This window comes from Phodopus roborovskii, unplaced genomic scaffold, assembly GCF_943737965.1.
Source record: "Phodopus roborovskii unplaced genomic scaffold, PHOROB, whole genome shotgun sequence".
In the NCBI taxonomy this organism is placed as follows: Eukaryota; Metazoa; Chordata; class Mammalia; order Rodentia; family Cricetidae; genus Phodopus; species Phodopus roborovskii.
This window is the reverse complement of record NW_026126558.1, coordinates 27435562-27507650: the sequence shown is the minus strand read 5'-3', so window position 1 is coordinate 27507650 and position 72089 is coordinate 27435562.

Sequence of the window (72089 nt, the reverse complement as noted above, 5' to 3'; positions counted from 1 at the left end):
GCAGAATAATACCTAAGAAGCTACTGTAAGGTGAGTTAATAATATGAAATTCATTCCAATGTTTAATTCAGAAAAAAAATCTCAGACATGTTGATATGCTTTTAAAGACAATACATATTTCTGATATGTATTCCCCTTTTTTAATCCTTAGAAAGAACTTATTTAAAATAAATCAGTGTATAGATTTCCTGTTAGTGTAGAGACCAAAGGTTTAACTAACTCAACACTTAGATACCATAAACTAGAGAAACTGCCAGTGGTATGAGAAACCAAATTTTAAATATCAGATCAGATCATGTATTCTATAGCTACCTGTATAAGTTGCAACCAGATGGAAGCAATTTATTTTTTTACTTAGTTTGGTATAAATTAATGGAAGACTCATTTATTATAAGAACACTGACATTTTCTGAGCTAGTGTGAGTTGGAAAGAAATTACCCAGAAACTAAATCCTTCTCATCTCTGTGTCACATTGTAGCACCCGTGCTACAATCTGTTCCACTAATCAGGTGAAGGCCTAGAGATTTAAATAAAAGACAAGACAGCACATCATTCATTCAATAGGAATGCCAGAATGCCCAATGCTGATTGCCAAATGTCGTTTATTGAGGGGAAGGAGCTAGCTTATATACTGACTTACAGCACAGTGGAAAACAATCAAGGGTCAAGCATGCAAATTCTCAAGCTTAGTTCCTCCCCAGCCGATATGTCTTACCAAATCAAGAGGAGTACCAAAAACTACTCTAGTGAAAGATGTTCCAGCCAACAGCTTCAGGCTTGCACAAGGTGCCTCGGGGGTCATGCTAATAATGGAAAATTCTTAATAAAACTGATTCTCACCTCTTATTTGCATGATGCTGTAGTACATGGCTGCTGTATTTCTAAATATATCCTTCTCTAGGAGAACCAACAGGAGTGAAACAAAGGGTTGCAGCACTGTGGGACTAGGAAAAAGTGGCACTGTATAATAATTTATAATCCCTTCCTTGTGCTTTTTTTTAAACAAAATATATTGTTATTCAGTTAAAAATTGTTGAAAGTAATTATATCTAAAGATACTATGAATGAAAAGATGATGGTCTCCCTGGGGATGGGGAAGCGAATTTGATTTGAACTGGTCTTCAGTTAATCTGGTACCTTCTAAAACTGGCAAACTAACCTGCCACCTAGGTGAGTAGTTAATATCCATATTTCCTAAGTTGAGGACACTTTAATTGAGTCAAACACAAAACAGAGCTGAAACAAGAAAGAAGATACAAAAGGGTAGCCAGGGGTGTCTTCGAATTTCACCTAAATATTGACTATTTGTCTGTTTTAGATTACTTTTAACAACATCGCTTTTATATTTAAAGCAGCATCCATGCTAAAACACTCAATTATAGCATAATATGGTAAAACAGTACTCCTCAAACCACACACAAGCTATTGTAAGGTGAAAAGTGAATTTCTATTACTGTACGATAAATGAGGTCTAACACGTCACAAAGTACAAGCAGATAACCACGTTAAATGCTCCGTTGTCTGTTATTGCCACTGAATAAAGCATACATCCTTCAAACTAGATAGCAGTTAGAACGGATTCTGCTCTGCTATAACTACAAGGTGCATTGTCAATCAAGCCAGCATCAAGACCAAGCAGTTACATTAAGGAAGAAACATTTTCCTGAGTGACTGACTAAAGCAAATCATTTCCTGTATTAACTACAAAGGAAAACACTCACAGAATTAAGTTGATTGAAGATTGCTTAAAATGGGGCATTAAAAATGTTAAAATTCTAATTGTAATAAAGGCAAGTAACATAATGTCAAAAGAAAATTGTAGGGTACAAAAAAGTTAATAACACATTGAAATAACAGGAACACATACCATTATTTTAAAGCTATCCTCTAATAGTAAAAAAAAATATTGAATGCCTGATTTCATTGTAATTATGCAATATCATGGTGCTAATGAACTCTGTCAAGTTTTCTCTCTAAATGGAAGTTAAGATAGCCTCAATTTAGAGTTATGCTGTCATTAAAATGCTAGAAGTTAAGACTTAATCCACATAGCTGAGGCCCTACAAGTAAAGAATATGAATATATTCATTAAGAATATAAATCAAAGTGGAGTCACCCAGGGGTAACTTAAGAACACAGCATCCATTGTCCATATGAGGCATTAACAAACATTACAAAAGAATGATTCTGTCAGAGGTATAAAAACTTGTAGGACCTATTATAAGTTGTGAAATAATAGAATATAAAGCTAAAATAATATACATATTCTTATAACTTATAATACATTTTTTTTTTCAAACTCACTTGAGTAAATGTCTTTCTAATTGTTTTAGTCAGTAAAGTTGGTTTACATCTGATCAGCTTGGTAACTTGATGAAAAACAAAACCTTAGAAACTATGATTCTGGGTCCATTTTATACCTGACTAAGCTAATTTATCAAGGACAATCTATTTGATCACTCAAGAAAATCAGGGCATGTCTGAAAAATACTCAAAATACATTTGTGCTTCTGAATTTACTCCTGTCAAATGGGATATTCTTTACAGTCAACCCATTGTTACTCTAGCTTAAATACTTTTCACAGTGGAGCAAAAGTATAGTAATTTTGAAAATGACATTTTAAGTGAAACTATTTACTTAAATATCACACTCTATTACTTTGTTTTGAATCCAAAAATGATTTATGTGCTATACAATGCAATGTATTTCTGTGAAAGATAATGTAGTGAGTATAATGATACATATTTATGGATAGAATATTGGATTCTGAATAGTGTAAACATGACTTACCCAGAGAAGTTGTTGTAGGAAAAACATCAATCATTCTAGAAACCCCAAGGTCATCTGTATGAAACAGGCATTCACTGACATGCATTCTGAACTAGAGTGGCCCTTACTACTCCATTGCTAAATGAAAGAGTGGGGGCTAAACCAGTTCTCTGTGCCTCCACACTGGAGTTTGAACATTTTATTGTTGACAATATGCATTAATTGTGTTATAAACTATGTGTACTTCTGTTTCCATCAGCTACTAGATGAGGGCTCCATGAACATGGGTCTCAGCTAGAAGGCCTGCACAGTCTAAGGGACCTCAGGCAGTGGAACCAACGTGTATTCCTGCTGCACCAAAGGACTTTGCAGACACATCCCCCATGGAGGGATACTCCCTTAACCTAGAGACAGGAGAGAAGTCCTAGTCCCTACTCCAAATGACTTGACAGATTTGGATGACCCCTCCTGGAGGACATCACCCTACATGTAGAGTGGGAGGGTGGGATGGGAGGCTGGTGGGGGTAAGAGAGAGTGGGAGAGAGTGGAAGAGGGAGGGAACTGGGATCAATATGTAAAATAAAATTTAAAAAAATTAATTAATAAAAATATGTATATTTATGTACAAGATTGTCTATGCGTATTGAAATAAGAAAGATGATTATTTTAAAATCCCTGTTTGTATTCTTTGAAGAGACAGGTATTGGAATTTAAATGAAAAATATCCCCATTGGCTAATGTATTTGAACTTAAGGCCCTTTCTTTATCCTTTAGAAAGTGGTAGCTTAGGGGAAGAAATACGTTACTAGGGGTGGCTTTGAGGTTTACCAGTTCTCTCTCAGCTTCATGAGTGCCAAAGAATTTGAAAAGTTGAGCAAGTTTAAGCCACAATAGTATACTTTATCCTCTCTGAAACTATAAGTTAAAATTCACCATTCCTCCTGTAAGTTGCTTTTGTCAGGATACTTTAGGCAAGGAACAGAAAAGTAACATTGACAGGGAGGATAGAATCTTTTGAGATGGTTTGATGACATTATTTTCTTTTTTTTTTTTTTCTGGTTTTTATTTATTTATTTATTTATTTATTTTTATTTTATTTTATATAACAAAGTCCAATTAAATGAAAACAAACATTTATACACAGTATTTGGGAATTTGGGCGTCGTTCTTTCCAAACTACTTCCTGCTGGTAAGGGGCGCTGTCTTGGGGGATTCGAAGAAGATTCAGATATCCTAGCTGTAGTCTGTAGGGCTGTTTTGTCCAGCTGTTTGGAATGTAGTATCAGCTTGTACTCTGTTTCAGGCAGTCTGGCGTGATCAAACCACATTAGTCTGGAAGGAATCCACATCTTTTCATTTTCTGTGGAAACAAAAATAGAAATACTTTTCCCCAGTAACTTGTTTTCAACTTTAATTTTGGAGTCAAAGCGTTTTTTTTTTTTTTTTTTTTAATTTATTATTTTACATGTCGATCCCAGTTCCCTCTCCCTCCCTCCCTCCCTCCCCTCCAGCCCTCCCTCCCTCCTTCCCTCCCTTTTGCCCTCTCTGCCCTCTCCCATGCACTCTAAACACCCTCCCCTCCCAACCCCCCACCACAATACCATATGTAGGACAATGCCATCCAGTTGGGGTCATGTAGATCTGACAGGTCCTATGAAGTAGGGACTAGGGCTTCTCTCCTATCTCTAGAATAACGCAGTTATCCCTCCATGGGGGATATGTTTGCAAAGTCCTTTTGTGCACCAGGGATACATCCTGGCTCCACTGTCTGAGGTCTCTTAGACTGCTCAGACCTTCTGGCTGAGACCCATATTCAGGGGGGTCCGAGTCAGTCCCCTGTTGGCTTCCCAGCTATCAGTCTAGTGGCCCTTAGCTCCTCCTTGTTCAGGTAAGCTGTCTCTAGACAACATTATTTTCTAAAGGGCACAAAGTTCTAAGTTAAACTATCTCTGAAGCATGCTACTTCACTTCACACTCAAAGGAGTAACTAACCCAGAAAGATCAAAGGACTCTCAAAAGAAATTACCCTACTATGAGTACATTCTGTTTCTCGTGCCTTCTCCTAGTTTCCTTTCCTTCTGTTTGTTTGGTTTGTCCAGTTCTGATGTATTTGACACCCCTGTGGGACCAGGCTGGTGGGAAAGTGCTCATAACGCACTGGTGCCAACAATATGGGTACCAAGAACTTCCACTTAGAAGTTAACAAAAGCTTACAATGGGAATTTAGAAACAAAACAATAGAGACAATCAAGTCTTTTTTGGTAGCAGTATTATTCCTAGGGCAGGCTCTGTTTTGCTAGAGACAAGCAGAGACTTGAGCAGCTCCTTTAAGGAAGGAATTCTGATTTGGCATAAATGTCAAAACTGGCAGGGCACTTTTATGAGGCCCTGCTAATAACTCAAAGGTATGTACAAGCATCTAGAATTGGCAGTTACCACATCTCCAAGCCAGCAACATGCTGTTTGATGGAACCATAAACCAATAGGGTGAGCACAGCTCTCCTTGCTGGAGGTTAACATATTCCTGCCATATTGGAAAGCAATGTTGTTGTTGCTTAGCAGATAAAAGTCTTCTGGCCAGAAAAAAAAGATAAAGATGTACAGTAAAGACAGATTAAGATAAGGAAAAACCAAAAGGTTTACAGTTTATTTTTAAAATAAATGTAAGCTTGGGAAAGAAAAAGAAACAGGATTAAATGGTTTTAGAAAGAAAAAGGGAAAGAAAGAAAGGAAGGACAGAAGGAAAGAAGGAATGAAGGAAGGGAAAAAGAGTAGCTGGGTGTAGTGGCACACATTTAATTCCAGCAATCAGGAGGCAGAGGCAAGCAGATCTCTGTGATTTCAAGGCCAGCCTGGTATACAGAGTGAATTCCAGGGCAGCCAAAGTTACACAGACACACCGTGTCTCAAAAAAAATTACTGATTTTTTTGAATAAATCTAGTTTCCTGCTAATTTGCTGAAGGAGTTTATCAGCTGCGGGAGTTACCTGGTAGTGTTTTTCAGGTCACTTATTTAAACTATCATATCATCTGAAAATAGTGACAGTTTGCTTTATCCTTTCCATTTTTTTTAATTTATTTTATTATTTTATATAACAAAGCCAATTAAATGAAAACAAACATTTATACACAATATTTGGGAATTTGGGCGTCGTTCTTTCCAAACTACTTCCTGCTGGTAAGGGGCGCTGTCATGGGGGATTTGAAGAAGATTCAGAAATCCTGGCTGTAGTCTGTAAGGCTGCTTTGTCCAGCTGTTTTGAATGTAGGATCACCTGGTACTCTGTTTCAAGTGGTCTGGCGTGATCAAACCACATTAGCCTGGAAGGAATCCACATCTTTTCATTTTCTGTGGAAACAAAAATAGAAATCCTTTTCCCCAGTAACTTGTCCTTCAACTTAAATTTTGGAGTCAAAGCTTTTTTTTTTTTTAATTTATTATTTTACATGTTGATCCCAGTTCCCTCTCCCTCCCTCCCTCCATCCATCCCTCCCTCTTTCCCTTCCTTTTACCCTCTCTGCCCTCTCACATGCACTCTAACCAACCTTACCTCCCATCCCCCCACCCCAATTCCATATGTAGGAGAATGCCATCCAGTTGGGGTCATGAGGTAACCCAGTCACAAAAAGAGGAACACAGTATGTACTCACTCATATATGGATTTTAGACCTAGAGCAAATGATCACCAGCCTATAATTCACATCACCAGAGGAACTAGGATACAAGGTGTATTCTAAGAGATTCATATAAAGTCCCTCACAGAACTGGAAAGGGACAAGTCCCCCAGAGCTCAGGTGAAGTGGGGGTGGCAGCGAATGGAGAGAGAAGTAGGAGAAAATGAGGGGGGGGAAGAAAACATGTGCGACCAGGAATATTGAGCCTGGTTAGGAATAGAAGATAGGAGAGAGAGATAGAGAGACAGAGACAGACAGAGAGAACATAAAAGAGGGAGCCAATATTGGTTTGAAGATAAAATTGAACACAAAGAAAGGTCTACAGAACTACAAGACTGCTCCCAACTTACAATTTGAGCTTCAGTGGAAAGGCAATCATAAATGCCCTTCCTGGAGAGTGAGATCAACAACTAACTTCTCCATGGAGCCCTCAACCAATGCCTGTTGAAAACAGGATCAAACACCCATACATAAACACGGAGTTGAACTAGAACCCAGATGCAGATGGAGAGGACAAGACCATGCGGCAGAAACACATACAGACAGCTTACCTGAACAAGGAGGAGCTAACAGCCACTAGACTGATAGCTGGGAAGCCAGCATGGGACTGACTCAGGCCCCCCTGAATATGGGTCTCAACCAGAAGAACTGAGGAGTCTGAGAGACCTCAGACAGTGGAGCCAGGATGTATCCCTGGTGCACAAAAAGACTTTGTGAACATATCCCCCATGGAGGGATAAATGCCTTAATCTAGAGACAGGAGAGAAGCCCTAGTCCCTACATCACATGACATGTCAGATCTATCCTTTCCATTTTTATATCCCCTTGATCTCCTTTTGTTGTCTTATTGGTTTAGCTAGAACTTCATGCACAATATTGAAGAGATTTGGAGAGAGTGGGCAGCCTTGCCTTGGTCCTGATTTTAGAGGAATCGCCTTAAGCTTCTCTCCATTTAGTTTGATGTTGGCTGTTGGTTTACTGTATGTTGATGTATTATGTTTAGATAAGTTCCTGTTATACCTGATCTCTCCAAGACCTTTATCATGAAATGATATGGGATTTGTCAAAGGAATTTTCAGCATTTAGTGTGATTATCATATGATTTTTCTTTTTTAGTTTGTTTATATGGTGGATCACTTTGATAGATTTTCATATGTTGAACTATGCCTGCAACCCTGGGATGAAGCCTACGTGGTAATGGTGGATGATTTCTTGGATTCGATTTGCCAGTACTTTATTGAGTATTTTTACATCAATGTTCATGAGGGATATTGGTCTGTAGTTCTCTTTCTTTGTTGTGTCTAAGTGTGGCTTGGGTACCAAGGTAACTGTAGCCTAGTAAAAAGAGTTTGGTAATGAACCTTCTGCTTCAATTGTGAGGAACAAATTGAGGAGTATTGGTATTAGCTCTTCTTTGAATTTGTGGTAGAATTCTTCACAGAAACCGTCTGGCCCTGGGCATTTTTGGATGGGAGAGTTTTGATGACTGCTTGTATTTCATTAGGGGTTGTAGGTCTATATAATTTCTGTTCTAGATTTAATTTTGGTATATGATAGCTAATCAGAAATTTGCCCATTTCCTTTGAATTTTCAAGTTTTGTGGAGTACAGGTTTTCAAAGTATGACCTGATAATTGTCTGGATTTCCTCAATATCTGTTTTTATGTCCCCTTTTAGTTTCTGTTTTTGCTGACTTGCATGTTCTCTCTGTGATTTTTGGTTAGTTTGGATAGAGGTTTGTCTATCTTGTTGATTTTCTTGAAAAACCAACTCTTTGTTACATTGATATTTTTTTTTGTATTGCTTTCCTAGTTTCTACTTTATTGATTTCAGCCCTCAAATTGATTATTTTCTGGTGTCTACTCCTCCCAGGTAAGTTTGCTTCTTTTTTCCTAAGGCTTTCAGTTGTGCTGTTAATTCTCTAGTGTGACTATCCTCCATTTTCTTCATATGGGCACTTACTTCAATGAACTTTCCTCATAGCACTGCTTCTAAAGTGTCCCATAATTTTGAGTATGTTGTGTCCAAATTCTCGTTCAATTCTAGGAAATATTTATTTTCTATTTTATTTCTTTCTTGACCCAGGAATGATGCAATTGTGCGTTGGTCAGTTTCCATGAGTTTTAGTGTTTCTGTAATTATTGTTGTTGTTGAATGTTAAATTCCAACTTTAAAGCATTGTGATCTGATAAGATACAGGGGGCTATTCTATTTTTTTTTAATATCTGTTTGTTATGTTGCCTGGTATGTGGTAAATTTTATAGAATGTTCCATGTGGAACAGAGAAGAAGGTACATTTTTTTCTTTGGATGGAATGTTCTATAGATGTCAGTTAAATTCCGTTTGGATATAGCTTTTGTTATTTCTTTTGTTTCTTTGTTAAGTTTCTGTCTGGTCATCCTGTCTAGTTGTAAGAGTAGGGTGTTGATGTATCCCACAGTGCGTGTGAGGTTTTATGTGAGCTTTGAGTTTTAGTAGCATTTCTTTTACAAATGTGGGTTCCTTTGTATTTGGGGCATTAGATGTTCAGAATTGAGACTTTGTACTGATTGACTTCTGTGATGAATATGAAATGTCCTTCTTCATCCCTTTTGATTGATTTTGGTTTGAAGGCTAACTTTTTAAATATTAGGATAGCTAGACCTGCTTGCTTCTTGGGTCCATTTGATTGGAATATCTTTTCCCAATCCTTTGTAATGTCTGTCTTTGAAGCTTAGATGTGTTTCTTCTGTGCAGCAGAAGGATGGATTCTGTCTTTGTATCCATTCTGTTAGTCTGTGTCTTTTTATAGGCCAGTTAAGACCATTAAAACTGAGGGAAAGTAAGAACCACTGATTGTTAATTCTTGATAGTTTGAGATTTTATTGTTGGCAGTGGTATTTTGAATATATTTGCCTTCCTTTTTCTTTTGGGTTCTGGCAACTTCCTTGGGTTGAAGTTTTCCTTCCAGGACTTTCTGTAGGTCTGCATTTGTGTGTATGTATTGTGAAAATCTGGCTTTGTCATTGAATATCTTGTTTTCTTTGTCTATACTGATTGCAAGTTTTGCTGGGTATAGTAGCCTAGGCAGCATCCATGGGCTCTTAGTATTTGTAGTACATCTATCCAGGACCTTCTGGCTCGAGAGTTCCATGGAGAAGTCCGTGTAATTTTTATAGGTTTGCCTTTATATGTTTCCTGGCCTTTTACCTTTGCTGCCCTTAATAGTCTTTCTTTATTCTGTATGTTGTTAGGTGTTTTCATTATTATGTGGCAAGGGTATTCTTTTTTTCCTTTGGTCTAGTCTATTTGGTGTTAGGTATGCTTCTTGTACTTTCACAGACATATCCTTCCTCAGATTGGGAAAGTTTTCTTCAATGATTTTGTTGAATATGTTTTCTGCACCTTTTAGCTGGTTTCTTCGCCTTCTTCTATGCCTATTATTCTTAAGTTTGGCTTTCTCATGGTGTCCCACATTTCCTGGATGTTTTGTGTTAAGGAATTTTTGGATTTAAGACTTTGTTTGCTGAATCTATTTCCTCTAGTTTATCTTCAGCACCTGAGATTCTCTCTTCAATCTCTTGTATTCTGTTGGTTATGCCTGCATCTGTAGTTCCTGATTATTTACTCAGTTTTTCTATTATCAGCTTTCCCTCAGTTTGTGTTTTCTTTATTGTTTCTATTTAAGTTTCAGGTTTGAGCTGTTTGAATTATTTCCTTCATCTATTTGATTGTTTTTTCTTGGTTTTCCTTACTTTCTTTAAGATATTTGTTTTTTTTTTTTTGTTTGTTTTTTATTGCATTTTTTGGGGGGAGGGCTTGGTCTTTTCCTCCATTTCTTCCAATTTTTGTTTGTTTTATATTCCATTTCTTTAAGGAATTTTCTCATATCATCTTTGAGGACCTCTATCATTTTTATGAAGTTATTTTTTTTTTAAGTCATTTTTTTCTGTTTCATCTGCTTCAGTGTGTGAAGGTGTAGTTGGTGTATAGTCACTAGATTCTGGTGGTGTCATACTGGTGTTTGTATTGTTGGGCATTTTGTTTTGTTTTGTTTGTTGTTGTTTTTTATTGCTGCCTTCCCATTGCTTCTTCCAATGGATGCAGGTGGAGGTGGAGTCTTTCTCTACCCTGCTCTCCCAGTCAGTGTAGTTGGGTTAGGAGTTGGATGCCTGCAACTCTGGATGATCCAAGCTCTCTTGGAAGTCTTTCCACTGGCACAGGGCTGGCAATGGGGTCCAAAGATCAGTTGAGTGCAGCCGCAAGGTCATCCTGTGTGGATAGTGTGCTCAGAGCAGACCCAGGAAGTTCCGCTGAGGTGGAGGAGTTCTTGCACCCCCACTCTAGCCCAATGCTCACCTGGAGAAGAGGGCCCAGCAGCACAAAGGGTGGGGAAAGCGTAGGCTCTGGGTGGTGTATGGAGCACAGTACCAGGGCCATACTATCCAGGGCCAGAATACAGGGGAGATTGAGATGTGGAGTTAACCCTGGGAGTTCCAAGGGGAGGATGTGGGGGTATTTGGCCCGAACTGGTCCCAGACTCACCTCTGACAGAGCGCTGGAGGTGGCAATGGGATCCAAAGATCAGGCCAGTGTGACCTCAAGGGAGTCCTGTGTGAAAATCGGGTCTGGTGGAGGAGCTTCATTCTTAATCAAAATTATCAGAAGAATGATCTCTAGATCTAGTGTTAATATTCTTTTCCTCTAAATTCTCTTGAGCCAGTGCCCTGCCCCCTCCCAGTTCACATCACCCTCATCACTATTGTGTTCCATGTGCTGCAGCTGGTATGACCCATTAGGCAGCACAGAAGCATCCAGCTTCTTTTCTAATCCATAGTTCCAAGGTTCACATTCCTTCAAACAAAAAGATGGTCTGGCCCATTACCCCAGATCCTTGTACCAAGTTCTGTCTTAGTTATTGCTATGAAGAGTCACCATGACCACCCAAACTTTTAAAAAGGAAAAATCGTTAACTGTGATAGCTTATATTTTCAGAGTTTTAATCCATTATCATTATGTTACAACATGATCAACATGATAGTATGAAGTCCTAAAACTTTGATCTGAAGGCAACAGGAAGTTGTCTGAGATACTGGGTGTTCCTTGAGCATATTTGGGAACCCAAATCCTGCCTCCACAGTGACAAACTTCCTTCAGCAAGACCATCCCTACTCCCACAAAGACACATCTCCTAACAGTGTGACTCCTTTTGGGGGCCATTTTCTTTCAGGTTACCACAGGCACTTATTATTATAAACATACTGCAGATACATCATAATATCCAATTGTTCAAGAGGAGAAGCTTTCATTTCAACTCATGCTTTGCTTCCTTCTATCTACATGTTCATGGGTAAGATGTTCACCTTTTTAAAGCTTCAGTTACATCCACTATCAATTTATTGATCATCCAAATGGATTTGAGTTAAAGGACAAGTCTTGATGCAATATATAAAAATAATTACTCATAGTTCAGTTGAAGTGATTGTACCATGCTTTATATATCATTTATTTATTTCAGAACATCATATAATCACCGAGTTTTTGTCTAATTAACTGTCCCATTATCTTTCTCTGAAATTCTCTGCTAGCTCCCTCATTATTTTCCTCCCAACAACAGGTGTTCTGGGTTTGTTTTGGTTGTTGCTTTGTTTTGTTTTTGGCACAGTGACTCTATTTGGTGAAGTTTGTATGGAGATTACTGTAAGATCTTAACAAGGGAATAGGTTCCTGTCATGTCCACATTCCTAAAGACAACTTTCTTTCAAAACAATCTATACTCTATCAGTCATCAATGCCAATAGCTCCTCAGCTAGTGTCTGGGCCTCAGAAAAGTGGTAGTGATAGTGCCATGGTCTCTGTATAGTTCAACCATTTGTTTGCCTAATGCTACAACATCAGGGCACATATGTTGATATTATCTAATACAACTGCTAATAATTAACCTTAGTCAAGATAATGAATGCCATTCCATTGTTATTTGGTTTGACTAAAGTCTGCCCAACAGTCAGTGAGCAATGTATTGGAAATCCACCTGTTCTTTTCCAACTGAAAATCTACCTATTTTAGGTGGAAGGCAGTGTCTACAATGCCTTCTTTCATGTGCCATATGCGTTAAAACCTGGGGGAAATGGTATGCTCAGCTATCAATTTGAGCATTAATTTATCTGATCTTCTGGATTCCTTGTAGTTGATCTCAACAGGAATATGTGAAGGAAGCTTAGGTGAACACCTCTTTCATAGGCAAACACTTGCTCTTAATTTATATTCATTGGAGACTGAAAGAGACCAGGAATAGTGTGAAGGATGAGTTAAGATTACTTGTCTGGAAATATAGCAAAGCAAACAAAGACATTTTGATTATCAATAGGATGTAGAACATTTACTAACTAGAATGCAAGGGATGGAAGCCAAGATTTCTGTTCCTGCTTAAGATCTCACAGCATTTATTAACTGGAAACTGAGGTCATATAGATTCATGCTTGTATTTGAAACCTTGATATATCCCAGTTCAACAGACTTTGACAATATACGCCTATTTCAATTAGACAAAGAACTGTTTATTCTCTCCCCACTTCTTCAGCAGAATCTATCAGGAAAAGGAACTTACAATTAAGACCCTCATATATATCAAGCACAACAATAAGAGGTTTTCATGTAAAAATTTTACTTGCATGGGTTTAAAATGAATAGGGAGGAGTTATCACTGTATATGGTGTTCTTAATATGTATGTTGGTGAATATTATGAACAGTAATCAATTTTGCTGCAGGAATTTTCTACAGTCTAATAGTTCTGGTGGTTTTAGATAATAAACAAAGCAATAACCGTGAATTCTCTTGTGAGGTAATTTAGAAGCTATGCAAATAGAATAGATATTTCTCATTCTGTAGTTGAGGCAGAAATAGGAAAACTTGGATGGCAGAAATCCCTCTTATCCTTTCTTCCACTAAACATAAGGAACTTTGGAAGCTAATGCAAGTGATCCATACTTCTGTTCATATACAGGCACCACTACATCAAGAACAAGGACATGGGATTGGGTATCAGACAGGCAGATTCTTTATGGAAGAAGTATCACATTGGCTGTCTGATAAAAATGCCCCAAAGTTTTATCATCTATGATCAGCAATTCATCTCAGACAACATTTGGGAGACTGAACAACTACAATGAAATTTCCAATCATTTTTAAAATTATAAATTTCAGAATTATTTTTTCATTGTTTTCTTTTATTGAAAATAGATTCATTTCTCATACAAAATATCTTGATTATAGTTTCCTATCCCTCTACTCCTTCTGGTTCTTTTCCACCTCCAATTTGCTTTGGATCTACTCTTTTTCTGTCTTTCATTAGAAATGAACAGATTTCTAAGAGATAAAAAAACCAAACACAACAAAATAAAATAAGATAAAATAAAACCTATAATATTTAAGTTGGACAAGGCAACCCAGAAGAAGGGAAACAGTGTTAAGAGAAGGCACAAAAATCAGAGACCCACTCACTCTTACACATAGGAACCCCATGAAAACACTAAGTTAAAAGTTATAATATTTAAGAAGAGGACTTGGGGCGGACCCTTGTGGGCTCTGTGTTTGCTGCTTCAGTCTCTGAATTCATGTATGCCTTGCTTAGTTGATTCAGAGGACCTTGTTCTCCTCTGCTCCTCCATCTCTTCTGGATCTTACACTTTTTACAATCCACATCAGGGAGAAGGTTTTTCTGAACTCTGAGAGGAGGGATTTGATGGAGATATCCATTAGACTGTCTTCACAATTGCTAGCTGTGGACATTTGTATTTCTTCCAGTCTGCTGCTACTACTGATCAATGAACACATCAGAATATCATTTTATTAATATTTTTTAAATACCAGAAGTGTTTGGTTTTAACTTAGGTTTGGGGACATCTAGTCTCTAGTTCTTAGTCACCCAAGCAATATTGGGTATGGGTTCCTGTTAGTATTTATGCACTTGTTCTGCCCTGCCCTTGTGGTTTTGATGGGAGATGTGTTCAGCTGTTGCCACTAAGAGCACCATCTGTTCCTATTCACTATGTTCCCCTTTAAAATGGCTCTCAACTTATATCCCCCCTTCACCCCCTTTCCTTCCCACCCCTTTGCCTCTCTTCCCTCTCTCTGACTTCTCCTGTCCTGAGGGTTGGTTTTTTGCCTTCCTCTTTTAACCTTTTCAATTCTCCCTCCCCCCAAAAAACCCTCTGCTTGAACTCTGTCACATGGTGTCTTTTTCTCTCTTGACACCTTTTAAAAATTTCTACAGATGCATCTTGTACATTTGACCTTAAGTCAAATCAGACATTGGTTGACTACTCCCACGTGTTCTGTACCGTCATTTCCCTAGAGTATCTTGGAGGCAGGACAAATTGCATGTCAGAAGTTTTGTGGCTGTGTGGGTGTTTAAGTTTCTCTTTCAGGGGATGGCAGTGACCTTCCTTAACTAAAGATACTAGAACATAGAGGAAGGCACTATGTAGGCACCAGAGGGACTTTAAGTCCATTGTGTTGTGTGGGTGTTGTTCTCTTTAATAGAGCACCATTGTCAGTTGACATAGAGTAGCCTATTGTTATAGAAGCAGCCTGGGTTCTTTCAGGTATTTTTTGTGGCCTCCTTTGCCAAGAATTCAACTGAGTCTAATCCTGTCCTCCTTCTGGAACCCTTGTTTGGTGACAAAAGATGTCCAGTTGAGACTCCATATCCATTGTTAGGAGGCCTCATTAGGATCACTTCCATATATTTTAGGAAGTTTCCACTGCCTTAGGTTTACACATCAACCCTCAAATGCCCCTCAATTCTCTTTCAAAATTATTTTGAATTTCAAATTTTCAAAATTATTTATTTACCCTCTCTCCCCTCCCCCATCAACCTGATCTTTCCTTTCTTTCCTGTTTCCATCTGCCCTTAGTCCTCTATTAGAATCTATCCTTTCCTCAAATCCAGGGGAATACACGTGTCTCTCTTTGACACTTCCTCTATACCTAACCTCTCTGAATCCATAGATTGTATCTTAATTTTAATTTGATTAACTGATAATAGCGACATATAACCAAATGCATACCATATCTATCAGGGTCTATGTTACATTACACAATAAGATTTTTTTTTTTAGTTCCATGCAACATTATCTAAAATTGTAAGGTCATCTTCAGATGCAGCAACATAGAATAGACTCTTTCTTCTAAGGCCTTTTCTCTTATGTCTAAAGAAGATATCAACTATATAAAGCCTGGGACTACACTAGTACAAAACTTCTAGGTTGTTTCCTCTGTTTGAGCTAGTGTTTGTGTGTTTCCTTGCATTTCCTGTAAACAGGGATTTGTGGTAGAGTCAGACTCATAACCACTGACAGTCATATAGGTAATTATAGATGTATGTATACGCATAAATTATTGTTTATACATTTTTACATATAAAAATGTGTTATCCTATAGAACTAGGAAAACAGTGGTCTAACATCAGTGGAAATTCTGTACTCCTATTCATTCAGTGAGACCATATGAAAGTTATCTTTGGCCCTTTCACAGCCCTCTCCTTAAAATGTGATAGTAGGACACCCATTCCCTAATCAATTTGTGTCAGAAAGTCTAAATAAAAACTTTATCTTCATTCCTTTGATCAAAAAGAGGCATTCTACACTGAAACCTTCTGGCCCTGGGCTTTGTATGGTTGGAAGGCTTTCGATGACTGCTTCTATTTTGTTAAAGGTTATAGGTCTATTTAAGTTGTTTGTCTGTTCCTGATTTAATTTTGGTAAGTGATAGTTATCCAGAAATTTGTCCATTTCCTTTGAATTTTCAATTTTTTTGGAATACAGATTTTTAAAGAATGACCTGAAAATTGTCTGGTCCGTTGTTATGTTCCCATTTCGTTTCTGATTTTGTTAACTTGCATGTTCTCTCTCTGCTTTTTCATTACTTTGGATAAAGGTTTGTCTATTGTGTTGATTTTCTTGAAAAACCAACTCTTTGTTGCATTGATTTTTTTTTTTTTTGTATTGTTTTCCTGGTTTCTATTTTATTGATTTCAGCCCTCAAATCGATTATTTCCTGGCATCTACTTATATCACTAAACATAAAGAAAAGGAAGAGAGGCAGGAAGAGAGAGGGGATGAGGAGAATATTAAAACAAACAAACAAAAAAAAAAAAAACAGGCATTATACACCTTCTGCTGGGACAGTGACAATGAGGTGTGGTTAGAAGTACTTTTGAGTCTTACAGGAATGCTAACAGTGTTCTATCACCACCACTGGGTACTGACAGTGGACTCAGATCATTACCAGTACTGGCAAGCATGAAGAAGTCGTTAGGTAGACTAACTTGTGCTTTGCTTTCTCTTACTCTTCATGTCAGGCCTCCAGTGCCTGATTCTCCTTCCCTCCTTTCCTAACATCAAAGGAGGTATGTATTCAAAAGACTTACCTTCATTGGTGTGAATGACGTGATTGTTCTTATTTTGTCTTTTTAAACTTACTTATTTATTTTAGAAATAATCTTATTTTACATAGCAATCCCAGTTCCCTCTCCCTCCCATGCCCACCACTGATTCCCCATCCCACCACTCATCCACTCCCCAGGGAAGGTGAGGCCTTCCATGTGGCATCATCAAAGTCTGTCACATCATTTGGGGGAGGGCCTTATTGTAATGGAGTAAAATGTAATATGTATTGCTGAAATATGTTTCAACTGTAGGTGACATATAATAATACCAGTCTCTAATCATACAGTTAATACTTTCTTGTCATTTCTCAGAAACATATGCATGAACCAAGAGTTCCATAATAGCTGTGCAATGATTCACAAACAACTTTTTACCACATATTATTTTAAATAAATTATCAAGTTAATTAATAATCTCAAAAGAGAATAAATTTCTCAACCTGAAAACATCATAACAGTCAGTCTCATTAAAAAAATGATGTAATTCAGACATCTTCAAAGCAAGAACATGGAACTTGAGAATGAAATATAATTTACTGTTAATGCTTCTTTATTTATATGATTTTGAAAAAAAACTATTAAAATTTTTTCCCACTTATCCTTTGTGTAGATAAATACTATAATTTACCAAAAGTTATAAACAGTATTTATGGATATCTTAAAAATGGATAATGTATTTTATATATATCATCATTGACAATCTTTAGAAGAAAAAGTAGCTGCCAAATGCTTGTCAGCCATTTAAATGACAGCTTTGAAACATGAGTATTTATTGAAGACTGATGATGGTCTTGTCACATTTCATATGCTCCAAAGAGTCTCTACCCCATGCTGAAAGAATTTGAATTGAACTTTTAAGAAACTGTAAAGATTCCCTTCTCAGATCGCAACACCTCCTGAGTTGGAACACCAAGCCAAAGAACATTGCCTGAAGATGTGTGTGATACCATATGCTGCTGATTTTACATAATAAACTGAGCAGATTGTGATCATGCCCAATAGTTCAGTTTTTTTCCCCAGAGTCACTTAGCAGGAGATTCAAGTGAGTCTGAAGAACTAATTTTTTTCCAGTCATCAAGACATTAGAAAATAATGAAAAATTTTTATTTAGGATGAGAGTATTATTGGAACTAAGCTTTGCTATGGTTATGGGTAGTTAGGGTTAGGATAGTGATGAGACTAGGATTAGCATTAGGGTTATGATACACTTTAAATACCAATGATTATGTCCATAATAAGTCTCTATAGAGAACCAGTGTGGGTTGTGAGGCTCCCACTAGAACGTCTAAAATTTTAAGAAGTACTTCACAAAGTTGATTTTTAGAGGATATAGAAAATAAAATTATAGCACAAAATTACATCTACTTATAGAACAAACTTGTTTCCAGGAAGAAATATTAAAGCCCATTAATAAAAATGATATTAGAAACAGAAATTATGGATTAGGAATATACTTAAAGAACATTGATCTTCATTTACTTATTTCCATTTCATTGACTACATTTTCCATTCACTCATACATCAGTTTATATTTTTTTTGTATTTAGGATTATATATGTGTATGTGAGTATAAAAATAATCAATGAAAAATTAAAATTTGGCCATGAATTTGAAAGAGCATAAGGTAGGTACTGGGAGGGTTTTGGAGGAGAAAAGGAGACAAGATGTAATTATATTATAATCTTAAGAAATGAAATAAATAATAAAGTGAAATCATTAAGATTTAAATATACACAAAGCATATATTCATAAATGGGACAGGCTACTTCATTTTCAGCATCTGTATCTCTGTATCTCAGGATCATGAAATATTCTGAACAACCTTTGTTAGCACATGTTGAGCTTAGACCTATTATTCCTCTTTCATCCTGGAAAATCACAATGATCAGGACTTTAGCTTTTAGACATGAATTCCAAATATGAATATTGGACATCTTTGGAAATGGTTTCCACATGAATCTATATTGTTGCCACAAATGACTACTGACATTACATAATTTTTTTATTAAGTTTTAACCCTTTACATTGCTTGCTTTTTGATGGGTCATAATTCAAAGGAGGATGAAATAACTAAAACATAGGAGACAAATATGAATATTTACATGAAGCACAAAGTATGATGTTAAAAAGCTATCAAATGTCATCACATTTGATTTAATGGAAGTTAGTATGGATTTTGATGTAGTCACAACCCTCAAACTATTTGTGAGTTGTATTATCTTTAGATTTGCTGCTGAAGCCAAGAATGAAAAATCTGGAGCTGCTTATTTCTTTCCTTTCTTTTTTTGTCTCTCTCTGTTACTTCTTTCCTTTCTTTGTTTCTTTCTTTCCTTTTTCCTTTTCCTTCCTTCCTCCCTTTTTTTTTTTTTTTGTAGCCATGTCTCTTTCGATTCAATCAATTTATCTCCCAGCTGGGTACAAAATAGGTTCGCATCTTTTTCAGTTTACTGAGGTTTGGAAAACTGATTGTAGAAGAACTGACATGAGTTGACAGCAACTATGTATGGGATTTTAGGGACTAAGGAAGACAGCTTGTAACATGCCCTGAATATCATAGAAGGCATGTGAGCACTTTGATCTTTCTTTTTCTGTTGATCTTTTTTAAACTTCTAAAGCTTTTTATGCTCTGTATTTTCTGTGTTTAGTTACAAAAAATAAAAATAAAAAAGACAAGTCAATGATCACCTACACCTACAACTTTCTTCCATTTTTATTTTTCTTTTGTTCCTGTCACTCCTTAAAATGTGAATGTTCTTATTTCTTTATCTTTATTTTGTAATAATTTCAGTGTATCAACACATTCCTAGAAATCTTCTAGGTAATACCACAGTATCTATGTGAGCTGACAAAGGAGAATCAGAATAAGCAAAAATACACTTTTCCAAAAGGACAAAAAAAAAAAAAAAAAAAAAAAACACACACACACAGAAAAAGGGAAGCATCACCTGAAAAACAAAGAAAAAGGCAGTTGTGGTACTAAGAAGAAGTAAGAACACAGCCTCCACAGTTCAGCTTCCTGGGATGTGAAAGGGAAACAGAATCAACTTTGGTTCCAAAAGCAGCTAAGTGGGCAGGACAAGCAGGGCAAGCTTCAGAACAACTGTGCAATCCTCACAAGCTTCAGATCCATTTGCAAGTTTTTGTAAAACAATGACTCCTCTCAAGGAGCATCAATATATATAAATCTCTTTTTGTCACTGTTTGTTATTTTTAGGACAGTTAATAGGTGCCACCTTGAAGGGAAAAATCCATTGCTTAATATTGAGCTACCTCTGGATTTGAGTGAGTAACCTGAATTCAGATCAACACAACTCCAAGAAAAGCCAGCATGGTGATATATCCCAGGAAACCTAAGTAAAGGATGCAAAGAAATTAGCGGTTTCAGTGGGTAGCCCATCTTGATGGAATGGCAACCAACAGATTCAGAAACAAAAAAAAAACAAAAACAAAAAATGATGACAACAACAACAAAAACAAAAAACCTAAATACAAAAAAAAAAAAACTTGTCTTTAAAACTTTAAAAAACAAAACAAATAAATCTGTGTAGAGCAATAGAGGAAGATGTCAATGTTGATCTCTGGCTTCCATATTTGCATATACTATAATCATAACCCTTACAAGAGTATAATAACACAAAATAAAACAAAAATAACTGAGCTACCCTTGAGACCTAAGAAAAGGATACAGTCACAAGTCTTGGAGCCCCAGTTTGGTTTGTCACAATTGTAAGAAAATTACATGCCCAGCAAGGTAGATGTGGGAGCAGGGAGGCCGGACACAGAGAAGCCTAAGCGTATAGTCAGCATGAGGATCAGTTCAGGGAAGGAAGTGCATAGAGAGAGATAATTCTGGCTATGGAGAGAGCTCCGGAACTGTAAATAACCTTAGTTTTAAAATTCTGAATCTGAGGCTAATTTATGGTTGAACCTATGTATCAACTATTTTCTACATACCTGTGTATGTATGTATGTACTATTTTCTACTCACTGCTAGTGATAACCTGAACTAGAATTTCAAAAATTTTAAGCACAAGAGACATTTATACCTTCACGTAGACATGACTAGAGCAGAATTGCTCCATGACATTTATAGTCAAGATATCAAAAATACAAATCAAAGAAACATATTAAATGCTATAAGGGTAAAATGCCAAGTGATCAACAAATGAAGACAAAACAAAATAATACTAAATCTCTTATCTGAAGCCCTACATACCAGGAAACCATGACATGATATAATTAATGTGTTCAAAGCAAGTAACTGCTGAACAAGATTGCTATGTACAGCAAAGCAATCTATTAAAGTTGACAGAGAAATAATAACATTTCAAGCCAAGCATAAACTAAGTTATTTTATACCCACCAAGCAGTGCTGCAAGACTTACTGTTAAAATGCTATACAAAGAAAAAAATAGAGATTATCTCAAGAACACAGAAAGAATAAATATCATGTGACAAATAAAGATAAGAAAGACTTCATCCTGCACAAGAACAAAACAAGTGGAACTCCTAATACTAATATGAAAAATGAACAAAACATGATACAATCATGTACGATAATGCATTAATTAGAAAGTACTTTTAAATAATAACATTAAATGTAAATGGTTTCATCTCTGCAACATGAGATTCAGACTGGCCGATGGGTATGATAGAACAAACTGGCAGCTGAATCCCACAAAACAACTTTTTTTTTTTTTTTTTGGTAGGAGGGATTTTGCTTTTCATTTTTGAATTGAAACAGTATATGTTAAATTGTCTTAAATAATTTAAATAATCCTCCTAGGCCTCCCCATTTCCCGACCCTACTAAATTATACCCGGTTTTCCTCTCACATTAGGATATATGAGAGTGTAAAAGAAACCTGTGTACTGAATGAAAGTACAGATGATATTCTCTAAAACAAAGGAAGATAAAAACAGGGTTTCTCAACTATACTGCCCAGATAAAGAAGACCTCAAACTAAAGTTGGAAGAGATAACAAAACCATCAAATATTAATAAAATGATAATTTGATAAAACAAACAAAAATAAACATGTGAGCCCAAATTATCCTGACAATATTTCGTGCTATTCATATCCCTGTTTCATACTTATATAGGTCACTGAAATTGAAATGTGCATGAAGATATGTAAAATTCTGGCCAATGTAAAATAGACTAATATATATATATATATATATATATATATATATATGATATCCCAAGCTACATGTACTAATTACATGGTCTTCTAAGAATCCCTGTGGGAACTTATTTAAAAGAGATTACACTGTAGGTCACAAAGAAATTCATACCAAATATACAAAATAGAGAACAATCAATTGTATCTTTTCAGAGAAGACTAAGATAAAATTTGAAACCAATAACAGAGTCAGTACTACACTGATACAAATGAATGGAGCATGAACAACATATTAAATGACCATTAGGATGCTGAAATACTGCAGTAGGATATTTAAAAATGCTTATAGTCAAATAAAAGTGAATCAAATTTACTATAAAAATTGGTATGCAAAATTAGGGCCCTTTAAGAACAGTGATGTATATAGCAGTGCTTATGTTAAACAATAAGAAAGATGAAGAAAATGGTTCAAGACTTGAAAACGGAAATAGAGAAAATAAAGACAACACAAGCCCAAGGAATGTGGAAATAGAAAAACTGGGTAAACAATCGGGAACTACAGGTGCAAGCATAAACACCAGAATTCAAGAGAAGGAAGAGAGAATCTCAGGCACGGAAGATGAACAAGAGAAAATAGATTTATCGACCAAAGAAAATTGTAAATCAAACAAATCCTTAACACAAAACATCTAGGAAATGTGGGACACTGTGAAAAGGCCAAACCTAAGAATAATAGGCCTAGAAGAAGGTGAAGAAGCCCAGCTCAAAGGTGCCAAAAACATATTCAACATAATTATTGAGGAAAACTTTCCCAATCTGAAGAAGGACATGCCCATTAAAGTTCAAGAAGCATACTCAACCCCAAATAGGCTGGACCAAAGGAAAAAAAAAAACCTCAACATATAATAATCAAAACACCTAGTATACAGAATAAAGAAAGACTATTAAGAGAAGTGAAGGAAAAAGGACAGGTAACATATAAAGACAGACCTATTAAATTACAGCTGACTTCTCCATGGAAACCCTCAAGGCCAGAAGGTCCAGGATAGATGTTCTACAAGTACTAAAAGTCCACAGATGCCAGCCCAGGCTTCTATACCCAGCAAAACTCTCAATCAATATAGACGGGAAAAACAAGACATTTAATGACAAAGACAGATTTTCAAAATACATATCTACAAATCCATCCCTACAGAAAGCTTTGGAAGGAAAAATCCAACCCAAGGAAGCTAACTATACACACAAAGACATAGGCAACAGATAATCACCAGAAACCAAGGGTAAAGCAGGAAAAATATATTCACACTACCACTGCCAATAACAAATCTAAAACAAGCATTAACAATCAATCGTCCTTAGGTATCCTCAACATTAATGACCTTAACTCACATATAAAAAGACACAGGCTAACAGAATGGATATGAAGACAGAATCCAGCATTCTGCTGCATACAAGAAACACATCTAAGTTTCAAAGATAAAAATTACCACAGAGTAAAGGGTTGGGAAAAGATCTTCCAATCAAATGGACCCAAAAGCAAGCAGATGTGGCTATTCTAATATCGAATAAGTTAGACTTCAAACCAAAGTTAATCAAAAGAGATGAAGATGATCATTTTGTATTCATCACAGGAGAAATCCATCACCACAAAGTCTCAGTTCTGAGCATTTATGTCCCAAATAAAAAGGCACCCAATTCATAAAAGAAATGCTACTAAAACTCAAACCTCACATAAAACCTCACAGATCTTACAGTGGGAGATTTCAGCACACCACTCTCGCCAATAGACAGGACCAAAAATCAGGAACTCAACAAAGAAACAAAAGAACTAACAGAAGTTATATTTCAACTGGGTTTAACAGACATCTATAGAACATTCTATCCAAACACAAAAGAATATATGTTCTTCTTTGCTCCACATGGAACCTTTTCTAAAATCGACCACATGCTAGGTGGCATAACAAACCTCAACAGATACAAGAGAATTGGAATAGTCTCCTGTATCTTATCAGACCACCATGCTTTAAAATTGAAATTCAATGACAACACAATTTGTAGAAATCCTACAAACTCATGAAAATGAACAATATGAAATTGCACAAACCTGAGTCAAAGAAGAAATAAAGAAATTAAGGACATTCTAAAATTCAATGAGAATGAGGACAAAACATACTCGAACTTATGGAACATCATGAAAGCAGTGTTACCAGGGAAGTTCATTGCACTAAGTGCCCATATGAAGAAAAGAGAGCATAGTCACATTAGAGAATTAAGAGCACAACTGAAGGCCTTAGAACAAAAAGAAGCCAGCACACCCTCAAGGAGTAGAAACCAGGGATAATCAATTTGAGGGCTGAAATCAAGAAAATAGAAACCAGGAAAACAATACAAAAAATAAATGCAACGAAGAGTTGATTTTTTGAGAAATTCCACAAGATAGACAAACCGCTATCCAAACTAATAAAAAAGCAGAGAAAGAATATGAAAATTAACAAAGTCAGAAACAAAAAGAGGAACATAACAACGAGGAAATCAAGACAATTTTCAGGTATTCCACAAAATTTGAAAATTCAAAGGAAATGGACAAATTTCTGGATAACTATCACTTACCAAAATCAAATTAAGAACAAACAACATAAATATACCTACCCACAATGAAATAGAAACAATCATAGAAAGACATCCCACCAAAAAATGTCCATGGCCAGATGGCTTCAGTGCAGAATTCTACCAGACATTAAATGAAGAACTAGTACCAATACTCCTCATATAGTTCCACGAAATAGAAACAGAAGGTTCATTGCCAAACTCTTTTTATGAGGCCACAATAACATTGGTACCCAAGCGTCACAAAGATAAAACTAAGAAAGAAAACTACAGACCAATATCCCTGATGAACATCGATGCAAAAATTCTCAAGAAAATACTGGCATACTGAATCCAAGAAGACATCAGAGAAATCATCCACCATGAACAAGTAGGCTTCATCCATGGAATTCAAGGATAGTTTATCATATGAAAATCTATCAATGTGATCCACCATATAATCAAACTGAAAAAGAAAAACCATATGATCATCTCCCTAGATGCTGAAAAATTCTTCAACACATTCAACACCCTTTCATGAAAAAAGGTCTTGGAGAGATCAGGGATAACAGGAACATACCTAAACATATTAAGAGCAATATACAGCAAATCAACAGCCAACATCAAACTGAATGGAGAGAAGCTAAATGCGATTGCTCTAAAATCAGAAACATATCTCCATATCTCTTTAATATTGTACTTGAATTTCTAGCTAAAGCTATAAGATAACAAAAGGAGATCAAGGGGATCTAAATTGGAAAGGAAGAAGTCAAACTGTCTCTATTTGCAGATAATATGATAGTTTTCATGAACGACCCAATAAACTCTACCAGGGAACTCCTACAGCTGATAAACACCTTCAGCAAACTAGCATGATACATGATAAAATAAAATAAAAAAATCAGTAGCCCTACTATATTCAGACCACAAAGAGGCTGAGAAAGAAATCAGAGAAACATCACCCTTTACAATGGCCATAAACAACATAAAGTATCTTGTTGTAACACTTACCAAACAAGTGAAAGACCTATATAATAAGAACATTGTGGCTCTAAAGAAAGAAATTCAAGAATATACCAGAAAATGGAAAGTTCTCCCTTGTTCTTGGATAGGTAAGGTAAATATAGTAATAATGGCAAAATTGCCAAAAGCAATCCACAGATTCAATGCAATCTCTTTTAAAATCCAAGCACAATTCTTCACTGAGCTTGAAAGGACAATAATCATCTTTATATGGAAAAACAAAATACCCAAGATAGCCTAAGCAACCCTGCACAATAAAAGAACTTCAGGAGGCATCACCATCCCTCACTTTAAGCTCTAATACAGAGCTATATTTCTGAAAACAGCCTTGTGTTGGCAGAAAAATAGAGAGGTAGATAAATGGAATTGAATTGAAAATACTGATATAAACCTATACCCCTATGAACACCTGATTTTTGACAAAGCAGCTAAAATTATACAATGGGGTGAGGAAAGCATCTTCAACAAATGGTACTGCCACAATTGGATGAGAGTGTGTAGAAGAGTGCAGATAGACCCATGTCTTTCTCCATGCACAAAACTCAAGTACAAATGGATCAAAGACCTCAACATCAATCCATCCACACTGAACCTCTTAGAAGAAAAAGTAGGAGGTACCGTTCAACAAATTCGTATAGGAGACAACTTCCTGAACATAACTCCAGGAGCACAGACACTGAGATCAACAATTATTAATTGATTATTAATATTATTAATTATTATTATTAATTATTATTATTATTTATTATTATTAATTATATTATTAATAATTATTAATTAAAACTTAGAAGCTTCTCTAAGGCAAAGGACACAGTAGACAAGGCCAAATGGCAGCCCATAGACTGGGAAAAGATTTTCCCCCCTCCTATATTTGACAAATGGCTGATCTCCAAAATATACAAAGAACTCAAGAAACTAGTTAATAAAACACAAAAATGGGGTACTGAATTCATGTTGGAGAGGATGTGGAGAATGGGGAACACTCCTCCACTGCTCATGGGAGTGCAAACACATACAGCCATTTTGGAGATCAGTATTGTTGTTCCTCAGGAAAATGGGAATCCCCCTCTTAGACATATACCCTAGTGATCCACATCCATGCATCAAAGACATGTGCTCAACTATGTTCATAGTGGTTTTGTGTGTAATAGTAAGAAACTGGAAGCATCCTAGATGCCCCTCAACTGACAAATTGATAAAGAAGATGTGGCACATCTACTCTTCAGAAGAAAATAATGCAATCTTGAAATTCACAGGCAAGTGGATGACACCTGAAGAAACCATTCTGAATGAGGTAACCCAATCACTAAAAGAGGAACATGGTATGCACTCACTCCTATATGGATTTTAGACCTAGAGCAAAGGATCACCAGCCTATAATTCACACCACCAGAGGAACTAGGATACAAGGTGTATTCTAAGAGATTCATATAAAGTCCCTCACAGAACTGGGAAGGGACAAGTCCCCCAGAGCTCATGGGAAGTGGGGGGGGCAGTGAATGGAAAGAGAAGTAGGAGTAAATGAAGGGGAGGAGAGGTAAGCATGTGCGACTAGGAAGATTGAATCTTGGTAGTAATAGAAGACAGGATAGAGAGAGAGAGAGAGAGAGAGAGAGAGAGAGAGAATGAGAGAGTCATTGAGAGAGAAAGAACAAACATAAAAGAGGAAGCCATCATTATTTTGAAGAGAAAACTGAACCTAAAGAAAGGTCTAAAGACCTACAAGACCGCGGCCAACTAGGACACAAGGTGTATTCTCAGAGATTCATTTAATGTCCTTCACCAGAACGGGGAAGGGACACATCCCCCAGAGCCCATGGGCAGTGGGGGGGTTGCAGTGAATAGAGAGAGAAGTAGGAGAAAGAGAAGAGAGAAGATGAAAGCACATGCAACTAGGATGATTGAGTCAGGGTAGGAATAGCAGACAGAAGAGAGAGGAATAGAGAGAGTGTGTTTGTATGAACATAAAAGAGAAAGCCATTATTAGTTTGAAAAGAAAACTGAAACTAAAGAAAGTTCTAGGGACGTATAAGACTGCAGCTAACTAACTATGTGAACAACCATGGAAAGGCTACCATAAATGCTATTCCTGGACAGTGTGATCAACAACTGACTTATGTACCACCATGGAGCCCTCATCTAGTACCTGTTGGAATCAGAAACAAATACCCGTATCAAAATACTGAGTTGAACTAGAATCCTGATGCAGATGGAGAGGACAAGACCTGAGCAAGGAGGAGCTAAGGGGCCCACAGACTGATAGCTGGGAATTCAGCATGGGACTGACTCAAGCCTTCCTGAATATGGGTCTCAGCTAGAAGGACTGTGCAGTCTAAGGGACCTCAGACAGTGGAACCAGGACCTTGGAGACACATCCCCCATTGAGGAATACTCCCTTAAACTAGAGACAGGAAAGATGTCCTTGTCCCTACTTCAAATGACTTGACAGATTAACATGACCCCACCTGGATGGCATTGTCCTACACGTGGAATTGTGTTGGGGTATGGGAGGGGAGGGTTGATCCTGTTAGGACTGGTTCAGACTGGTCCGATCAGTTTCAGACCAGTTCTATCTGGTTCAGAACGACACAGGCCTCTTTTATCTGGCTTGATCCAGTTTAGAACTGTTTAGACTGGATCTAACTGAATCTATCTGGGGGGGGGGTATCCTGTTTAGACCATTTCAGACTGGTTCGATCAGGTTTAAACCAGTACAGATGGGTTTAGAAAGATTCAGACGGGTTCAATCCAGTTCAGACCAGTACAGACCTGTTTTATCCGGCTCTATCTGGTTCAGACCAGTTCTATCGGGTTCAGACTGGTTTAGACAGGTTTGATCTGGTTTAGTCCGGTACAGACCAGTTTGATTCACTTCAGACTGGTTGGATCTGGTTCAATCTGGTTCAGACCAGTTTGATCAGTTTGAGACTGATTTCGACCGGTTTACTCCAGTTCTATCCAGTTCAGATCAGTTTTATCCTGTTCAAGCCAGTTCAATCAGGTTCAGACCAGTTTAATCACTATAGATTTGCTTTCTGTTGAATTTAAGTTTTACTACATCATTTTCAGACAGATACACTGATAGATTTCAAATTTTATGACACAATAGTTCACTTTACATATTAACAAATTAAGACAGAGAAATAAATGATATACACATACAAATCAGTAAAGCACTGAAATACCAAATGTATTTCCCAGATGCCTGCATTTCCTTAAGCACACTGCTTTTCTTTACTAATTAAATATGTTATTCTACATGCCAGAATCCACAGGTTAAAATACCAAATCTCTTTTAAATAATAAGCTCCCTTTTCATGCTAATCTATTAATGTACAATAGTCTTAACTCCTTTTTTAGTGTAAGTAGTATAGATATAGATAAAAATTAATGCAATTACAGGTAGAGAATATTTGAATATTAATCTAAAAGTCTTTAAACTAGAAGTCAGTGTCTCATATAGAGCAGCTTGTGAAGAATAGTTTCACCCACAGCAAGTGGACACCAGTGTCACAATGAGTCATGCCATGCCTAGTATTGTTGGGGACCATCACCATCCTCACAACCTCAGGTCTCTCAGGCAGAAAATTACTGTCTCTTAAAGAAATAAATAAACAGAATCTTCAGCAGAACATTCCAAGGTACAGGTTTGTGGTATCACAGCCAGTTAAAGAATATCTCAGGGCTCTCTCTTCTGCTGCAGTTTAACAGCCAGCTAAAGAGTAGGTAACCAGCTCAGGGCTACCTTTCCTGCTGCAATTTACAGCCAATTACAGGTTAGCTTAACAATTCAAGACATTCCTTCTACTCACATTCTCATTGTGCCTATGTGCCAGTGCCCATGCCCTGGCTATGCTCAAACCCTGCTCATCCATCACATGGTCCTATATAAGCCTCCCCTGAGAAAATAAAATTTATCAGGTGGAAAAAAATACTTTGACTTCAGAATTTAAGTCTAAGGACAAGTTACTGGGGAAAAGGATATTTAATTTTGTTTCCACAGAAAATTAAAAGCTGAGAATTCCTTCTAGACTAAAGTGGTTTGATCAAGCAAGACCCCCTGAAACAAAGTCCCAGGTGATCCAACATTCGAAACAGTTGGGACAAGGCAACCTTACAGATTTAAGCATCTCCTTCAGATCCCCCATGACAGTGGCCCCTACCAGCAGGAAGCAGTTTGAAAAGAATGATGCCCAAATTCCCAAATATTGTTTATAAATGTTTGTTGTTAATTTAAATGGGCTTGGATATAAATGGTTAATGATCACAACCAATTCTTTTAAAGGTAAAAAGGGGATTATGGTATAGAGATGAATACTTTGTTTTAAAATGGATTTTCAATTATTGATACAATTTAAGGTCAATTTTGTGATGTGTATGTTTCTCCTGTTGTTTAGGTATTGTGTTTATATAGCTCATTTATAAATGTAATGTATAATTTAATACAGATTATAGATAGTTACCTATGATAGTCTAAACTTAGAGTTAAGTTAGGTAGGTTTTCAAGATATACAGAGATGCATTTGAGATGGATAGGCATTCTTCAAACCTTTTAAAGACCTACATAATATGGCATTTAGAATGGTTTATGGTTTTTTTTTAATCAGTGAGGCACAACTGCTCCTGGCAATATCATGTGCATCAGAATGGAAGATGGACCTTGAAAAAACACGTTATGGAATTTGCTTTCAATATGGCAAGGCTGGCCATTTGGGCAAGATACTGCTCTTGTCTGGACTGCTTGTCATTATTCTGTATAAACTGGACATGCAGGACTCACAGGAAAGTGACTGCTGATACAAGATGGACATTGCTACAGGGATCCTGCTTCATAGAAGAGTCTGCCAGACAGTCTGCAGGACACATAGAGAAGTGATTGACAAACTTTCAATACAGATGGACAGTTTAAAGTTTTCTGCTTTGCTGAGGAGTTCTCCAGACACATTATGGCCTATGGGCTTAAGATGGAACATTACGAAAAACTTCAGGTGACTGAACAGGCGGCGAGTTGTCTCTGTCATTTCTAGAGTTTATATATTATCCTTCTGTGGTCTTTGAAGCAGTTGAAGACAGATAGTTATGGTTAAAGATTTCTTTAGTTAGGAATAAAGATAAATTACATATAGGACTTCAGACTCACAAAGATATGATAGATGATGAAATAATTTCTTTAAATCTTGCTAAATGTTAATGGACTAAATATTGCTAACTGTGGTTCTTATTTGATAACTGTTTTGTTATACATTTTGCTATGGTAAGGTTAAAACCCTTCTTTTTATTTTAGACAGAAAAGATGATGGGAGATATCATTCTCTAAATATGTTTCTCTTACTGGTTAATGAATAGAGCACTCTTGGCCAATAGCAAAGCAAGATAGGCGAGACTAGGAAACTAGGAGGAGAGAGGAAGTAGGACGGAGGAGATCCAAGATGGAGGATAGATAGAAGAATGCCAACCCCTCTCTCTGGTAAGATAAGACCACATGGAAATATGTAGATTAATAGGAATGAGTTAATAATTATGACAGAGCTAGCCGATAAGGAACAAGTAACTGCCCTACAGATTTATATCTAACAACAAAAACAACAAAAAAGAAGATCTTGGAAAATAAGAACAACTCAAAACAAAAAGCAGTTGACATTCAATAATGATAACTATTATGGCTGAAATTAATGAAAGGATTCTAAGAACAATATACAGGTTTATTTTTTATTTTATTTTGAGAACTGTTATGATTACATTTTCTTTTGTCTCTCCTACCTCTAAAGCCCTCCACAAACCCCATCCTACTCTCCTTTGAATTCAGTGCTGCTTTTAACACTAATTGATATTACATGAACATATATACATGTACATAAATGTAACCTCCTCAGTCCATATAATGTTAGTTACATGCATGTTTTCAGATCTCATTGTTTGTCACTGGACTGCCAGCTGTTCTCTTCCCACCCCTCCTGCTCATAGCTTTCTTCACTTACCTATAGTTCTTTCTGAAGGGTTGTGAAGGCTAATGTAATTTCCTCATTCACTTTGGCATGTCCATTAGTGTCATCTTTCTCTGGCTCACATTTGAACAGTCAGGTTGATTACAGTGTATGCATATATAACTTGTGATATTACAACACACTCACTTCCCATGCCTAAGGTTGGAGAATATTGTGGAAGGGGTCCAGAAAGGTTGTTAAAAACCAGCTGATCATACTTTGTTGTAAGATGATGTCACACAGTAATATCTTTTGGTCCCTGCCTGCACTGCTTGTCCTACTTGCCCTGCCTGCTGTCAGGTTACTCTGACCAGTATGCACATCTCCATTTGAATGTTTTCTTTTTAAGAGCTTCCTTGGTACATTATTTCTTCATATCGATAGAACAATAAATAAGACACTAAAAATGAAATTGAGAAAGACATTAGAAGGCAGAAGACTCTAACATACAGCTAAGTTAATATTTGTTAATTACTATCTTTCCAATGATGATTTTTATATATAATATAATTTGCTTCAAAATCACAATGGCAATTTTCATAAAGTTAAAAGGATCCTATAATTCACATGGAAGCATGAGACATCACCCTGAATATGTACCAACAGATGAATGGATAATGAAAATATGGTTCTCATACATAATAAAATTCAGCTGGAAAAAATGACTTTTGCAGGAAAATTAATGCAAGTTGTTATTATTTTACTGGACTCAGATAGACCAACATTCCATACTTCCATTATTAATACGACCACCCTAGATGCAAAATTACACACACACACACACACACACACACACACACACACACACACACACGGTCATAAAATTAGGAAACAATGTAAAAGAATGCAAGAGATCTAAGGGATGAGAGAAAAGAGTAGTTAATGGAATAATGTGGGATGAAACTGTTGAGGAACTATTTGTCAGAACAGAAGGGACCAGAGAGAGAGAGTCATAGGGAATTATGAGAGGGACATAACAGGAGGGGATGATGTAGAAGAAAGTGCAGAGACTCATATTTACCATTAATGTGTCAGAGTGGTGTAAATGACTACAATCTATTAACTATGTATGAAGAATATACTAGATACTGTCAGGGAGAGAAAGAGATAAACTATCTCTGAATATTAAAAATTCAGCATAAAAATGAGATAAATCTATTCACAGATGCTTGAGAAATAAACAGGTATAATAAATTTAATTGCTTTTTTATTTTATCAAATTTATATAAAATGAATTTTGAAGTAATATTTCACCAAGATTCTTTATTGAAAATAATGCCACTGTAGTTTCATAAGTTCAAGAATCTCACATCATAAGTTAGTTTGACTACTCTGTCGCAGAAAATGAAGGTCTTTATATCTTTGTCTACTTGATCACCTATAGGCGGTGTAACCATAAATGAACATTTTCCCACATTATAAGAGAATGAACATCATATTTGTATAGTCAAACTTTTCTGGCTCAGAGGTTTCATTGGAAATGGAATACAATACACTTATTCCATCTCCTGGAGACGAGGTATATAGACTCCATTCCTGAAGAGTTAAACCAAATATCTTTGCTCTAAATTTATATATGAATTCAAAATGAATTAATTAAATAGTTTATAATGTTCCAAGTCCTGTCATAGTAATTCTCTTCCAAGATGTATTATGACAAATGAAAGCAATGGATATTCACAATTGGGTGTATGTAGATTTTAAAAATTATTGTTACATGTTATCATCTTGTTCCAATTTTCAGATTTCTCTTTTAATTTATTTTTCTTATTGATTATATCACATATGTACAGGTTCATCTGTTACATATTTATTAAACAAATAAAAATGAATATATTACTGGAGAGAACTATTCAAGGCAAAGAAACACATTTGATTCTCTACTTCCTATTTGGAAAGTACAACCTTACACAGAGCAAACTTTTACCTCCATTGCATGAGGCATAATTCCCTTTTATGTGAACATATTTAAAATTTCAAAAATCTTTGTGTGTATAAATATTTCTCTATTAGAGAAGATTGGAACACACAAGTACTTGTATTGCTTTGTTTATTTTCACCACAATTTTTTTGTAAAGATATATTACCTATGATTAATATTTCATAAAATTAACTACAATAGTGTACAAAATTTACCAAATGGACCAAAGGGATACAAAATACATCTAAAAGGAAAAGCAAGTGTATTTTTATATTTTTCCCTTTTATTGAAAATGGAATTTTTTCTCACATATTTTGATCATCTTTTTTTTTTTTTTGGCTAATCACCTAGTTCCTCATCACTTCTCCTTCCATCAATATCCATCCCAATTTCTGTCTCACAGAAAAAAATCTAATGGATAATAAAAAAAGAAAGAAGAAAAGAAATAATGACAAGAAACAAAATCTATCACATTAGAATTGAACAAAAGAAAAAAAAAAGACCCCAAGGCAAGTTATAAAAATCAGGGACCCACCTATTCCCTTAAAAAAAATCTTATACTTTCAGAACTTTCATTAAAAAACACTAAATAGTAGACATAACATATAAAAAAGGACACATAAAGTAAAAACAAAGAATATATAAATAAAACAAAAACTAAATAAGTTTAAAGACAAAAATAAAACAAGAAGAACAGCAAAAAAAAAAATTTAAAAGTCCTCACATGACATTATGAGATAAGGCACCTCTAAACTTTCCTTTAAGTTCTTTTTCTGTTGGCCATCTAACATGTAGTCTACACACACACACACACACACACACACACACACACACACACACACACAAACACTCTGTCACATTCCCCACCCACTCCATAGGGAAGGTGATGATTTCCAAGAGGGATCAGCAAAATCAGTCAAGTCATTTGAAGTAGGGTCTAGGTCCTCCCTCCTGCCTCTAGGCTAATGGAGTATCCCTTCATGGAAAAAAGAGCTCCACAAATCCTTTCATGTACCAGGGATACTGCTGGTTCCACTGTCAGAGGTTCCTTAGATTGCCCAGGCATTCTAACTGAGACCCATGTTCAGGGGGTCTTGGTTGGTACAATGCTGGCTTCCCACCTATCAATCTTGGGGTCCATGAGCTCCCACTTTTTCAGGTCAATTGTCTCTATGGGTTTCTTTAACTTGGTCTTGAACCTTTTCTTATCACTCCTCCCTATTTGCAATTGGATTCCAGGAGTTCTGTTCAGTGATTAGCTGTGGGATTTGCTTCTGTTTCATCAGCTACTATATGATGGCTCTTTGATGGCATATGATAAGTTAGTTATCAATCTCATTATCAGGAAAGGGCACTTAAGGTAGCCTCTCCACTATTGCTCAGATTGTCAGTTGGGGTCATCCTTGTAGGTCTCTGGACATATCTCTAGAGTCAGTTTTCTCTTCATACCTATAATAGATCCCTCTATTATGGTCTCTCTCTGGTTTTTTTTTTTTTTTTTTTTTTTTTTTTGCTCTTGTCTATGCATCCCCTGACTCAGTCTTCCTGTTCCCGCATGTTATCCTCCTTCCCCTTTCTCTTTCTCCTAATTCCGTCCTTCTCCACTCATTGGACTCCTCACTCCAAATATGCTCAGGAGATCTTGTTCCTTTTGCCTTCTGTGAGAAACCTTGTATGAATCACTTAGGTTCCTCCTTGTATACTAGTTTCTCTGGTGGTGTGAATTATAGGCTGGTGATCCTTTGCTCTAGGTCTAAAATCCATATATGAGTGAGTACATACCATGTTCCTCTTTTTGTGACTGAGTTACCTCATTCAGGATGGTTTCTTCTAGTTCCATCGATTTCCCTGTGAAATTCAAGATTAAGATTACATTTTTTGCCCCCTGAGTGATATTCCATTTTGTAAATTACCACATCTTTTTTATCTATTCTTCTGTTGAAGGGCTTCTAGGTTGCTTCCAGGTTCTTTCTATTCCAAATAATGCTGCTGTGGACATAGTTGAACAGATGTTTTTGTTGCATGGATTTGGATCATTTGGGTATGTGCCTAAGAGTGGATCTGCCAAGTCCTGTGATAGACTGATTCACATTTTTCTGAGGAATTGCCACAATGATGTACAAAATGGCTGTACAAGTTGCACTCCCACCACCAGTGGAGAAGTGTTCCCCTTTCTCCACATCCTATCCAGCATAAGCTGCCATTGATGTTTCTAATTGTAGCCATTCAGACAGGAGTAAAATGGTATCACAGTGGTGTTTTGATTTGTAATTTCCTGATAGCTAAGGATGTTGAGCACTTTCTTAAGAATCTTTTGGGCATTTTGGATTCCTTTATTTAGAAGTCTTTCTTCAGTTCTGTACCCCAATTTTTAATAGGATTATTTGGTGTTCAGGTGATTAGTTTCTTGAGTTCTTTGTATACATTGCATATTAGTTTCTCTGTCAGATGTAGGGTTGGTGAGTATCTTTTCTCAGTCTGTGGGCTGGTGTTTGGTCTGTCAACTGTGTCTTTTGCCTAATGGAAGCTTCTCAGTATGAGGAGGACCCATTTATTAATTGTCAATCTCAGTGTCTGTGCTACTGGTATTATGTTTAGGAAATACTCTCCTGTACTAATTTGTTCATAGTACCTCCTACCTTCTCTTCTAAGAGCTCAGTGTGGCTAGATTTATGTTGGGGTCTTTCATCCATTTGGATTTAAGTTGTGTGCATGGCGCTAAACAGGGGTCTATCTGCAATCTTCTACACAATATCACCCAGTTGTGCAAGCCAGATATTGTGGTAAATAAGGATCAGGATAAACAAATAGGCCGAATAGATGTTTATTCAGGGAGAAATAACTTACAACCTAGACAGATGAACACCAGGAAATTCAACCCGATCCTCTCCTGTCAGAGTCATGCCAGCAAGAGAGAGCGCCTTCCTGGCCCCCTCCAACCTCCTTCCACAGGTCACTTCCTTCCTCAGGTCACCTCCGCCCATCGCTCCACCCCCCAATGGGCGTGGTCAGTGCTACAGAAGGACTACCTCACTACATATTAGGTCTATTTAAATTGCTTATCTGTTCTTGATTTGATTTTGGTGAGTAATAGCTATCCAGAAATTTGTCCATTTCCTTTGAATTTTTGAATTTTGTGGAGCCTAGGTTTTCAATGTTTGACCTGAAATTTCTCTTGATTTCTTCAGTGTTTATTGTTATGTCCCCATTTTCATTTCTGATTTTGTTGATTTGCATGTTCTTTCTCTGCTTTTTTGGTTAGTTTGGATAAAAGTTAATCTATCATGATGATTTTCTCAAAGTACTAATTCTTTGTTACATTGATTCTTTGTATTGTTTTACTAGTTTCTACCATATTGATTTCAGCCCTCAAAATGATTATTATCTGGCATATATTCCTCCAGGGTGAATTTGCTTTTTTGTTCTAAGGCTTCCAGTTGTGCTGTTAATTCTCTAATGTGATTGTCCTCTTTTTTCTTCATATGAGAACTTAGTGCAAAAACTTTCCTCATAGCACTGCTTTCAAAGTGTCACATAAGATTCGATATGTTGTGTCTTCATTTTTGTTGAATTCTAGGAAGTCTTTAATTTCTTCCTTCACCCAGGATTGGTGTTATTGTGCATTGTTTAGTTTCCATGAGTTTGTAGGGTTTCTGCAATTTATGTTATTGCTGAATTCCTACTTTCAAGGATGGTTGTCTAATAAGATACAGGGGACTGTTCCAATTTTTTTTTTTTTTTAATCTGTTGAGGTTTGCTATCTTACCTAGTATGTGTTCCATTTTAGAGAAGGTCCCATGTGGAGCTGAGAAGAAGGTACATTCTTTTGTGTTTGGATTGAATGTTCTATAGATGTCTGTTACACCCAATTGTGGCATAACGTCTGTCAGTTCTTTTGTTTCTTTATTAAATTTCTGCCTGATCATCCTGTCTAGTGGTGAGAGTGGAGTGTTGAGTTCTCCCACAATGAGTGTGTGAGATTTTACATGAACTTTGAGTTTAGTAGTGTTTCCTTTATGAATGTGGGTTCCTTTATATTTGGGGAATAGATGTTCAGAATTGAGACTTTGTATTGAAGGATTTCTCCAGTGATGAAAATATTAAATGGCCTTCTTCATCTATTTTGATTAATTTTAGTCTATTCAAAGAATAGCTTGTTTCCATAATGAACCTCCCATGGAGGGAAAATAAATTTCAAATTTTATTTGTAGGTGATTAACAATTTGAGATTGCTTTTGGGTTCGAGATAGAGATATGTGTCAACTTCTTTATGTTCTAAAATCCCATCTGCTCCAGACTTGTGCAGCCCCTGTTCATGCTGCTTCATTCTCTATAAATTCTTACGTACCTGGATTATTTTGATTTAGAGTTCTTGTGTTTTTTTGTTTGTTTGTTTTGTTTTGTTTTTTGGTGTCCTCTCTCTCTCTCTCTCTCTCTCTCTCTCTCTCTCTCTCTTTGTGTGTGTGTGTGTGTGTGTGTGTGTGTGTGTGTGTGTATGCGTGTGCATGTGTCCTCTTAGCCCTCTGACTATTATGGTGTTTCCTTCTCCACTCATCCTGGGTTCACATTACCTCGAGGAGAAGGATTTGAGTGTGATATCCTGTTTAGAACTGAGTGATTCACTGTCTCTTGCTTCCTGGTATAACACAATATCAGTAGAAGACATTGAATCGTTACTTTATTTTTTAAACAATAGAACTTGCTTTTACTTTAGGTCCCCAGGCTAACTAGTCTCTAATTGTTGGTCACCAAACAATTTGAGGTAATGGGTTCTTCTTTGTGGAATGGGCCTTCAGTCCAATCAGATATTGGTTGGTTACTCACACAAGTTTTGTACCACAAATGTACTATCATATCTCAGAAGTGCACTATTGAATATGAAATGTTTTATGGCTGGATTGATGTTTAAGTTTCTATTATATTGTTCCTGTGAAGAATACCTCCCCCTCAGTCCAGAAATCTGTGCTATTATGGATAATATCTTGGTTATCATTGACTTAATGGCTGATATCTACACCTAAAAGAACACAACTCTTCAATCTGTTTGGTTAGAGTTACTACAAAATATTTTATGTAATTTGAGGCTACTATGAAAGGTGTCTTTTCTGATTTCTTATTTGTCTTTTTATCAAATGTCCTCCACTGTGTGGCTAAGAGAATATTCCTCCATAGTGATTTTATTTTCTTGTTCAAATGATTTCAGGTGTGCTGTTAAGTTACCAGTATGAGATATCCCCACATTTTAATGTGTGTACTTAGTGCTATGAATGTGTCCTTATAACTGATTTCATTGTGCTCCATAAATCTTGTTTGTTGTGTCTTTGTTTTTCTTCAATTCTAGCTAGCCTTAATTTCTTATTTAATTTTGGCTTATCCATTATTAACTCAGTACTGAGTTGTTCAGTTTCTACAAGCTTGTCAGCTTTATGTCAGTTCTGTTTTTGTTGGTATCCAGTTTTAATCTGTAGTGGTTTAAATCTGTTGAGGTTTACTATGAGACTAAACTTGTGATCAATTATGGTGAAAATTCCATTTTGTGCTGAGAACAAGTTACATACTTTTTTGTTTGGGTAAATTATTCTATAAATAAATAGGTTAGGTCTTTGGTTTCTAACTTCACTTACCTCCCATATTTCTTTCCTGAAGTTTTGTCTGGATGACCCATCTACTGACTAGAGCAGGACATTGAATCGCCCAATATCAGTGCCTACGTGTCAATATGTGAATTTTGCTGCAATAGTGTTTGATTTACAAACTTGAATGCTCTTGTGTTTGGGGCATACATGTTACCAATGGCAATGTCTTACAGTTGGATATTTTTCCTTAAATGATCATTTCTGTCCTTTTCTGTCCCTGCTGATAAGGTACAGTTTGAAGGCTATTTTGTTGGATATGAAAATGTGTATACTGGTTTACTTCTTAGGTCCATTTATTTAGTATATCGTTTTTCAAAAGGTAGTAAATATCCTGAATGTTGAGGAGTATTATTTGGAAACAGGAATAATTTTTCAATCCATTTTGTCTGCATGTTTACTGCAGAACTGAGAATATAGATTTTGAGATATCAATGGGCAGTGTTTATTGATTCCTCATATTTTGTTGTTGTTATTTTTGTTGTTATGGTGGTGGTGATTGTGTTGGTGGTTGTGTGTGTTTTTGTGTGTGTGTGTGTATGCATGTATGGCTATCTTGACTTGCTGCATGAAAATATTCTTTGCTTCTTGGGTATTGTTAAGCTCTTTAAGTTGGAGGTTTTCATTTATTACTTTCTGTAGGGCTGTATTTGTAGTTAGATGTTGCTTAAATTTGGTTTTATTACAGAATACCATATTTTCTATGTTTGTTATGATTGAAAGTTTATGGCGATCTTGACTGTCATCTGTGGTTCCTTAGAGCCTGTAGAGTATCTGTCCAGGATCTTCTGGCTTTTAGGATCTGCATGGTGAAGTCAGGTATAATTACAATAGGTCTGACTTTACATATTACTTGATTTTTTTTCCTTTGCAATTCCTAACATTTTTTATTTTTCTGTACATTTAGTGATATGTTAATTATATACCAAGGGATTTTTTTTTTTTTCTGTTCCAGTTTACTTGCTGTTCTGATTGTTTCTTGAATCTTGATACTCATCTCCTTTTCTCCTTTTTCATGTTAGGGACATTTTCTTCTATGATTTTGTTGAATATTTTTGCCAGGGAGGGGGACTTTGAGCTTGTATTATTTTTCCTCTATTCCTATTATTCTGTATTCTGAGATTTTTCTTTGCATAGTGCCCCAAATTTCCTGTTTTTTTTTTTTTTTTTTTTGTTTTTGTTTTTGTTTTTGTTTTGTTTCAGGAGTGTATAACATTTTAAATTTAACTTTTTCTTTGACTGATATATATATTTCTTCAGTCACATCTTCAATGCTTGGCATCCTCTCTTCTATCTCTTGCTTTCTGTTTGTTAGGCTTGCCTCTGAGCTTCTTGTATGATTTCCTAAATTTTTCATTTCTGGATCTTGCTCAGTTTGAATTTTCTTACTAATTTTATTTCTACTACCAGGTCTTGAGCTACTTTATTCATTTCCTCCCACATTTTGTGTTTTCATAGATTTCTTAAAGCATTTATTAATTTCTTCTTTAAGATCTTCTATCATACTTTTAAAGTCTTTGCCTTGCATTACAGCTATTGCAATAATCAGAGCGTAATAATATGGTAAAAAATTCTCTGCTGGAGAGAATTGTACTAATGTTATTGGTTGTGTTTTTACACTGGTGTCTAGGCCTTTGGGTTTGGGAAGATTTTAAGTCTAGGTCTTATCTTTGTTGGGTAATTTGTTACTTATTTATTTTTGTTGGCCAATCTCATGTCTTAGCAGAGCATGTCCTGTCTAGAAAGACATTTTTCTAGAATTCTGCCTGGTGTGTCCTCTGAGGGTTCAGAGTAAAAATGTTTCTAGAAGTTGGCATTTAGGGATGGACATGGGCTTGGTGGGTGGGGATGAGAAGGTCTACAGGAGGGAGGAAAGCAGCATGTTTCACCAGAATTTTATTAGTCTCTTGGAAATGAGGGCAGAAAATAAGGAGAGGACACAATAGTAGTCTGATACAAAGCTAGTAGATAAGACTAGAGGATTGTATATAAAGGCACAAAGTGACATTAAATATCTGAATCTTGCCAATATGCTTCTTTGGCTTACTAGTTTATCTGGTAGCTTTGTCTGGTTTGCTCCCTTAGAATGACTTAGATAAGGAAATTTTTGGGGAGAAGAAAGTTTGCAGGGGAAGATCTATTTGTCCAATTGGAGAAGAGAAGCTGAAGCAGATGGTTTCATACAGAGTTGGAATAATCCTGGGGGGTTGAATTTGAAGAGGAGTGATAATGAAGATATGCAGTTAGTCTATCTTATTCCCTGGCCAGTGTGGCCTACAGGTTCCCAGGGGATGTCTACTGATGGGTGGGTTAAAGCAATGAGTCAGATGAAGGAAGGTTGCAGGAGAAGGTTTATGTGATCCACTGGAGATAAAGGAAGGGAGGAAGAAAAGCTAGCTAAGCAGGTTGTCTGCTACAGAGCTAAAATATGAGACTGGGGAAATGGATTTGGAGAAGGAGCTAGAGAGATAAAGATCTGTATTGATCCCACTTATTTTCCTGATTGGATAAGCCTGCATTGATTATGTTTTTAGTACATAGTATTTTGTAAAATGAATTATTACAAAATGTGGGCTGCATAAAGGTAGTAAACAAGAAATTACTAGTAAGGTAATTTATAGTGTCAAATTAATTACTTCAACTTACATTCCAAAGAATATCACATGTTCAAATTAGTATAGAAATGAAGAATGAATGAATGACTGGTTACTAAATAGTATATTACCTTTGTTAAAAATAATGACATAGATATACCCATTTAGTAAATATTTATTAAATATATGCTGTGATATATATTCATGCCTATGTTTTGATGCAGAAAACTTAAGTTATTTATCATTCTCATTCTTTTAGAAATTAAGTTATTTGGAAATAATACTTTCTGAGATTTCCTCAAACCCTGTATTTTTCACCAATTATACTATCATTAATTTGCATTAAAGTTCATGGCATAGAGTTGCATGTATTTTTCATTCTTGTTGAAATTGTGAAGGATTCTCCATATTTAATCAAGAGCCTCTTAACTCTTTGTAAAATGTGTTATCACTTTGTAAATGTGTCCCTTGTGGGTTTAGTTTTTTTTTTTTTTTTTTTTTTCTCATGGGTCTGCAGAGAACCTCTTGAAATTTTTCTCCCTTAGCATTTTTACCAAAACATAGCATGCAATTTATTTCCAAAAGTATCTTGCACACAGAGAATAAACCAGTATCAATAATATAGGATAAAATAACTTTATCACATTTAAGGATGACACTTTTCTTTTATCAATAATTAATATAAATTTGTGGGAGAAGAGAACATACAAAATACATTCATAGGAAGGATTAACACATTATAAAGACAAATGCAATGAAAGCTTTCTTCCTGTCAGAGAAGAAAAACAAGACTAAAGAGAAGAACAGTGAATGACACTATGTTTTGTGAATCAAGCACATTTTAGTATTCAGACATATATCTAGGTAAGGAGGCAGAATGCAGTTGGTAGAAGTTTCTTTCTCATTTCCATACTTCTGTCACTTACATGTAATTGTACATGAATTGAACTGGATCCATACCAGCCCTCAGGCATCTTTCTAAGAGACTATTTGCTAAACAGATGAGAAAATTATTTATTTTCTTTCTTATTCATTAAATCAAGCAATATTTGTTAAAGCATAATATATTCAAAATACTATTCTGGGAAACTGATACATGATAATTAATAAACCAAATATATTCCTAACCTCAAAGTGAAGTTTCTTGGGAACAATGAATGTCAGAATAGTCGAGTCAGAAATCTGTAATCAGGGTAAAAAAAATGATATGGTATTAATAAACTAAATACAATTTTGATGAGGATTCGTTAGTAAAAGCATTAGGATAAGCTTATCTCAAAAGATCTGAGAACAGAGCAATAAAAATAAATCAGTTTAATATGTGTAGGACAGTAGGGAGATCCTTGTAGATTTGAAATTCTATGATTTGAAATTCTAGAGAGAGCCCTTCCATACTTCAGAAACCAAAGTAACTTAATGTTACTTTAAAATGCTAATGGCATATAGAAAAATATTATATAGTTGAAGCAATGGTAATTGGTTTAATGTTTAGTTGGGAAATTCCTCCACTATAGAGTACCTTCTTGATTTGATCATTAGTTTATGTTCAATACAGTGAAATCATTACTTAAAGACAACAGTGACATGGTCCAATTCATTTATTTGTATATGATTGTAATTCCATTCTAAATAATGAGTTACTTTAATATCAATAAAAGTAATGCAGGATATTTATTGTAGTAAATTTCATGTGTCACTTTAGGAAAGCCAGTGAATATTAGGTGAGGAAATAATTTTTACATAGTAATGCTTTCTAAGTCCTATAGTCTACTAGAAGATATTAGTGTTAGTTCTGAAACCCAGGACAAATGGCTAACTGAGTTTTCCATTAACACATCAAAATGATCCTGGCAGCCAGGTTTTCCCAGCACCCCTCAGTCCTTACCTGTGACAGCATATGGCTGGTATACCTGTTCCCTATCCCAAACTTCTCTAGCTCAGGAGGTAACCTACCCTTCCCCAGCTGCCCTTTCCTATATCATCTAGCCATTTTAGTTACCTGGCCTTTTGGTTTACCTCTTGACCCAGGCCATTCATCTTGGTCAACCTATTTTCTCTCCTTCCCACTGTTTCCTCATATGGGCCAGCTTAGTCTGGTCATGTTCACTCTGGACTCTTCCAGATATCCAGGCTTCTGGCTATGCTCTCCATTTTATCTACAATAAACTTTTTCCTACAACAGAGACAAAATCTTGTCCTTCCTTTTTTAATTTCTATTTTTCCATTCAAATAGCATTTTAAGAAACAATGAAAATGCCCTTTCAACAATGCGAGTAACTGTCATCTAATCCTACAGAGTTCTGAATATAACAATAAAAAAGAAATAGAATTGAGAATTTGTTACCAATGAGAGCTGGGATACTGCTATATCCTTTCATGCCCCAAAATACTATTCCCTTCGTCTCTCAAGCATTCAGGCTCTGACAGATTTTTTTTTCTAATTGGCAAGCAATTCAGAGAAGTTACTTGACATCCATAATCTTTTGATTGGTATATGTATGTCATATTAATCTTGTTTCTTTTGACAGTCCTTATTAATATACAACAAGTGGAAAGAAATGAATCTATCCTTTGTCATTTCATTTTGAAGCAAAGAGACCCAAGGGTATTAAGAACTATTCCCTCTAAATTGTTTTTATAATATCATATAACAAGGCTTTACTATCCTGAGCTTATATATTGTTGGTAAAGTTCCCTGTCATAGTTGGGCTAACATGAAGACTGTGATAGCCCATTCAAACCCTCAACTTGATTCGGATTTAGCAAAAACACAAGGGTATTAAGAGGTACACCTGTGGATGCGTATTTGTGAGGGCATATACAAAGGGGAATAACTTCTTTTTTTTTTAATTTTACATATATATCCCTGTTCCCTCTCCCTCCCTCCCTCCAAACTCTCTCATGTCCCCTGATCTCCCTCCCCTCCCATCCCCCACTACACATGTAGGTTGATGCCTTCCAGGAGGGGTCATCTAAATCTGTCATGTCATTTGGAGTAGGGACTAGGACTTCTCTCCTGTCTCTAGGTTAAGGGAGTTTCCCTCTGTGGTGGATATGCACCCAAAGTCCTTTTGTGCACCAGGGATGCATCCTGGTTCAACTGTCTTAGGTTCCTTAGACTGCCCAGACCTTGTAGCTGAGCCCCATATTCAGGGGGTCTGAGTCAGTCCCATGGTGGATTCCCAGCTATCAGTCTGGGGGGCACATTAGGTCCTCCTTGTTCAGGTCAGCTGTCTCTATGTGTTTCTGTAGCCTAGTCTTTTCTGCCTCTCTGCATCTGGATTCCAGTTCAACTCAACGTTTATGTGATGTTTGCTTGTATTTCCATCAGCTACTAGATGAGGGCTCCATGATGGCGGATAATTTAGTCATCAATCTCATTATCAGGGAAGGGCCTTTCCACTGTTGCTCAAATTGTTTGTTGGGGTCAGTCTTGTATGTCTCTGGACATTACTCTACAGTCAGTTTTCTCTTCAAACCTATAATGGCTCCAACTTTTATGGTCTCTCTCTCTCTCTCTTCTCTTTCTCTCATCTATTCTTCCCCTGACTCAATCTTCCTAGTCCCACATGCTTTCCTCTCCTCTTCTTCTCTTCCTCCTAGTACCATTTCCACTCATTGCCCCCCCCCCACTTCCCATACACTCAGGAGATCTTGTCCCTTTCCCCTTCTGTGAGGAACCTTATATGAATTTGTTAGACTCCTCTTTGTATCCTAATTTATCTGGCAGTGTGTATTATAGGCTGGTGAACATTTGCTCTATGTCTAAAATCCATATATGAGCAAGTGCATACTATGTTCTTCTTTTTGTGACTTTGTTACAAGAAGATAGTTTCTAGGTGGGTAGTGTCAACCCTGCAATAAGTAAAAAGGGGCAGTGGAATACAACAACTGGTATTAGTGTGCTCTTTGTTTCTAACCCACAGAAATGTGAGCAAGCATTTATACAGCTTCTGACGTTGTCAAGAGCATATCTCTTCTCCTGTCTTTCAGTCATAATAGACAGTGTGTACTAAGCAGAAGCTGGAATAAGTGATTATTCCCTGACTGAGCATATTATCAGATATTTGGTAACAGCAATGAATAAAAAACTAATATAACAATATTTCAGATTTGAAATTATTTCTGGAAATCTTTACATTCCACACTTTCTGCAATTAATCTTAATTCTTTAAGTCATCCTTGAAATTTAGAAAACCCAATGCCTGAATAGACATTCATCTTTATTGCAAAAAAAATTGTCCCTGCATATACATACACCCTTATATTCAGATGAAAAAGGATGACTGATTTTAGATGGACTCTATATAAACAATACTGTAAGCTCCATAAATTATTAGGAAATATATAATTCATATTTATATGATGCACTTCTATGTTTAGTGAAAGCAGTGCAGACCTTACATGAGATAGCCTGTTAGAATTCTGTTATTGGTTATCTATATTCTGAGCCTAGTGAAAATAATATGTGCTGTTAATTATGTTTTCTGAAGTAAAATAATGAAATATGATTCTCATTTCTTTCTCCTCTTGCACAAATATGAGTTCTTCTTTAAGTTCTTTTCCATGAGAAATGAGAAATCAATTTTCTCAGGAAACTTTAAAACAGCACAAGGATGATCTCCTACTCCCGATCTTATGGCTTAGAAATCAGCATGCACATAAATTTCCTTGGTTACTAATTTTTAATCCATTTGAATAGTGACAAATTCAGGGAACTATAACATATTTTATGTAATTTTTCAAATTTCTTTGAAAATGTTTAATCCCTTATTCAATTTAATTTTGCTCTTACTCTGTGCTGTATTGAGTATGTACAGCTCCAAATACAATAGCTTTTTTTAAAAGAAATTCATAGTCCAATGGGAAGTTACTGATGAGTAAATGACAGTCTAAGGTGAAAAGAATAAGTAAAGTATAAATAAAATCATAATCATGTGATAATGTGAGCATGGATAATATTTTCTTTGAATTACCAAACAAATATGACTTTTCTGGAAACTGTCCCAGGCCCAATTGCTTCCTGGTCAATATCCAAATAGTTCTAATGACAGTTCATTGTATAATTGAACAAAGTGTTGTTTCAAGAATTCTCTCAACATATCAAGTTGCAAATATCTTCCAGGTCCTTTTCTGCAAGCTGATCAATACTGACTGCATACCACATTGTCCATTCTAAATTTATTCCTGCAATTTATCTTAGCTTTGAGTGTTGCCATGGTTAATTGCTAATCCATATTCATCGAGCATCACAAATGAGGCCATTAAGTAGGGAGATACTTCATGGGCCTTCTCATCTACTGTGGAAAGTCTCAAATTTTCTTCTGCTTTTACAGTTGTTTGATTTTTAAACTCGTTCAAATAAAAAATATAAGACAATTACCGCTTCGTATTACCAAATAATTTGCATGCTGATGCTCAGTAGGTAATGACTTCATTAAAAATAGCAATGTAATGTAAATTGCTACCATATACCAATTGAATTGCTTTAATTGGACTGTTAAAGATATCTTTTCTGCTGTGAATGAATTTGTGTTTCTCAATGACCAAAATTGATCATTGAAATTGTATTTCTCTATACTATTTCCTATGTTCTATTTGAATAACCTCAAAATTAATATGAGTCATGTGGTTGGGAACTTTAACTATGAATTCTAGCCTCCTCAGTGGTAGGATTACAAGTGTTTGGCAACTTATACATCTTCAGTGTTTGTTTTGTAAATTTTCTTAGCACACCACAAACTAGAAACTAGAATGTACTAACTTTAGAAGGTGGGCATGTGTCTTTTCTTTTCGTTCTTTCTTTCTTTTCTTTCTTCTTCTTCTTCAGAGGCAATAAAGAATATGGTCATGGTTTTATTTATTTTTTGTTTATTTATTTGAACAAACAACTGAGAGTGAGCAAATGTAATAATTAAAGGACCATTGCAAAATAATCAAGTTTTAAGCTTAAATAGATGAGCCTAAACAGTCTCTCTCTCTCTCTTCCTCTCTCTCTCTGTATGTGAATGTACATATATATTTTGCATTTGTGGTTGAGTCTTTTAGGTTATTTAACATTCATATCTGTCACTTATGATTGTAATATTGGTTTCATTTCCACTACTATTCCAAGTGAAGTTTAGAAGTTTATGTCTTTATTACACATAGAAAACCCACAATTTCCAAATATCATGCCCTCAGTTTATCAATACTGGTTAGACAATTTTTTTCTGATGCTTTATATATTAAAAAATCGTTTATTCTAGACTAAATAGTTTGGGCAATTGGACCTCCTTCTTTCATGAATTTAAATTGCTGGAGGTACAGGACTTGTGTGTTATCATTCACAGTCAGTCATGGTCCTCTGTTCACTCTATGCTGGGGAACTAATGAATATGTAAGATCATCCACAGCATTTTCTATTACTACGTACTCCATTGTTGCTTTCTGCATATTGAAGCAAATGATGGGAAAGTTTGTTAAATAATTAGAGTGTAGTTTTCACCCAAATAACCCATATATATAATTTAGATACTTTGTTCATTTATTTGTATTAATATGTCATTTTCAAATGTGCCAAATAGTTACATCTATCTTATAATGTACATTTCTATTACAAATTCATTTTAATGACAGAAACAAGAAATAAATGAACAACTAAACAACAATAACACACAGATATAAAAATAGCATCCACAAATGAGTTTTGTGAGAATAAAATTAGAAAATACTTATACAGCAAATAACTCAATGACTGGAACCTAATAAAAACATGATTAAACCATTATTTTCTTCCAGATAATTTAAAATTTTCAATGAAATAATAAATGAAAGACATTTGACTTTCATTTTATTTCCTTTTCTTTCCTAGGGTCTATAGCAATCTAAGCATATGATCTTCCATCAAGCCACATACAGCTGTAAGAACATGTCATTTTCATTATGAAGTGAAGCAGCTCTATTGTCCAGCAATGGCATCTTTTCTGACCTAATATTTTTCCTTATATCATCCACACCACAGTATTTTCTTTTACCTATGACATTTGTTTATTTGGACAATTTTATCATTTTCTAATGACTTCGTCATTAAAGAATACCAATGATACTAACACTCTGGTAGGTAGTGTTTCTATATAAGCTTCCACTCCAAATGAAAAGCAAGTTTCTTGATATATTTATATGGCTATATTAAAAAAGCTTAAGTTTTTGTTATTGTTTACTGATATTTGAAAGACAAATGAGCTCATTTATAGGCAAAATAGAAGAAAAGAAACAAATTATAGAAAAGCAGATTCCATGACTTTAGCAAGCTGGATATGTTCTGAAGAAAGAATAATACATAGAACTTCATATTGTCAACATAAGGGAAATTAGCATGTCCATATTTGAATTTAGTACATCATTTGGCATTCTGCATAATACTGTAAATATGTTGGTACATGCCTACATAACAGTTTGTGGTATGAATCACATATAAAATTTTTGTGTATTTAGCTATAAAACACATTTGGAAATCAAAATTAACCAGATGACATTTTATTATGTAGTTTGTCTGATGTAATATAGAATTTAATTACATAATATTTCATACACAGCTATGACAAAACACATATGAGCTACCAAGATTCAGGAACTAACCTGACATGGAAATCTTTAAGCAAGATGATTAACGTGGGATATTCTCACTGGATAAATAAGAGTATCTTTTCTTAAATACTCAAAACCACTCTTGCTAAATGCTTCTGAGAGATGGCTACTAACTGGGATATTTACACAAACACAAACTGCCACCGCAGTAGTTAATCTGGATCACATAACAAAGCTACAGAGCCTCAGTCACTTGGGGTTGGTAGGCCTGCCCTACTTTAATCCCCCTGTGTTTACAGAAACAGAACTCAGATTTTTTTTTTTTTTTTTTTTTTTTTTGCACTTAATTGCTAACAAACTGTAGATAAGAAAATGTGCTAATCAAACCATGTAAGATCTGGGTTTATTTTGTGGGTACATTTTCTTTGTCTAAGATTTCCTTTTCATCTGAAATGTCCTCAATGAGAAGCCAATTTCCAACAAGAGTAAATTTTAATTAGAATAAAGTGAGTGACTTGCCAATTCCATCAATTCAGCAAGCATTTATGGGATTTTACAATTTATATAGCACTATACAAGGAGTTGGATATCAATGGAAGAATGATTTCTTAAAGGCTTGCATTTCGTGTATGGAAGACTTGTATGTTACAGTGGGAAACAAGGTAACAGCTGCTGAGAAGGTCCTGAGCAGCATCCCACACTATCAACACTGAACAAGAGTGATTCAATAGGCTGCTTTAATGATTACACATCCTTAATGACTCCCAGACAAAAGTAGGACTATTTGATCCTACTCAGAAGGCCTCTCCATCTGGTACTACTGATTAGATCTTTGGCATTTCTTCAGATGTTTCAGGTAGGATGAACAAAGAGAATAGAATTGTCAGGGAAAAGGCTGTTATCACCTTCTTTTAAAGGTCATCATACGGCTGCATCATGACACCTTAGCTAGAAATTGAAGATACAAAACTAGTCAGGATGTGTCATCAATGTAATAGTAGGGCTAACTTTTAGAAGGTTATTGACATTCAATGGTTTTCAAAGTTATTAAAGGTAAATAAAATATGACAACCAATTTGTAGCCAGAAATTTGAGACAGGAGTAAGAAACCTCAATATATTCTTTAAGGCAGTAAACTCATTTCCAGCTTCAAGTCTTTCTGCAATTTTATCCTTCAGAGAAAACTAATGTCTTGTTGCATACATAATCAAGAAATATGGACTGAAAAGATAGCTTAACAGGTGACTGTTGCCTAGTTGTCAATCTGACCATTCAATTCTCTACAACTCACATACTAGAATAAACTCCTATTTTTTACCTAAGCACATGCGTTCACACACACACACACACACACACACACACACACACACACACACACATATAGGTAGATAGATAGCAACCCAAAAATAAGTAAATACATTTAATTAAAAGAAAATTAAACTACATGTGAACTTACAAATTATGTCATAATGAAGCTGTTTTATAGGAGGGGAGGTACAGGTAACTTGAGGGATGGAGAAAATGGTGTTGGTTGTTGATAGAGCTGCAGTTCTTTTATGTGCTGTTTTAAATGCTTCCCTAATCTTGGAGTCAATAAAATCAGAAGGTTAATATTATATATGCTCACAAACCCTTGTTCAGAAAGCTATCTTATGAATTATTTTTCTGAAAGAAAACATAGAAAAGTGAAACCAACAACTAATTTAAAATAGCTAAATTTGAGCACATGAGATGGCTAAGCAGGTAATGATGATTGGTGCCAAGTGCTATGACCTGACTTTAGTCTCCAGGAACAGCATGGTGGAAGGGACGAAGTGGTTCTTTCAAATTGTCCTTTGACCTCTTGACCAGAAGCACATGCCCATGTAGATGCATGTGTGTTAGGTGACATATCTGTGCACACACATAACACACACAAACATAAAACAATAAATGATTAAATAAAAAATTAAGTTAAACAGTTTCTCATCTTGAAGCACTTTAATTATTGTCTTATACTTTTTCTTTGAAACATTGACAAATGTTTTGTTGCAGCACTACTTAGTTCCACATTAAAATACTACAGATATTACTCTGCTGCTTTATTAGTAAGATAAGACATTAAGGTCCAAAATGGCTGAATTTCTTGATAATGTAGACCAGATGTCAACAATATGTCAGCTTTACCTTTCCATCTTAATCTTTTCATGTAACTTCCATTATAAATTTTTTGCTCAGGTATTAATGTACTTTGTAGAGCCAAGTCAATTGGTTATATGATTAGAGACTGGCAAAATATGCTTTATATGTTAGAAAAGAAACAAATGGAATTTCAACGAAAATATATTTAGGTTGATAGGATATCACAGGACATGTTGCACCTTAACATGTTTGAAGACTGGATGCTTCTCAATTTTACTTTCTTGTAAGAAGAGAGAAGTGCCCACCCTCTCATTTCACTTTAGCCATTTACACATGAGTACCTCATGGCATGAAACTGAATGCCTGGAAAAATTTATTAACATTATATAGGTTCTAGGTGCTGAACTCCAGCTGGAATAGCCAACCAAACTCCTGAACAAACACTGCAAGAAGATTCCCTCTAATCCAATACAAAATTACATAACAGAGCCAGCCACAGTTCTGAACCAGAGATTCTTTGTAACCATAGTGAAATTTAAGCAGAAAAAAAATAATCCATGATCCTCTCCATTCTCTCTCTCTTACACACACACACACACACACACATACACACACACACACACACACACACACAAACACATGCACGTGCCCGCAAAGGATGGAAGACAAAGAATAGAAGGGAGAGGGAAGAGGAAGATGTGGAGAAGGAGAGACAAAATTCCTCTAAACAGATACTAACAGCTAAGTACTGTGCATGAGCTATGGAAACATTCTTTTGACCAAGTGATACTGTGGGAATGACCACATCACATATTTTTTCTTGAAGGGACACTGAATGCTTCCAATGACATTAAGTCTATATATTCTTCTTAAATGTTTGAAGTTCACACAAATCCAATTCTCATTGTTTTTAGACATCCTGATAATACATATTTGAATAAATTATTCAGGTACCCAAGCCTTTTCGTTTTCATCTAAAATAGTGGCTTAAATTACAATGTTGTTGCAATAAATACATGTTTATTCTATAAAATATTTAATGAATTTCTATAAATATAAATTGAATAATAACATCGGAAGACCATTGTATATGGTATAGTAGTATAATATAATTAATATATTGCTATAATATATTACTATACTATTATTATAATAGTATTTCTTTTTATAATATATGATATAATGAAATAAAATTTTGAAAAATTGAAATTGTACACTACTGAATCCTTACATTAATGAATAAAAGTATATTAATACAAAAATGACCATTCGCTCTGAGGTCAAGAAATAAAGATATCTGCATGTTCACTAGAAATATAGTCTCACACATCAAACCTCATGTCTTTAGAAACAAGTCCAATTTTTCATCAGATCTCAAGTTGTTTTGTATGCATATTAGAGTTTTAGAAGAATGTGATTCACAACATAAAATGTTACATCTTTTCTTGGTGTTACTGAGTAGCTTTGATGTTCCTGCTAAGGTCATATGGTTTTTATGTTCATTAACTCAATAACTGATTATTGTCAAAATGAGGAATCTATAAGGGAATTCAGACAACACAAATTAAAATTTCTGATTGACTTTCAGATTAATATTTTTCTTTTCTAAAGCTCATACATATTTTTCACCATTTAATATCATGTGTTTGCTTCATTGAAGAGTGCATAATTTCAGACTGGGGAGTCTATTTAAGGTATCAGTTATAGTTTGTGGAAAGGGTACAGAAAAAAAGCTATACAATGTTGGTAAAGATAACAAGGCTACAAACTAGTATGAGGGAAATACAGCTAAGAGAATCAAGAGTGAAGATGATGTGTTGACTGAAGTTAATGAAACTTCAAAAAGTCCATGTTGCTAGGAATATTTCCTCATGAAACAAACTCAAAACAACTATGAAACAAAACAAAACAAATATTGAAGTATCATGTATTTCTTCATCCTTCTTATATTGGTTTCCATAGGCCAGTCTACATCAGATCTATAGCATTAGTCTATGTAGTAGTCATTGCTACCACATAAGACACAGGGGCTGTATTAGTCAAGGTTCGTTAGAAAAATAGATTCTTTAGCATGAACAAATATAGATACATATTAAAACTTAGTAAAATAAATAGTAACAACTGTCTCACACTGGAGATATTGAAAACTCAACTAGATATTAGAGTTACTCAATCCACAAAGTGGATTCCTAATCTGGCACTGAAAACATTGAGAGATTTACTTGAATAACCACTTATCCTCAGGTAATGATGGAACTACAGAAAAGCTGGTTCTAACATTCTCAAAAGAAACAGTAACAACAGCAAGTGGTTAAGTCATATGCAAGCAAAAGTTGGATAACCTTCCATTGCCCTGTCCTTTTTTATCTGGGATATAAACAGGTGATGTTTTATACAGTTGCTCTGGGTTTTCCCACATCTATTAAGTTAATTAATAAGGACAATCACTTAGTTGAAGTTTGTTAAACAGATAATTCTAGTTTGTGGCAAATTGATGTTAAAACCAAGTATCATGGTAAAATATGGAAATAGAGATTAAACAGAACACAAAAATCTGCACACATTCACTGATAAGTTTATGAGAAAATGAATCAAGTAATTGTAAAGCTATAGCAACACAAAACACATAGGATCATATGCAGAAAGAAGAGAAATTAAAATTTTAACATTTTAATTGTCCATGGTGTTTGGTTATATGATTTTCTTTTAATATTTTAATTTTGAGGACATTAACATTTTTGTACATTTTAATATAACCACAAGCCTGACAGTACTAAAAGACATATGATGAAAAATAGAGTTAAATACATTACTTCAATACAGTGATGATTTTTTATTCTTTGAAGTATTGCTTACTAATTAGAAGTGATAAAGATAATCCTTTAGTGATTAAAAAAAATAATATGTTATCTATTGGCCATATATCGCACAGTCTGGGTACTTTACTTTGGTATCTCTTGCTCATTATTTCTCCACCTTACTCTCCTAATACTCATATATCTCAGTTATTGATTAAGATCAATAGTGTTAATGTTGATGCAAATTCTAATTAAAACTAAGAAAAGTACTACATGATCAATCTTAAACATCACTTTTCCTAGGATTAATACCTAGCACATTTTATTTATATAAATAATTATCTCAGTACCAATTTCAAACATGAATAGTTCAGAATATATGACAATTGTTCAATAATAGGTACAACAGGAATTGTCTAACATTTTTGCTTGCCTCTGATTTTCAGTTAAGGACTTGCAAATCCTGAACTTCAGATGTCATGTTCTTAGAGTAATGGCAAGGATAGATTTTACTGTTCCATTACTTGAAGAGAAAGGTATTTTAAGAACGTTCAATGAGGTAATGGCATAGTACTTTAAATGCCAGGTTGTAGACACAAAGCTGGGGTTCTAGATGCTACTCATTCCAGAGACAGCTGAACTGGTAAGGCAAACCTGAGTGATTTGCTTCTATATCATATCCCTATATATTAAGCCCCTTGATGAAAAAATGGTGGTCAAATATGCTTATAATTTGAAATTCCTATGGAGTCAAGGTGTCAGTCTTTTCCCAAGTCTGGTATCTCTCTTGTTAAATTTCAAATGCACAGATTCCGAAAGCAATAAGCAAGGGTGAGCCTCTTTCTTGATTGATATTGTTTTCATGAGACTGCCTCAATAAATAATGCTCTAAGAAGCCTGCACTTGTGGGCTTCTTGGCTATTTGTCCTTGTGTTTTCTTGATAGTAAGAAATGTCCCCCACCATTCATAATCAAATCCATAATTGAGGCTTTCACTTTAATGCTACAATTTATGTTGGCTGTTCTCTTCAAAACCTACAATCAAAATTTGAGATTGCTGAAATCCTTGGAAATCTATTTTCTATTCTTTTGATGCAGAACCATATTTCCTATATCATATGAGGTTATTTCCTTCTAAATCATATTTTAATTAATGTAAAATCTCTAATGCTTCACACAAAAGGATGGTTATATAATTTTTATCTCTTCTAGTTCTGTCAGTTTACTTCATTGACAATGCCATTTGTTGTAGATATTTAAAGTAGAACTGTTTACAATGGGAACTCTGAATTCTTACAACATATTTTATGCATACTATTGTTGATGAGTCTAATAGTTTGAAAGCTAGTCTTATGTCAGCCTGACATACAAACTAGAGTTATTTGAAAAAAAAAGGGAACCTCAATTGAGAAAATGCTTTTTAATCTGGGATGCCTGTAATCTGGGATGAAGGAGAGGGGAAGAGGAATGAGAGCATGAGGGAAAAGGATGGTACCATTGGGAGGGGATGGGGTGCAAGAGAAAGGAAAGAGATACTTTAATAGAGGGACCCAATATAGAGCTAGGGAGAAACCTGATGATAGGTAAGTAACCAGTAATCTACAAAGATGACCTCAGCTAAGACCCCTAGCAATAGTGTGGAGGGTGCCTAAACTGGCCTTCCCCCGTAATCCCATTGGTGATTACACTAACAGTCATCATAGAAACTTCATTCAGTAATTGGCTGAAGCAGAACCAAATATACACATCCAAGTACCAGGGTGAATTACTAGAGTCCACTTTAAGAGAGGGAAGATGGACTATATTAGCAAGGGTGGGGGGTTATGATCATGACTAGGAAACCCATAGAAACAGTTGATCCAAACTTGTGGAACCTCAAAGACTCTAGAACATTAGCTGAGGAGGCTGCATAGGGACAAACCAGGCCCTCTGCATGTGGAGGATATTTTTATCTGTTTGTGGGAGCCCTGACAGTAGGAACAGGATCTATCCCTAGTGCATGAGCTGGCCTTTTGAAGCCCGTTCCATATGGTGAGATGGCTTGCTCAATCTTGATTGGGAGGTGAGTGAAGAAGGTGAGGCTTGGTCCTGCATAAACTGAATGTACCAGGCTTTATTCTCTCCCCATGGAAGGTCTCACCCTTTCTGTAATAAAGGATATAGGTGGTTTGGAGGGAGTTGGGGGAAAGAGGATGAGAAAGGGGAGAGGGAAATGTGGTTGGTATAAATGATTTAAAAATATAAATTTGAAAATATATAAAAAAAGTCTATCTGTAAGTCAATTTCTTAATTAATGATTGATGAGAAAGGGCCCAGCCCATGGTGTGTATGCATGTGGTGTGTGTGTGTGTGTGTGTGTGTGTGTGTGTGTGTGTGTGTGTGTGTGTGTGCAAGGTAAGGAGTGCTGTCTCTAGGCTACTGGTCCTGAGTTCTATGAGACAGAAAGTTTAGCAAGCCATGAGAACATGTCAATAAGTAGCACCCAGGTCATTTGCTTCCTGATCTCTAGGTTTCTGCCTACGTTGAGGTTCTGTCCTGACTTCCTTCAATGATGAACACTGATTTAAAAACCTAAGCAAAATACAAAAACAAACTTTATTTTATTTTATTTTTTTAGCATTCTTAAATATACGTTTTCAGCTTCTCCATGTATAAGCATTTTTTTTTTAATTTTAGATGTCAATCCCAGTTTGCTCTCTATCACTCCTTACCTCCCTCCCTCCCTTTTACCCTCTCTGTCCCCTCACATGCACCCTGACCACTCTCCCCTCCCATCCCCCATGCCAATTCCACAAGTAAGACAATGCCACCCAGGTGGGGTCATGTAAATTGGACAAGTCATTTGAAGTAGGGACTAGGACTTCTCTCCTGTCTCTAGGTTAAGGCAGTATTCCTCCATGGGTGATGTGTATGCAAGGTCTATTTGTGCACCAGGAATATATCCTGGCTGCACTGTCTGAAGTTCCTTAGACTACTCAGTCCTTCTAGCTGAGACCCATATTCGGAGGGGGGTGCTGATCAGTCCCATGCTGGATTCCCAGCTATAGGTCTGGGGGCATGTTAGCTCCTTCTTGTCCAGGTCAGCTGTCTCTAGGTGTTATTGCAACCTGGTCATGTCCTATCCCTCTGCATCTGGATTCTAGTTTGACTCAGTATTTAGTTATGGATGTTTGCTTTTGTTTCCAAAAGTTACTAGATAAGGGCTCCATGATGATGGATCCATTAGTTGTTGATCTCACTATTTGGGAAGGGCATTTATGGTAGCCTTTCCACATTTGCACAAATTGTTAGTTGGCTGCAGTCTTGTAGGTCTTTGGACTTTTCTTTAGTTTCAGTTTTCACTTCTAACCAATATTGGCTCCCTCTTTTTATGTTCTCTCTCTCTGTCTCTCTCTGTCTCTCTCTCTCTCAGTCTCTCTCTCTTAAGTCTTCTATTCCTACCCTGACTCAATCTTCCTAGTCACAAGTGCTTTCCTCTCTACCTCTTCTCTTTCTCCTACTTCACTCTCCATTCACTGCCCCCAGACTTCCCATATGCTCTGAGGGACTTGCCCTTCCCTCTTCTGTGAGGGACTTTATATGAATCTCTTAGAATACACCTTGTATCCTAGTTCCTCTGGTGGTGTGAATTATAGGCTGGTGATCCTTTGCTCTAGGACTAAAATCCATATATGAGCGTGTATATACCATGTTCCTTTTTGTGCTTAGATTACCTCATTCAGGATGATTTCTTCAAGTGCCTTCCACTTGCCTGCAAATTTCAAGATTGCATAATTTTTTTTCTGCATGATAGTATTCCATTGTGTAGATGTGCCACATCTTCTTTATCCATCCTTCAGTTGAGGGGCATCTAGGTTGCTTCTATGCTTTTGCTATTACAAATAAAACTGCTATGAACATAGTTGGGCACATGTCTTTGTTGCATGAATGTGGATCATTTGGGTATATGCCTAAGAGGAAGATTGCCAGGTCTTGTGGTAAACTAATTCCTATTTTCCTGAGGAACTGCTGTACTGATCTCCAAAATGGCTGTGAGTTTGCACTCCCACTAGCAGTATAATAGTGTTCCCCTTTCTCCACATCCTCTCCAGCATAAGTTGTCATTGGTGTTTTTAATTTTAGCCATTCTGACAGGATTAAAGTGGTATCTCAAAGTTGTTTTGATTTGCATTTCCCTGATAGATAAGTATGCTGAGAAATTTCTTAAGTGTGTTTCAGCCTTTTTGATTTCTTCTATTGAGAATTCTTTCTTCAGTTCTGTACCCCATTTTAAGTTGACTAGTTTCTTGAGGTCTTGTATATTTTGGAGATCAGCCCTTTGTCAGATATTGGATTGTTGAAAATCTTTTCAAAGTCTGTGGGTTGCCCTTTGGCCTTTTCCACTGTGTCCTTTGCCTTAGAGAAGTTTCTAAGTTCGAGGAGGTCCCAATTATTAATTGTTGATCTCAGTGTCTATGCTCCTGGAGTTATGTTTGGGAAGTAGTCTCCTATACCAATTTGTTCAAGGGTACCTCCTACTTTCCCTTCTAAGAGGTTCAGTGTGACTGGATTGATGTTGAGGTCTTTGATCTATTTGGACTTGAGTTTTGTGCATGGCGAAAGACATGGGTCTATCTGCAGTCATCTACACACCATCATCCAATTGTGGCAGCACCATTGGTTGAAGACACTTTTACTCCCCTCATTGTATTCTTTTAGCTGCTTTGTGAAAAAATCAGGTGTTAATAGGGGTGTGGGTTTATATCAGTATTTTTGATTGATTCGATTCCATTGGTCTACCTCTCCATTTTTCTGCCAATACCAGCCTGTTTTCAGAACTATAGCTCTGTATTAGAGCTTAAAGTGAGGGGCGGTGATGCCTCCTTTATTGTACAGGGTTGTTTTAGCTATCCTGGGTCTTTTGTTTTTCCATAAAAGATGATTATTATCCTTTCAAGCTCAGTGAAGAACTGTGCTGGGATTTTAAGGGGGATTGCATTGAATCTGTGGATTGCTTTTGGCAATTTTGCCATTATTACTATATTAATCTTACCTTTCCAAGAACATGGGATATCTTTCCATTTTCTGGTATATTCTTGAATTTTTTTTCTTTAGCGTCACAAAGTTCTTACTATATAGGTCTTTCACTTGTTTGGTAAGCGTTACAACAAGATACTTTATGTTGTTTGTGGCCATTGTAAAGGGTGATATTTCTCTGATTTCTTTCTCAGCCTCTTTGTCATCTGAATAAAGTAGGGCTACTGATTTTTATGAGTTTATCTTGTATCTTGCAGGTTTGCTTAAGGTGTTTATCAGCTGTAGGAGTTCCCTGGTAGTGTTTATTGGGTCGCTTATGTAAACTATCATATCATCTGCAAAAGGAGACAGTTTGACTTCTTCCTTTCCAAATAGGTTTCCCTTCGTCTCCTTTTGCTGTCTTATAGCTTTAGCTAGAACTTCAATTACAATATTGAAGAGTTATGGAGAGTGCGGGCAGCCTTGTCTTGTTTCTGATTTTAGAAGAATGCCTTTAGCTTCTCTCTATTCAGTTTGATGTTGGCTGTTATTTTGCTGTATATTTCTCTTTTTATGTTTAGGTATGTTCCTGTTATCCTTGATCTCTCCAAGACCTTTCTCATGAAAGGATGTTGAATTTTGTTGAAGGCTTTTCCAGAATCTAGGGAGATGATCATATGGTTTTTCTTTTTCAGTTTGCTTACATAGTGGATCACGTTGATACATTTTCATATGTTAAACCATTACTGCAATCCAGGGATGAAGCCTAGTTGGTCATGGTGGATGATTTCTCTGATGTATTCTTGGATTCGACTTGCCATTATTTCATTGAGTAATTTTCCATCAGTGTTCATCAGGGATATTGGTCTATAATTTTCTTTCTTAGTTGTGTCTTTGTGAGGCTTGTGTACCAAGGTTATTGCGGCCTCTTAGAAAGAGTTTTATAATGAACCTCCTGTTCCTATTGTGTGGAATATTTTGAGGAGTATTGGTATTAAGTTTTCCTTTAATTTCCAGTAGAATTCTGCTCTGAAGCATGTGGCCCTGGGCATTTTTTGGTTAGAAGGCTTTCAATGACTGCTTCTGTTTCATTGTGGGTTATAGGTCTACTTAAGTTGTCTGTCTGTTCTGGATTTAATTTTGGTAAGTGATAGTTATCCAGAAGTTTGTCCATTTCCTATCAATTTTCAATTTTTGTGGGATACAGGTTTTCAAAGTAAGATCTGAAAATTGTGTGCATATCCTTTGTGTTCTTTGTTATGTTCCTCTTTTCGTTTCTGATTTTGTGAATTTGCATGTTCTCTCTCTGCTTTTTCATTAGCTTGGTCAAAGGTTTGTCTATCTTGTTGATTTTTCTCAAAAAAAAAACACAACAAAAAACAAAAACAAAAAACAAAACAAAAAAACAACTCTTGTTGCATTTATTTTTTGTATTGTTTTCCTGATTTCTGTTTTGTTGATTTCAGCCCTCAAATTGATTATTTCCAGACGTCTACTCCTCAGGGGTGTGTTTTGCTTCTTTTTGTTCTAAGGCTTTCAGTGGTGCTGTTAATTATATTATGTGGCTATCCTCTGTTTTCTTCATAGGGGCACTTAGTGCAATGAACTTCCCTGATAACACTGCTTTCAAGGTGTCCGATAAGTTCGGGTATGTTGTGTCCTCATTCTCATTAAATTTTAGGATTCCTTAATTTGTTTCTTCATTTCTTCTTTGACCCAGGTGTGGTTCAATTGCAAATTGTTCAGTTTCCTTGAGTTTGTAGGTTTTCTGCGAATTGTGTTGTTGAATTTCAATTTTAAACATGGTGGTGTGATAAGATACAGGGATCATTCCAATTCTCTTGTATCTGTTGAGGTTTGTTATGCTATCTAGTATGTGGTCGATTTTAGAGAAGGTTCCATATGGAGCAGAGAAGTTATATTCACTTGTGTTTGGATGGCATGTTCTATAGTTGTCTGTTAAACCCAGTTGAGACCTAACTTCTGTTAGTTTTTGTTTTTCTTTTTTGAGTTTCTAATTTGTGGTCCTGTCTAGTGGTGAGAGTTATGGTCTCACCCTATAAGTGTGTGAGGTTTTATATGAGGTTTGAGTTTTAGTAGCGATTCTTTTATGAATGTGGGTGCCTTTGTTTTGGGGCATAGATGTTCAGAATTGTTACTTTTTCCTGATGGATTTCTTCTGTGATGAATACGAAATGACTGCCTTCATCTCTTTTTATTAATTTTTGTTTGAAATCTAACTTGTTAGATATTAGGATAGCTACACCTGCTTGCTTCTTGGATCTATTTGATTGGAAGATCTTTTTCCAACCCTTTACTCTCAGGTAATGCCTATCTTTGAAGCTTAGAGGTGTTTCAAGTATGCAGAAGAAGGATGGATTCTGTCTTCATATCCATTCTGTTAGCCTGTGTCTTTTTATAGGTGAGTTAAGACCATTAATGTTGAGGGTGATTTAGGACCATTGATTGTTGTCCTGTGTGGATAGGATGGTCTCGTGTTTCAGTGAAGCTCCTAGAAGTTCCCGAAATGTATCTGGATTGCTGGCTCCATCCTCTGTCCCAGTGCTCAACCATTGCGTTGGGACAGTGGGCAGGGTAGGGCACAGTGTAGGGGAGGGCAGTCTCTCAGTGGGTAGGATGCATCAGACATCCAAAAGCTCTCTTGATGGGGACAGGACACAGGGACAGGGGTATCTGGGGCCAACCCAGTGAATTCCCAGGGAAGGGTGTAGGGGAGGGTCCCCCTGAATTGTTCCCAGACTTACCTCTAGCCAAGGACTAGTGATGAGGAACAAATTCTGGGCTGATACTCAGGATGGATCATGGTTAAATAAGGATCAGGATAAACAAATAGGCCCAATAGATGTTTATTCAGGGAGAAATAACTTACAACCTAGACAGATGAACACCAGGAAATTCCACCTGATGCTCTCCTGTCCCAGTCATGCCAGCAAGAGAGCTTTTCCCGGCTCTCTTTCCTACCTTCTTCCACAGGTCACTTCCGCCCATGGCTCCATCCCCCCAATGGGCATGGTTAGTGCCACAGAAGGACTATCTCACTACAAGGATGTTTTCTCCCTCTTCTGCTTTCGGTTGGCCACCAGCTACCTGTATTCTTTTTCCTCCACAAATAAACTCCACGTGGACACGTTTAGTCTCGTGTTGGTGTTTCATTGCCAACAGCTGCAGTGAAGAAACTACACACTGCCCTTGCAATTCCCAACCCCAGATAAAATATAAGAGAAAAAAGCAAAAGGAAAGAAATAACAGCGAAACATCTCATCATGGAAGCTGTAGTGCTGCATAGTGAATTGCATAGAAAACCCTTTTGTCCATATAGCTTCACTTGCAAGTGTGCATTGCAGAGTCATTGATGTGGTTCAAGGCTTTTGGTATCTGCTACACAAGGATCTCTCTCTCTCTTCCTTTCTCTTGGTTTTTGGAGACAGGGTTCTTCTATATAGCTTTGAAGCCTATCCTAGCAGTTACTGTGTAGACCAGGCTCCCTTGAACATACAGAATTCCACCTGCCTCTGCCTCCGGAATGCTGGGCTTAAAGGCTGGGCCACCACTGCCTGGTTACTAGGACTCTTCTTAAACAACATTAATCTGCTTTTCTCTGTAAAATGATCATTATGTTGGGGGAAATATTCATGTCTCTATCTGTTCTGTTTTCCATTCACAATACAGATATAGAATAATAGGAAAGAACAACACCTTCAAAATAGAATCATATAAACAGATGCAAAATGCATATATTTTGAACATAGCTGACCATTTACTTACTTAAGGATTTCTCCTGCCTGACACTGACTTCTGCATTAAGTTTATATCTTCTTTAACTCTTTTTGGATACTCCATTCAGTTAGATTTTTAAACCCTTTCTTGGAAAGGGTAACCTGATTTCTCAACAAAATCCTTAGGTTCACTGATAACTTGGATTTGCCTTTGAGTTCAATAAATATCTTGCAATTTACCAAACTCCTTTATCTAATTCAAGTATATTTCAGTAACTCCTTTTATATTATATTTCTAGATGTCATAAGCCTAGCTAGCTTCAGCTGCTAACAATTACTAATAGAACAAAAACAGTTCACTAATACTTACTCCTTCTTTTTCTTCTATTAAAGAAGACTGTATCTTCAAAGTAGAAATTGAGGCACTGAAGGATGTAATTGACAGCTTTTTGGTAATAGAGATGACGGAAATAACCCACACAATTTGTATTTAAGGTTGGAAAGACTGTATCAATCAAGAGGGTGCTATTTCACTATAGAACATACTGGGGATTTGTATTAGCTGGAGTTCTCTAAGGAACATGACCAAGAGAATAAATATTTGTTATGAAGGGGATTTTCAAGATTGCTTCAGAGGTATAGGCTGGGTGACTAGCTCAACAATAGGTATTGCATTGCAAGAGAGGCTGAGTTAAACAGAGTGGATGACTCAGCTGGCCTAATCTGGTGTTGAAGGCATGGAGGATTCCTGCAGAGCCAGTGGTTTTCAGTCTCCAACAGAAAGCCAAATCACCTGGTCTCTGTTGACATGAAATGATGAGGTAGTGGCAATAAGAGAATAGAAGCATTCCCTGGCAAGCGTGAAGACAGGTAAGGAAGTCCTGCTGTGTTTCCTTGGGATGTCTTTATCCCTCAGCTAGAATGTGCCCCTCAGTTAATCTTTCCTGGAAGTACCCTGTATAACCACTCAAAGGCTTTCATCTTTGTTTACTAGATCTACACAGTTAATAATCAAGATTAACATAAGGTCATTTAAGAGGAGAAGCTAAAGGGTGAAATAATTGAAATCACATTTATTTCTAAATTGTAATAATTGTACCTCAGAATGCTCTGCCCAGCAGTATGAAACAAGTTTTAATTTGAAAAAGAAATTTGTCCCTGGAAGCCCACCACTGAAGACATAATGGAGATTTGCATGTTTCTATACTAACACTTATTGTAGTAGTCAGGATTTTTTGTCTAACAAGTCATCATAGAGTTGATTAGACTATAAATACAATTCTATGCAAGAACTATGCACAGGTGATTACAATCATAGAAGTTTGGTTAAATGCCAAATTCAGTCATTTAGGGGAAAACTAGAAGTAAACTGAGGAACTCTAAAGAAACAGGCAGTGATCAGGGGTTTTAGATAACTTATGATCTTAAAAATTTATACTGTTTTCACCTTCCCTTTATTTCTATCTGTTTGGTGCAGATTATCTCTATGGAGGGTTATACATAAAGTAAGGAAATAGTTCTAATATAAAATCATTTTCAAAATGTGTTTTATATTCTACTTTCTTGTATTTCAAACAAGTGGAGTTGTAAGACCCTCAGAATGAGTAGTCTCCCTATTTCGGTCAGTTCCCCGAAGAACTCAATGTCCAGTCCAGTTGATGCAACACGCCAGAGGCTTTAATGAATGGGAAACATTTGTGCAAATGGGCCCCCTCCACACTCAGGCTAGAGAGAAGCATCACTCTCCAGGCATAGGCGTTTTTAAAGGGAAAATCCACAAGCTTAAGGAGGGGCTGTGACCCTGTGACCATTGAGTAAGTAACCAGAGTCATAGGCTCTAGCATGCTCTTTATCATTTTAGATAAAGGTCTCACTGTTTAGGGTGTGTTAATCAATCTTGCTTAAGCAAATGGGTGTTACAGCTATCTCTGTTTCTCTAGGACCCTGCTGACACATTGACTGGAAGGGCAATTTGTTCCCCCTTGAGTTCCCTGGGGGAGAGTGACCTTCTTGGTATCTTGCTATCTTAGGGCCTTGTAAGGCAGAGGTTCAGGTTGTTAGCAAATTCCAGGTACTAAGTCACAGTGGCCTTCGTCAGGTTTCTGGGTCAGACTGCCCTTCATTTAAATTATTTGGGCTCCATTTCATTTCTTGCTAGTTTAAGTCTTTCAGACTATGATCTCTTTGCATGTAGAGCAGGCAGTGTATTTATCACATTAATTGTAATGCTAAATGTATGACCTGAGTCCAGATGAGTGCCAGTGAATTTTGGTTAGATGAGTGAAAAATTATGACCAGACAACTAAAACATTACTTGAGTAACCGAAAAATGATGTAATTATGATTAAACTACACAGAAGATTTTATTGAAATATTTTACTCATCTAGATAAATTAAGATGACAACAGTTCCTTCTTGCAATTCACAAGTCTGTATCTCTCTGCCAGTTATGATATCAGCAGCATCCTAAGAGGCACTCAGTAAACCTCTAGTGACTTTGGAGATAAGTTTCCAAAGAAATGCTCTTGTGAGGATAATGATTTCATTTTGAATTCCACTCACCTCTGACAGGGGCTTACACTATTCCCTGAAGCAGTAGATGCTTCCTAACAGCAGCCAAGAAAGTCAGCAGCTGCTGGGAGATTCCCCTACCTGCTGATGATGGACGAGTTTTTAGAATGGAGCTTATTGATCCTTTGTAAGTGAATGTTGCAACTGTGAATTCTCACTCCATGATGTGGAAGCAAAATCCACCCTAAGAGAAGACATGCCTGCCCCACTAAGCTGACTCTATTGAAAGACTTGACAAGGTCTCCCCATTCTTTAGTGATATATTCCAGGGGGAAAAAAAGCTTTTCCAGTAAATGTGAGCCCATTTGGAGTGAATCATGTAGTTACCTATCTCTTGGAGAAGCAGGTCCATTAGGTAATATCTTTGAGAAGGGGAAGTACTATGGGCTTAAGTGTCAAAATAAATTACTTGTTCTCAAAATAAATTCTGTATCACAAAATCAGCTGTTCTCAAGAGTAAGAAAGTTTTGTAGTGGTAATTAGATGCTATAATAGCAAGTACCTGTCTGAAATAGAATAAAATTCCATAGCTCTGGAAGACTTCAGAAATAACTCGGTGGTATATGGGCTCTTAAATCCCTGCACAGATTTTTTTGCTATATAGATTTGTTTGCAACTAAGCTCTGACAAGAGCTACTTACTTACTATCACACAGTTGTTTGCTTGTAAGAGTCTTAACTGCCAGTGTTCTAAGCAGATTCTTTTGGTACAATGATCAATACTGGGTGACTGTTTGCAAGCCAACTGATTGAGACAGGAGAAGTAAGTATTCAGTGAGACAGTAAGCATAACTTAAATGGTTGTTATAATGATGAAAGGGAGAGTTATCTGAGAAGAGGTGACCACAATTAAAAAATTTCTCTATAAGATTAGCCTAAAGGAAGACCTTGGGTCATTTTCTTAATTAGTGTTTGATGGGGGTGTTTCCATTTCATTGTGTGTGATGCCATCCCTGGGTTCACAGACTAGCAGTATATAAGAAAGCATATACTGAGCTGGTCAGGAGAGCAAGCTAGTAAACACATTTCAGTCCCTATGCACTACTCTTGCCTCCAGTTAGCTATCCTATCTGAGTTCTTACTCAGATTTCCCTCATTGATGAACTAGAAATGTAAGATGAAATAAACTGTTCTCTTGGAGCTTGCACAATAAGAATGCTGAGATTAGTGCAGACTGTGAAGGACTGGCATGTGACCTTTCAGAGGAAACAAAGATTCTGTTAGACCTGTGGTTCAGGTGAGCTGGGGCTGAAGAATCACAAGTGATTAAAAAGAGACCAGAACCATTACAGTGAAACATTTACTTTGTTGTGACAATTAGTGCTGGTTAAATGGAACTGACAAATTAGCTGTGATTTCAAGAGATCAGTATTACTAAGATGGAACTTGGGGGAGAGTTTTTTCAGGGTCAGTACACAAATGCTGTGGTACAGAGGGCCTAAACGTGTACCTCCTGCTGGCAGCAAAACTTTGTGATACAACAGTTTCCTGAGTGGTACTAGTTTGGAGGTGTGAAGGGGTTCATGGAGAGTAGCTGAAGCTTGGCACATATGAGAGACCGGGAGTGGGGGTTGAGGTAGTGTGGCAGAGGCAAAGCCTAGTTACAGTAGAGACCCCAGCATTTTGGAGATACCAGTACCATGAGGAGACCACCATTCTGTGTTGATTTTAAGTGATATACATTGTTTTCACATGATGTCTGTTATCATTCTTTTCCATACTTACTTAAGTTATGAAGATTTAACTATGTGTTATTTTATCATCACATATAGCATGGAATATTTTTAATCATTTTAATAAAAGGAAAGTTGCTGCATTCTTGTGTATATAAAGTGGTTTAATTTTAAAAAGTGAGAGAAAGACACCATGCAACCGAATTCAAGTAGAGGTTTTTGTTTGTTTGTTTGTTTTTGTATTTTTTTTAACTAGGGGGAAAAGATTGTGAAAGGGGAAAGGGAAGTAGGGAGACAGGAGTAGCTGGAGAGAGGAAAGAGACAAAGAGAGGGAAATAGTGAAGGAAAGAGAATGAGAGAGAGAGGTGGGAGATAGGCAGGTCCCTTTTAAAAGGGAACATAGTGAATATGCACATGTAGTGCTCTTAATGGCAGCAGAGGAGGGCATATCCTGTCAGAACCCCAAGTACAGGCCAGAACACATGCCTAAATACTAACATAAATCATATGCTTATGTTTGGCTAAGGAGACCTTTGTCCTACAATGGGAAGATGGGTTACTACTATAGAGACCAGAAGCCATACACCCTCATTATTTTACAGATTCCTGACATAAGTTTGAAATGCTGTTCCTATTTATGATTTTTAAGGTTTTAGTTAATTTATCTCTGTGGCTTCTTTGTTTTATTATATCTAGAAGAGACTTGATAATGTGGATATAACTTCATATTTTAAATTAATCTCTAAAATATTTGTTCTCTTCATAGTAAAATTAAAAGTATAATTCATAGCAAGTATATTTCTATGTGACAATGCATAGTCAAACATGTGTGAACGTTCAAGGTGGACTTATTCTCTTTGGAAATAGACTGTACTTGCATAGAAATGCTTACACGCAGACATTCTGTCTACTTATTCTGTGTACACAGAGGTTCTGTCTACATGTTTCTTCCAGGGAACGTATACCACCATTTATGTCAATCACTGAAACAATTCCCTGCTTTAATGCACATTTAGAACAACTTGTTCTCCCCTTCTCTGCTATAATGCCAAAACAGTTGTATAGGACATATAAAACTACCTTATTTTACACAGTACTGTCCTAATGCATTGAAAGAAAATTCATAAATTAACATTCCATGGTTAAACTTTTTCCTAGAATAGTATAAAATTCCAAGCGATAAGTTCTCCCTGTGCCCAAGGCTCCTCTGATATTTACTGAAACTTCAGAAAATCAGATTATGATCTTTTTGTAACATACCCTTAGATGGACAACCCTCTTGTGCCCTTTGTAGCTCTTAATGAGCAATCCCTAAGTTCAGTTGTAAAATTAAATTTACACTTTCACTTACAGAACAGGATATAAAATAGTCTACCTAGATATTTTATGTAAATATATCTGTATCAAACATCATTCCATATATGTGTTACATAGTGTGCATGCTTAGTTTAGAATTGTTAAATGAGAAGCAAGCTACCAGGAATTCCCTTGTACTATAATGTGCCTTGCTTATTTTCACCTACAGTTCCTTGGGCCTTGTAAGAAATTTCTGAATCCTTCCAAGTACAGCATATGAGAAAATCATTACTTAAAGTAGGGAATTGCCACTGAAACCAAAATGCTCTACAGTATCCACTGTGTGATAAACTTCAGAAGCCAAATTAAATATGAATATGATGATAGAGGAAAGACAAGTAATCACAACATAAACTTTGTATGAAATGAATTTTCAATAGCATAATTGTTAATACTTTACATTAGAAAAATGACAATTTGATATTATCTAACATTTTGTGTGTTGCATGTGATAGATCTATCTGAAAACTGGCAATATTAAAACAATGGCTAATATGGCTTACACTATGAGGGAGAAAACAAAACAGACATGTAAAACAGGATCAAAATCACTAATACATAGCACTGCTGTGTCTTTGTTCAAGCACATGAAAGTAGATTTGCTTATTGGATTTCATTTGGCTTAACCTTTGTTACTAGAATCCCAGTCTTTAAAACAGAAATTCTTCATGTCTTGGAACAGAAGGAAAACATATAGGAAACATAAAATGAGTATTATTTTTTAATATTTATCTCACTGACTCTGTTTCCTGTCAGTTACATTATGGCACTTGTCGTTAAGGGCCTAATATAATTGACACAACTATAAGATCCAAATTAATTTTTATCATCATATCAAAAGTATTATATTATTTGAGAATTTCAGACATTTTTGCTATTGCAGCTGACTTAGAAAGCACTGACCTTTAACATATAGTGATCTTCCTGCCTCAGCCTCCCAAGTGCTGGCATTACAGTACATATGCCACCATGACAGGCTCAGAGACAGGAGATTAAATTCCAAGTTTAAAGAAAAAACAAAACAAAACAAAAAAAGATACATGCTTTTAAAAATGTTATTTCTTACAGTTATCTTCCATAGAATCTGATGCCATGATATTATATTGTTACTCTGTAAAAGTATTTTTTGTCAGCTACAGAAATTATGATGTCTACTGCTATAAAATTTGTCCTCCATCCACAAGGGAATGTCTTCCAAAGAAAATAAAGCCTCCTAACACAGTTTAGAATGATAGAGCTATTACAGGGAGTAGCAAAATGCTCATAAGTCTTCATCTAGGATGTGTGTGTCCTTTGTGACCCTCATCTCATTCCTAGCAGATGAGTTTTCCATTATACCATAACAAATTATCACAAGTTTAATGGTTTAAAACAAGATACATTTATTGCAGCATAGTTATTTAGGTCAGAAGTTAGTCACAAATCTCATTATGCTAAAACCAAAGTACTAACTAGACTCAATTATTTTTTCTTTATCTCTTCTAGTGTTAGATGTTCATGTAAAAATCCTTTTATTTTTACTTATTTATATATTTTAGTTATTCTGTTCAGTGAGAAAACTCAGTTCCTATCTCCTGCTACTACAGAGAATGTGTGCTTACTTATAATTAATTATGATATAGTAGCTCTTGTTTCCAGACTCTGCAGTGTCCAAAATTTAAAGGCCATATTAGAGTGGATCTATTTTCTGAGTCATGGAGGGAATATTGGAAGGGACTCAATCTTTTTAAAATTTTCAAATGACTTATTTTATTATTTTAGAACACACATATATGAGCATATCGTATTGGTTATTGCTTGTGAGTGAAGGTGACTTTGATGGTCAGAGGCATTGGATGTGAGCACCCTGAGATGCAATTTGGGAAACAAATTGGGGTCCTCTATAAAACCAGGACATGCTAATAATTTTGCTAAGATACCTCCCTGACCCTTGAGGACTAATCATGCTCAAGGGTCAAAATAATCAAATCCATGATTATTTTAATCCATATACACGGTAGGAGTTCTTCAGTCCTAATAACATTCATTATGCCTCATCATTATTGTTGCTATGGGGACTGAGAGTCTAAACATAAGTTTTGGACAGTGCCTTTAAATTATGGCCTTTCTTTTTCTGTCATCCATATTGCTAACATAGCATTAATTTGACCATCCTTTTGTGATGGGAGATGTCATTCTGTATATGTTTTTTCATACTGGTTAATGACTAAAGCACTGTTGGCCAATAGGAAAGCTAGATAGGAGGGACTAGGAGACAAGGAGGAAATAGGAAGTAAAGAGGAGGAGTCAAGATGGAGAGTCTGGAGAGAACAGAACCGCCATTACTCCGCTCTCGGTAAGACCACGTGGAAATACATAGAAATGGGTTAATAGTTAAGATAGAGCTAGCCAATAAGAAACTAGTACCTGGCTAACAGGATTATATCAAATACAGAATCTCTGTGCATTATTTGGGGCTGGCGGCGTGGTGGCAGGACAAGACCAGGCAGCGGGCAGAAAAACCATATACCTTACACTTTTGTTTTAATACCCCAATCTATGATCATGAATAATAATATTTTTCAAATTTGAATTCTCCTATGATTTGAGTATGTCTATTATCATGTAAGGAATCCATTCAGCAAAAGCTTTCAGTTCCCTATTTTAGGATGTTAATATGATATAAACTGTCACTTTTTCCATGTCAGATAAAAGGCATTCAAAGTTTCTGTACATCATGGTGTGCCGATCTTCACGGGAAAAGCCATCGTACTGGCTACCAAATTCAGTACAAGTATTAGACTATTTGTTTCATATAAGGAAGCACATTGCTGCTTGACCTTTGTGCTAAAATCAAATGTAGAACTACACTTATACTTAATTTCCCAAAATGACACGAGGAATGTGTCTACCACTCCAAAATACTCAGTGGATGATTTATAAATTATTTTCCCTTTTCTCATTTTTATTAAGCATCTACTTACTATGATTAACCATGAATCTGATACAGTTCATGATGAACACTTGTCCATGATGAACATCAAGTAATACTGAGTCTTTGGCTAATAACACCAAATAAGGAATTGGGAAGTGAGCCAATAGAATTTCCTTCCTTCCTTTCTTTCTTCCTTACTATCTTTCTTTCTTCCTTTCTTCTTTCTTTCCTTATTTTGGTTCATGCCTTAACACTAAACATCCCACTGTCTGTGTTTAAACTACATGCTACATATTTAAAAGATTAATTCACTATAATCTGTGTGAAGTTTACTCATTGTTTTGTAGTTATTCTCTAGAATCTGAAATTGTGACAGTTTATGGAAAAGCCTTGATTAGTTTTGTTTTCAATTTGGGAGTTAATTCAAGAATGGATAGGAAAAGAAATGGAAGGAAATAGCTGGAAAAGAGGCACAATTTTGGCATGTGAATAAACAGAGTTCTATCTCACCTGAGTGGTATGAGACATTTTAAATATTATGTACCAGAATGTGATGCCCAGTGTAGAAGGTTGGTGACCACCAGAGAGCATGGGCAACGCTGGAGATTGTCTTGAACTG